We start from the raw sequence: 62,009 nt of genomic DNA on the forward strand, positions 1-62,009 counted from the left end.
ATGACAGTTGGAATCTGTTATTGGTTAATTATTTCAAATGTTATTTTAACACCAGGAAGCAACAATGAAACACAAACATTAAAAAGACAAAAAGGTGTTAAGAGGAGAAACAGTTTGTCAGTTACTGAGCCATGAAATTCATTTCATAGCAGTGTTAAGAGCTGCTTTTTACAGTCTTCTCGTTCTCTTTAATCCAGTCTTTGCAACCATCTGGAGATAAATTTGCAGCCGTCAGTTTGACATGAGTGCGTACCACATGCTAATGCCTTTTTCTACCTTAATTAATGCAACACAAGCAAATAACAGCAGGCTTCTCCAAATGTCTCCCCACACACACTCCTGCAGGTGGTGTGCTCGTTGAACAAAAACACTGAGGTCTGCATGCAAAGGTTTTTTATTTATTATTAATATTCTGTAGCTGTGCTTTAATTGCAGTATGACAAACTGTAACTGGAGGAGCATATAGCATGTACTAGAAGGTACATATCTGTTATCTAAACCAAAGTACTTAAAATTAAAATTGTTGGAAAACAACCAAAGATGTAAGACACCAACCGGAGGTAGTCCTGCTGCTAGATCGATCTTTCTTTGTGGTGGACCTGCAGATGGGAAATGAAGAACCTCCCAGGTATCCGGCTTGGCGCTGATAGTCTGCCAGTTGCTCTGAGCGCCTCAGGCCAGGTGTGGGCTTCACAGACTCCAGCCTCTTCAGGAAAGCCTGAGAGGAATAGAAAGATTCTTACCTCATTAATACTCCAAAAATACTGTAAAAGTAAACTGTTCCCCCACCACTGCGGGAGGTAACTACATTTCAAACTCAAATTTTGGTACTGGACCTAAGGTACTGACAGAAAAAAATACACACAGTTTGTAATATTGTATGTGATATAGACCAATGATGCCAAATATACGTCCCATCAGGCCCACTGATGTTTAGTGTAATCAACTTGTGAAGGTTTTTGTTTGTTTTTTGTTGTTGTTTTTTTAAACATTAAGTCAGTGAGATTGTTTCTTTGAAGTGCTTAACAAAAGTATTAGACCACCACCCAATGTTAGGGTTATGCCAAAGCTGCCTGAAATTAACTACTGTATTGGCAAAATACTTTTTTTATGTTTAGGTAATGGTTAGATCAACATCAAGCTGGTGTGCAAGCTCTTTAATTAAAATAACATTTTTAAGTCTAAAATATAATAATTATTTTTCATGAACTTTTAAATTTACCATTTTACAAAAAAAGCTGAAACAAATAGTAAAGTACATGATTATTTTTTCATTAACAAGCTAAATTACCATTTGTTTGGGTTTTTTTGCAATACTCAGCAGAAAAAGTTGAATATTAGGCTTGATTCATTTCAGACTTCTTTGAGAAGTCTAGTCTGCTGTTTCTGTATTAAACATTAATTCAGTGAATTGAGCAATTTTAAGTTTTAAACAGGTTTTCGACAGATTTCTAAAATATTTGTGTTCTTTGTTTTTAGGTGGTCAAACAGTTTAAGTGCTGTATGTCCACTTTAGATGAAACCGGGGTGACACTCTTGAGCTAACCCATATGGAAAAGATATATATATAAATCTTACAAAGTTTGTATCTGTCTTGTGTGAAACTTGTATGAAAAGCATATAAGTGTGAAAACAGATATAAGATCCCTTGAAAAATTATATAATGAAACTTGTATGTTTTGGATACTTACTAAAACAATGTATGAAAGTAATGCGAAAGTGGCCACTTTCATGAGTAAATCATGTAAGCCTTATATGATTTTACTATTTCTTTTCCGTAGTTTAAACTACGCAGCACAGTTACAGTAAATATAGATAAAACAACCTGAAATGAACACCGTGCAAAAGAAATATATGGTAAGAGTTTATTTTTTTAAATATTTTTTTAAATATTACTTTTTTATTATTTGATTTGACTGGTTTGATTATATTCATTCTTGCTCTTGGCTAGAATGAATACATAAAAAAACAGCACATACACTAAGATGTATTTTAAAACAATCTACCTCTTAAAAATAAGTCACTATTTTATTAAATAAGTCAAATTTACCAGTCAACAATTTACCAACTGCTGTGCACCAGGACTTTGCGAAAGGTACACAGCAACCCCAACAAAACAGCATGAAGCAAATCAGTGTAGACAAGTGGCTAAATGTCACGCATGCACTCCCACACGCAGGGTCTGCTGTAATCTCTCAGTGTACAAAAGCTCCATATGAAGCAGTGTGATGAGGAAAAAGCTCAAGCATCACCAGACCTTCGTGCTGAAGATCAAAAGTCTTCCAGAGGGCATGAAAAGGCACTGCAGGCTTCTAAATACAGCCAGAATTACCACCTACTATATTTTTAATGTTTGCATTACAGGAGACATCTTCAATGAAAATGTACCCATTGTATTATCATTATTATTATTATTGTTATTATTAGTGTATATAATTTCTTTGAAAGAATACTATGTGTAGAGGGTAAACTAGCACTTGAAATACACAGAAGTGGTACTACTTGTGGTTGCCAGAGGTGTCTTACATGTGTGATGTGTGGGGTGTATACACTGATCACACGGGCAGATTCAATTACTAATCTCTAAGAATAGAGAAGGCGAAAACCACTCCTGACGCAGAGAGATGGGCTCAAGAGAGAGGACAGTCTGTTCTTAAAACCATAGAAACATTCTGGCTTATAGCAGCAACATTAGGGATCAATTTAAAAAATATATAATCATTATTACAGGAACACATGAGTAGAAAAGAAGTCAGGTTTTCACTTAGTAACACCAGTGCCTTGGCTGGCTACCAATAATTAATATGTCTTTACTTCCCCATCTCCTCTTTTGAAACTGTGCTGCATGTAGACATAAAAAATGTTGCCAAGATAAGTCAATATATGGGATGAGAGACTAAAGCGGCAGAGACTGAACTCTGTCAAATGTCAGTCTGCGGCACTGCTGCTGGCTGCCACCTGCTGCCATCTGTCCAAGTCTTTCCATGTACGTTTGCAGAGGTGGCACTCTTGGACTGATGCTAAACTCAAATCAAAACATCTCTATTCTTTATTCTCTCTATTCTGTTCTCTACTTAAAGTATTTATGAGGAAACTTCTTTTTTTTTTTCATAAAATGTTTTCTTTATGTTTCTTCAATAGTTTACTAAAGGCAACGTAAAAAACATAAAAAAAAAAGAGTAAATAATTAAAAAGTAGGATGCAATACAGTAACATGTAGACTGGTTTTCAAGGAAGTTACCAACTTGAGTAACAAGTCTAGTGGGAAAAGTCAACTTCTATAGTTACATGTTGTATTTACAGTCTCTTTAAGAATTTAAAATACAGTAAGAAAAGATTGTTTTTAGAACAGGAACCCAAAAAGACTTATTTAGACGTCCCCTAACAAAAAATAATGCCACTCTGACCCTATCTAGCAAACTAAAAGTCATTTTTATTCTATTAATTTCACACCTATAGACGTTTAGATCCAACAAGAAAAGAAATATAATTATTACATTTGAATTATGAAACCTCAAAACCAGTCCTAAGGTTTCTGTTTGGGACTTTTCTGACTTACATCTTAACTTTTGAGTGATTTACATATTATTAACCTACACGATCTCTCGCAGAGTGACAAGCCTGTTCACAGCAACATTAAATCTCTCTGCTCTTTTTGATATCCACTCATGTTAATAATTATCTTTCTTAGTTTTGAGAACTTCTGTTAGGGGTGTTGTTCTTTACAGTATTTCTCCTCAAAACCATATTGAAGAAAGTTGCTTTCAACCATAAGCATTTTGAGATATTTGAAAAACTAGATAAGAAAATACATTTTCTTATCTTTTCTAAAAATTTGTTGAAGAAAAACAAACATGAAAGCAATATAACAATGCTATTATAGCAGCTAATGCTGCTGTGCAATTGAAAGTCAATTCAAAAATATGTTGCAAAAGTTGATTGAGAGGGAAGAACAGTTAGATGTACCCCGCCTCTTGCCCTATGACAGCTGGGATAGGCCCCAGTGCCCCCGCGACCCCGAAAAGGATAAGCGGAAGAGAATGGATGGATGGATAAATATATTTATATGATTGAAAACTGGAATTTCTTTCTACAGATTATAAGTATACTGCAAGGACACAGGAGTAATTTTTTCCCCAACATTACATACTAGAATTAGTTGGAGGGGGAATCATCCAATTCAATACATTAGTGGGTGAAGAGTTGTCGCCTGGTGAAACTCTTCTGTTGTTTGCAAAAGACAAAGAAACACAAAAGCAAATTAATTTCTTACTCAGTTTATCACAAATGTTTCTCTTGCTATTAAGACCGCCTATTATCAAAACAATTAAGCAAATCAAGGATTGAGTTTTGACCCAAGAAGTGAAACTTACCAGGTTCTCCCGCTCAATCCGTTGCTGTTCTCGTTGCCTGTTCACTGCACTGTGAGTGAGGCGAATTCGAGGAGAGTTACTTTCCCCGTGGCTTTTCTTCACTGGTGCGCTTCCCGATCTGGGACCCGGAGAGAGGCGAGACAGCTCGCGAAGTAGTCGCTGATTCTCTAAATCAATGCGCCGAACCTCCCCATTGCTGAAGGAGTAGTTTTTCCTGTTTCTCCCTCCAGGATAGTGGAAGACCAGTTTTCTTCCAAGCTGACTTTCTAAATTGAGAGAGCCTGAAAGGAAAAACAAACAGTTGTATCATAATTTGAGTTTCACATTTTGTGCTAGTGGTGGAAAATGTTCTGTTGTACTGATGCTCAGGTCAAACATCAGTACATCAGAACACCCTCTGCAAACAGCTAAAAACGCATCTTTTTCCAACTTGTTTTTGAGTCTTTGTTTTTTAGGTTTTAGCATTTTTGTTGTGAATTTCTCTGTATAAATAAAATTGTACTTACTTCTGCTGCTTATATAAGTTTGGGTTCTTTGATATGAAAAACTGAATTTTTGAAGAGCCATATTCTTGAGCTACATTTCTGCAACCTCCATCATGTACATTTTGAAAAGTCACAAATAAGTGAAGTGGAATCTTTTTGTGCACTTTATTTCTTCATCAGTGTTCAAAAGAGCTTGCTCTGCAATGTTAACCACACTCTGTGCAAACCCCTTCTGAGCTACATTTTGAAAAACAGCAGTATGTTGAAACTAAAAGAGAAAACCTTGAAAAAGATTTTTATGTGAAGCAGAATTCAACTAAAACTCACAAATCTTTGTGTGGACAACTGTTTTCATACACGTTACAATTACTTTGGGGAAAAAGCTGATTTACTGAACTCACGGAGGAGAAATAAACTTCTGTTTTAGAGAGAGAGAGAAGCTCATATAAAGCTTACACTACACTTACCAGCTAAAATCTTTAATGAAATGCATGTTGATGCAACAGTTCCTATTTTTCAGGTTTGGGACTGAAGTGTTTTTTTATACTTAGACTGCAATTTTAAGTGTAACAAATTTTTTATGTCATTTTCACCACATCAATGGACCTTTTTCATAGCCGCTATTCTGAAATGTGTTTGTAGGTTAATTATGGCCTTGTCCCTAGTAATGCATGCTGTCTCACTGGAATGAGTGTGGCGTAATAAAGGAAATGTTCCCATAATACCTTTAACCAATTAAACATCTATTTACACTTCTACGACATGTCAAAATGACTGCTGTGAAAAGAGGCCTAGGGCATAACTCCATGTGGGCTTAGAAATACAACTATTATAACGTAAAGCTCAACCATACTCACACTCATCCACATCCTGATCTGAGTCATCATCTTGTATGTTTCTAAGACCACTGGAGGGCACACTCTGCCGCGGCTGCTCCTCTTTATGACTTTCTTCTTCGACCTCTGTGACATTCAAGTCCAGTGACTGAAGAGGACTGGTGTCAGGTGAGGAGAGTGGGGTCACATCTGTCACTGAATCATCTGAGTCTGCCGTATGGAGAACAGGAAAATCACGAGGCCTTGCTGAGCCTACTCTGGTCCTTCTTATTCCTGGACATGAAGAAGAAGTTGCACTTGTTTTCGGGAGGGCAGGGGACTCTAAGCTGCTCTGGTGACTGCTACTGCTATAGGAGCCCTCAGAGTCTGCATCTGTGCTGGTCTCAGTCGATGAAAGAGAAGGACTCTCAGACCTGCTTGGAGGAGCTGAAGGACTTTGGTTGTGCAAATTTCTTATTACTTTTTTAGGAGATTGTTTATTTCTCCTTTTAGAGCTGGCACTGAATGGTAATGCTTCTCCTTTGGTCTCTTTTGGACTCTGAATGTAAACATCTGTATTATCTACCTCTTTGGCTTCAGCCAGTAAAGCCATGAATGTTCTACTGGACCTTTTAGGTTCTAAATTGGCGCAATCTTCACTATCACTGCTTTCATTGCTGATTTTATCCGATGTAGTGGAAACGGATGATCTACTGCTCCTATTATAGGTCTCCGCTTGCTTTAGATGTTTTCTTGTCTGATCACTCCTTGATGACAGATCGCCACGATAATTCTCTCTGTGTTTTGCATGTAACTTATCATGTGCTTTTGAGATCTTCTTCTCAGCCTTCAAACCTTTCTCCACCTTATGTTCTGCATCTGTGCTGCTTTCAGCACAATCGCTGTCGAAAAACGAGTGATCCACTTCACCTTCCAGTTCACTGGGGTTGAACATGGCAATTTCCCCTCTGCACACCTGTAAGGATGTAATGTGAGATACCTAAATAGTAATTTTTTAACCCATTTATTTAACATAACAGCTAACAACTTAGCAAAACCTGCTAGAGTGACTGCTTTCAAAGACTGAAATGATTGGCCAGGTGTCCCTTTTTATGTTGGGTTGCACAGCATTTTTATCCTTTGTCCACTGTCCCACATATTGAGACAATGTTCCACATTTTATGTGGTTCTAGCTTACAAACATCCTCACAAGAAACGTGGTTTAAACAGACATGTGCAAACAAGGATCCATACTGAAATACAAAATAAAGGTTAAGAATTTTAAAGGTTTTTTGCAATATAAAACAGGTAACACTGCATAAATCCATGAAAACAAGAACAAGAACAATAGGACAGTCCAGTGAACTCAGTGAAAACACACGATGGAGAAATGTTGATATGCACAAGTTACAGAACTTGAATGCATTTCTAAAGAACTGAAGATCATCACTTCAAACTGCTGTATGATCATCAAGTGAAAGGAAATTGTGTGAGGATGTTCATTATCAACCCAGGAAACAGCAAGGCTCGAGCCTGCCATGAACTGGAAACTGTTCGATCACCAGTGCCACTGTCTACAGTGAAGAGAGTTTTACATGACCATGTACCAAATTTCCCCTTTTGGGACAATTAAAGGATTATTAGAGGGCACCAATGAAAAAAGACGCCCCTTTTACAACATCGAAACCTTCAAGTTCAACTATTATTTGCAGCTGCCCACAGGAATAAAATAAATGCCTTCTGGAGAAGAATTTTATGGTCAGATGAGACCAACACTGAGCTAGCTGGCTACAATGACAAGAGGAATGTTTGGTAGCATGAAGGTGAGGCTTTCAAACTGTAGTATCTGTCAAGTACTGTGGTGTTAGCATGATGCTCCGAGGCTGTTGTGCTGCCAGTAGTACTGCCACACTACACAAAGTGGATGGAATACTAAAGACAGAGGACTACCTCCAAATTCTTCAACTTCACCTCAAATCAGCAGCTAGAGGGTTCAAACTTGAACCATCTTGTTCCAGCAAGCTGAGCACACACTGGCTTGGATGAAGCAGGCTAACACTAAGCTTCATGAATGGCCTTCCAATTCAAAATTTGTGGACCATACTTAAAAGCTGTGGTCTGATAAAGGAAACCAACCGGTTTGAATGAACTCTACTAACTCTGCCAAGAAGAGTGGTCAAATACACACCCAGAATTATGCCAGAAAGTTGCTGATGACTACCAAAGATGTGTGCTCCAGGCGCAACTTGCTAAGGGACAATTAACCAAATATTAGTAGGGGTGCATGTATACACTTGAGACTACATGTATACTTTTGACGATGTGTGGATTAGAGAATCCAAATTAAATTCAAACTTATGGACCCAATACTAAAGTAATTAAAGATGTAGCTGTACAATCATTCTACCCTGGAAAAAGAACAGTCCACAAAAATTAATTAAAAGCCCCAAATTACCAAGATATTCAGGCCAATGATGTGTATGTAATCCTTTGTGTCAGATACAGTAACGGTCAGTCAATAAAAGACATCTGCATAGTTTGTGCGTGTGTGTGTGTTTTTGTTGAGGTTAGATAATACATGTTATACTATCGTGTAGCTTTAGCAAGCTTTGTCACATATAAATAAAATCTTTGCCCCACATTTCGCTTGTTGGTCCCCCTAGAGTGGCCTCTTCAACACTTTTCCTCAGTGCAAAGACCGGGTTTCATTTAGCTTAAAGTGGCATAACAGCAAACTGTTGTGTAATCTATCCATCAGTGTGTAGCAAGCTCCAAAACACTAACACTATTGGTTATCTGTTTACCTACACTTTCAATCTCCATTACTACAATAATATAAAATGCGGTGGGTATAATGCTTTCACGTGTGTTTTAACCCATAAACAACACACGTTAAGCCTGGCAGTTAACTAACGTTAATAGTAACATAGCTAACTTATCCAATTCGTTTAGTTTAGCTAACTTAAGCTCCAAGAATATCTTAGTTCTCTTACCCAACGAAAGAAGGCACGACACACCGTTTTCACGTTAGAATTAAGTTTCTTCTTAAGAAAGAATGTCAGGAATCTGAATAAATACAGAGCAAACCTGCAATAAAAACAAATTTAGCGTTAGCAGGCTAAAGCTGGAGTAACACGGTGCCTGGTAACTACGCAACGTCACTTCCTGGCAACGGTCGCCCTAGGAGATCTCTGCAGTAGTTAAGAGAAGCAGTCGACTCCAGCATTTTATCGCTATGAGGGTTATCAGAGTTTGATTATTTCATAAAAACAATAACAGCGAAAATTCAGCCGCTGATTTGCTAAATCCGATTATTTCAGTCAAAGTAAGTTAAACTGATCAAAAGTAAATTTATTTTTTGGTACTGAATCTAACAATAACTATTTGTGTTATATTTGAAGGTATTTGGGATAAAATTCAGTTAACATACAGTTTACAAAATGGTTTCTTATTGAGTAATATTAGGTAAACTTAATTTATATTGTATTATTTCTTTCTCATGATTTTGAGTGATAGAAAACATGCGCATTAACAAGACAAAACTGATGCAACTGATACACTGGGACAACAGAGTATATGACATATAATATACTTGAATTTGAATCACCTTTATTCCGATTTCTATCCTTTATTTATCGTTTGTTACTCTTCCTGCCCCTTGTATTTGTTTATGCGTGTCTACTTACTAAAATATGACTTAATACAATGATGTCTCTTCATGTTTTATATTTTTCACCTTTTTTTCTTGAGGTTATAAGTTTTGTTCTTTATAGACAATAAAAATTACTTTACTTCCTGCAATCTGGCCACTCAACTTACTGTCTGTTTTATGCAGAAAACAAACAAAAAGAGAGTTGCCCTGTGTTGTGTGTTTTTATCTTTGTGCACAAATTTCTAACCTACTTAAGAAACATGTCAAGAGACAGATACTGGAGACAAACAGATGGGAGGTCATTAAGTTTCTCCTGGGGATCCATTATACGACAGTAACTGCTCCCCCTAGTGCATCTCCATTACCAAGAAGAGGATTATCTGGAGGCGCGTCCCCTGAAATCACAATTTGTCATGGTTTTACTCTTAATAACATAATTAGACCAAGAAGTGACACACACTAATGAAATGCCGATGTCCTGGGACAATAGCACTCGGGGGGATCTGTTGTATAAACCTGTGACTGGTCACTGTCATATAATTTACATGCCAATGCAGGATGGGTAGAAATGAGGATTGAATAGGGGGGGTTTCTTTATTTGTCCCATACTCAGACAATGAAGGCATAAGTAACTGCAAATTTAGTATGAAAAAGATGAAAAAAGTTAATAAATCTCTGTTTTCTTTGAAAGAAAACCATCCATTTGACTGTGACACCTGGCTAATATTGGAACTTCAGTTATGAAGAAGGACCATTTTCCACAAATAACTTTTTCATTAACCATTTTTTTTTTTAAACACGAATACCTGCATATCCTACAAACTGAGGGTTAGTTTCAGTGAAATGTATTTTATTCATTAAAAACAGAGTTAATTTCTTTCTGTTTCAACTGTAACTTGTTTCCAAATGAATACAGAATACATATTTGTACAATGTGATGTAAGGTTTGTTCTTTAGTCGTCTTATGTAGGACTACACCAACTAATTATTTATCATATAAATAGTAATATTGTAGCACAGATTCAACAAGGTGCTGGCAACATTCCTGAGAGATTTTGGTTCATATCCTGGAAGTATTGATCAGAAGATTACACTGAGGTCATAAAAGGATGGACATGGTCAGCAGCAATGCTCCCCACACCATTACACCACCATCAGCCTGAACTATTGACATAAGGCAGGATGGAGCCATGATTTCATGCTATTTACACCAAATTCTGACCCTACCATCCAGATGTTGCAGCAGACATCAAACTCTTCAAACTTCTTTTTTCCAATTTTGGTGAGCCTGCATGAATTGTAGTTTCCTGTTCTTAATTGACAAAAGTGGCACCCAGTGTGGTCTTCTGCTGCTGCAATCCACCCGTTTCAAAGTTCAACACATAAAAGATGCTCTTCTGCATATCTTGGTTGTCAACTTAAAGCAGTTTGATCATTCTCTTCTGGCATCAGCAACATACTTTCACTCTGAGAACTGCCACTGACTGGATAATTTCTCTTTTTCAGACCGTTCTCTGTACTTGTCTGGCACTAACAATCATGGCATAAAATCACTTTAATCCCCTTTCCTCCCCATGCTGATGCTCAGTTTGAACTTAAACAGGTCGTCCTGTCCATGTCTACTTGCCAAAATACATTGAGTTGTTGCTATGCAACTTGCTGATTAGATATTTGTATTAACAAGTGGTTAAACAGGTATACCTAATAAAGTGACCAATGAGTGGTTTGCCCGTTATGGCATTTTAGCAAGGACTCCATCTTTCATGGTAGGTTCATATGTCCACCAGGAACAAAAGGCAATGAGAAAACTGTTTAACTGTTTGAAATGAAGTAAGATCAACGTATATAACTGAGCATAATTGATATAATTGATGAGCCTTTGTTATATTAAACCATGTCAAACAATGAAAGCACAGTAAACAACTATTTTCTTATTTCAGTACAAACATTACTTCCAACTGTAGCTGCAAGTTAATCATTTATGCAGGACTCAACCAAAACCAAAGCCTTTTACATACAGTAATAACACATTTTACTTCAGTTTGCAAAAGTTGACACGTGTTCATAAAGAAGGCGAGTTAGCGTGCTCCTCCATATTTCTGAACATGATTCACTGAAATGAGATCCATCTGGCAGGCTGAGGGAGCTCAGATGACCTTCGGCCTCTGAGGCAGACAAAGATTATAATACGCAGTTTGATCCCAAAAGTCAGGTCCTTTCCAGCCACACCAGCCCTGGAAATATAACAGCCACACCAAGATCAGCACAGTGTGTGGGAACCTGCTTTTCAGACTGAGAATTGCTGGCGGTGTGAATGCTTTTCCGTTACCTTGTCTGTGATAACCTGCAAGTCCTCTGCTCCAGTGTAATGAGGATCTAGGATGAGGTAGCGGATCTGCCCTGTGGTCTCACTCCAAGCCACACCCAGGATAGTGTGAGCTAAAACGCCTCCTCCTGCAACACAGAGCAAACAGCAATGTAAGTTTGAACAAGCTTTGTCTATGTTAGCTATCAACAGTACAGGCTTCTGAAAATAGTCAGCTCCCTCCTTTTCCAAATCCATAATCAATAGAATACTATTCATATTTTTGGGCCAATTAGTAAAATTCTTAAGATGACTGTACGCACAAATCCTGGAAATGATAGCAGGCTCTGGTTTTCTTTGAGTTTTTGTGGTGATGTGACTTTAAAAAAAATGTTTTAATGTTTATATGTGGTGTTTATAGTGAGTTTTATGTTGTCATGCACTGACAGCAAAATTCATGACAAATTTCCACTACTTTGTAATGGAAATGAAGTTTATTGATTATAATGAACTCCCTTCTTTACCAAATCCAAAATCAATAAGCTGCCAATTAAAACAAAACAAACAAAAAAATCCTGGGAATGATAGTGGGCTTCTGCTTCTCTTTGGGTTTTTGCGGTGAGGTAACTTTTCTATATTTGGATAATGAATTATAAAAATAAGGCTTATCATAAAAAATATCAAGAAAACAAAGTTTCTGTGAGGTCATAAAATTAATGTAACTGTAACAGTTTGAAAGTGAGCTCACCAATCATGACTGGAGTTCCTTCAGTGAGGAAGTGGTTGGCCAGTTCTCGGCCTTTGGACGCCAGCTCAGCTCCCTGACTACAGAGAAGGCAGATTAGTTGTCAGATATATTAAAATCATCCACAAACACATAATCATTCACAAGAAATGCAATCCCACCTCACAAACAGGATCTTGGAAGTGAGCCCAAGCAAATGACTCAGAACAGCCTGAACCTCAATGGATCCAATCCACTGACGTGACCCGACGAAGGATGCCTGCTTGTCTCCAACATCCACTAAAGCCTGGAAAGCAGAGAACCAGACAGCTTGGACATGTCTGATAACATTGTTAAAAAAAAGAGGAAATGTGGGCATATCTTGTACTCTGATCATATTTTATAGGGCAACTACCTGCTGGATCTCCTTGTGAGTGGGCACAGGCAGCTCTACGTAACCCTGCTGCTGGAACCAAGAGCAGATAGTCTGCAGGGAGCGATAAGCACAGCCCCAGCCATTGTCATCTACACGGTCCTGCATGTAGTGGTGATAGCTGTAGATCCCCTGGACCAAATACACCTTGAGAAAAGAAAAAAAAAAATCTTGCTGTGTTCATCTATTTCTGCAAATGAGCAGAATACTGTTAAGGATTTAAAATAAGTAATTAGATATACCTTTCCATTATCTAGGGTAGGGTGCGTGAGAGCCAGATGAGGGTTTCGGAGATAACCGTCTTTGTAGGGCTCATTGGGAAAGTGGTAAGCGTTGGCTCTTCTGAAGTAAGGCCTGTCATCTGGTAGCTCAAACTGCTGATGCAGCTCCTATTCAGACAAAATAAAGTTTCAAGGAAAGGTCATTCATTCTTTTTGTCCTTTCTTTAAACAAGAAAGCACAAGTTGAACTCATTGGGATTAATATGTCTATAATGATAGAAGTTCAGTCTGCGGTTCTTACTTTACTTTCCCAAAAAGTTGATTCTGTTCATCTGGACGGAGCTCTACATCCAGATGAAGTGAATCAACTTCTTGGGATTTCCTTACCTGGATGATTGAGCACATGTTAAGACACTAACCTTACGTTGTGCTACTAGCTGGCTGTCAGGCACTCCTACTGGATAAACCACAGTCACCAGTCCTTTTGGTTCTGGAAGGAGGAAGTGGACCGGTTCAGGAACAAGTAATGTCATTCCCTTCATGTTCTGAAGAGTCACTTTCTCCATCTCACACAACTGATGAGTTAGTGCCTCAATTAGCTGCTCGCAGGCACTGCAATACCAGAATAAAAAAAACCAAAAAGTAATATTACTGTAAGAGACGAGCTTTGGTTAGTGGTATGAAACCAGATGTTTTGTATAAAAGACATACTCCTTGATTGTATCGCTGCGGCCGGTGCAGACAACACAGTCTAGTGGAAGAGTCACACTCACAAAGTGGGATTTCAGAACTGTTTTGGTGAGGATGGGGGCTGAGAGGGGGCCTGGCTTTGTCACCTCCGTCATCAGACGAAGGTTTATGACACTCTGAAAGGGAATAAGAGTGAATTTATATTCACAGGTAAACGCAAACGCCATAAAGACAACTAGACATAAAAAAAACCGTTATGATGAGAGCTGAAACAATCAGCCAGTGGCATAGGTTCAAGTCGCATCTGCAGTGAACAGCAGGTTGACAAAGACAGAGCATGCCTGGCCTGCGGCAGCAGGACTGAGCCTGCTCTACTGTGTCAGCACTTTTATCATGTATTGTCACTGTGATATGGACTATTGTGACTAGACTGGATCAAAGCATCACACTGGGCTCAGGAAACAGTGCTATTTTCTCCTTTCTTTCTTTTATAAACAAAAATTGGTCAGATAATTAAAAAAAATCACTGTCAAACTGATTATAGTCTTTAATATGGCTCCATATTATTCACAGAACACAAAATATTGCTGATTATTCGATACGTACCGCCACCGAACTTTTTTTGCTTTTCTTTTTTGATGATTTTTTCCCAGAACTCTCTTGTTCGTCTGCCCTGAAATAAAAAACAAAACAACCCCCCCACCACACACACACACACACACACTTTTCAATATAGCCCAATAAAATACAAAGAAACAGCAATGACAATAAAAGAGGTCCAGAACAATATAGGGAAACACACAAACACACATTTAAAACTATAAACCAAAACAGAGACTAAAACAGATGAGCGCAAATCAAAGTGTCAAACACATGAATGCATTTATTCCTATAAAGTTCGTAGTATGGAGTGCATAAAATGTATTACATGACCACAGATGTCTGAAATTTTACATAATATCTGAAATTTGCTGTGGGTGGCTGCAGCTCAGGGATAGAGTCTACTCTGAAGGTATCTGGTAGTTTGAAACCTGGCTGCTTCAGTCTGCATGCCAAAGTATCCTCGGGCAAGATACTAATACTAAATGTTCTACTTTAGCTTCGCATTTTTTATTTTTTTTTACCTTCATCTATTCTGCTTTAGATTTTTTTTTTTCATCGTGCCACTAAAAGATGCAGATCAATATGTCACTAAAGACTGTGTTCCTGTTGGTTAGTTGGTAGCAACAGTTTTAGTGTGTGGTAGTCGTCCTAAAATTTCAGACATTTTTTTTATAATTACATCCCAAATTATCTGTGGTCCACAACTCTGAACATCTCTCACTGTGCAACAAGGGACCACTGTTCATGAGCCACAATCAAAGATATTGTCTCAATTCTTGCATGTCAGTCAGCCTTCTTCTTACAAAATAAGATGAAGAATCTATTCAAGAGAGAAATAATGCACTGTAATAATGTCTGTACTTACTGTATCCATTGATGCATATCTTCACATAGTGTACTTGGAGTTATTTCTTCAGGTGTGGCATAAGCATCTTTGTTTGGCCATATAATAACAGGACTGTCGCTCACTGCCAGAACACAGGATTCAGATTTCACCTGGGAGCGAAGAGTCTCAAACGTTCTCGAGATGACATTTCGCACCAGCTGCTCTGTAAGAAGAAAATAGCGTTTCTCTTTAACATTCCTACAGCGTTAGGGTAATAGATTTGTATGGCTTGAGTTCTGGAATTTGCATTTGACCAGTTACTGCCACTCTGTTATAGAATTTACTGTTTCTAGTACACTAAACGGCTACACATGTATACATTTTACTTTAGTTAACTAAATATCTTCTAAATGAGGACATCCAAAGTAATGTTTGGGGGTTTTGTCTTAGAAGGCCATCATTACATCAAGCATGTATATTGAAATTATATTCCTGGTAATGTGGGTAAAGTTTGAAATAGCATTTAGTCTGACTCAATTATAGCAGGAAAAATGAATAGAAAAACTGCATTTTCTATAATCCACACGGGATCAAATATATAGATAGACCCCCACTAATATTTGGTTAAGTGTCACTTAGTGAGTTTCATCGTGGTACCCAACAACAAAATTCTGGCATAATTCTGTCTAGATATTTGACCACTCTTCTTGGCAGAATTGGTAGAGTTCATTTAAACTGGTTGGTTTCCTGGCACGGACGCAGATTTAAAGCATAATCCACAAATTTTCAATAGTCCTTCAGTTGAGCTTGAAGGTACCGATTTTGGAGCAAGGGCTTCTTTCTCAGTCTAAGCTGATGTAAAACTCTCTTCATTGTGGACAGTGACGCTAGTGTTCCAGCAGTTTCTAGTTCATAGGAAGTTTGAGCTTTGGTCGTTCCTGAGCATCCTAACCAATTTCCTCTAATCTAAGGGTGATAGTTTGAGTCTTCTACCAGACCATGACAAAGTGGCGACATATGTAAATAACATGTAATTATGTACAGTTGTTTGAAGTGATGATTATGGAATCTGCAGTTGTTTAGAAGTGGCTCCATGAGACCTTCTCAGCTTGTGTAAATCTGTAATTCTCATTCTTAGATTTTCATGGAGCTCCTTTGACTTTCACAACTACAAAAAGAAACTACAATTTATTAATCAATCATGATCTCAAATGAGAAGGTAACAGGTTTTAGCCCCGTCAAGTTAAAATACATTTTAGAACCTTAATCTCCATTTATTTAAAAAAAAAAATGAAATGAGTGTATTTATTTATTTGAACTTCACACAGGGTTTGACTCTGTGTTTAGTAGGAAAAAAACCCCAAATAAATATGCGCACACACACAATTATTATCATTTTTAAGTCTTAAAAATGTGTGCTGTGCTCGGAAGACAGCACTTCCAAGAAATCATTAAAAGCCCCAAAATATCATGACATTCATGTGCGAGCTGAATGGATGCAAACCACTTACCACGACTGTGGATGTTTTAACTTTACGTGTGTGTACATTTAGACATATTGTTAAAAATCGTTTCTGAACACACCATCTGTGCTGTCCAGCTGACATCTGAACTCCAGCAGACCTTTGACACGAAGAACGGTCGCAGTCTCGGAGTCAACAACGACCTGATAGCACACAAAACGACAGAAGTCAGCGGCTGGTTGGGGAAATCATCTGACAACGATTGTAATTACTCTTTTAGCGTTACTGGCTAACTGCTAAGCCACGAACTGAAGAACCCACAAGATAGACTTACTCGTGGGTCTGAACACAGAGGAACACAGACACGACCTCGTTTCGATAACTTAATTTCAGCAACCTTACCATTTTGGAGTTCTCAGCCTAGCAAAGGAACTACACTGTTTATTGTCAGTTGTTTCTAAGCACTGGGGGCTGACATGTCTACTAAAGCAAAAGTTCAACGTGTCTCTGGTTGGGGCTTTCTATTGGGCCACACTGGCTCCGCCCATTTATGGTGCATTTACAGTAACTCGTAAGTTCGGGAACGTTTTCTAGATAGTTTGTCATACACGTCTTCACAATATTTCGTTTTCTTTTATCAGTTTTTTTCCCTTTTAAATTTAAAACGCCTATAAATGTATTGTATATTACCACCTATATCCTCCCGAGAACCGAGGAAAAGTGCATCTTCTAGTTGAACTTTTGTTGTGAAATGTGAATCCCCTGAGATTCACATTTACTGCATGGATTTTTGTAGTTCATCAGATAAGCAATCATATACTCAATAGTTTACAAAAAAAAATAATAATTAAAAAACCAACACCCAACATTAGTCTATCTACATCTGGGGTAAAATTAGCCAATAAGTAAATAAAGGCACTTATAATCCTCCTCAGTCCTCCCTTAGAGAACGCTAAATCTTGTGCTTAGTCTCTAATGCACACTTTACTCCATCTAATTAGTCTTGCTTCACTGCCCATGTTCCCCTTCTTATGCAACATTTGACACAATGTGTCAATATTCTTCTTCTTATTAATTTTGTTGAGATATTTATTTTGTATGGGTGTGTGTGACTGTGTGTGTGTGTGTGTGTGTGCAGGGGAGGAGGGTATTAAAAACAACAATAAGTGTTTTGTAACACTGTAAGTGCTCACAGTCAGACACACACAAAAAAAGGTTAAAATGTGTTTCTTGGTGCATTGCCAGTTTATCTCAGGATATTCATAAGAGCTATGTGAGTTAAGCCAGAAGTGTAAGTGTAGACAAGGCTTTTGATATTTTAAGTTGCTGTTATGCAGGCTTAAGTCATAAATTGTTCCAAACATCACTGCCAAAGCTCTTCTAGTCAAAGGCAAATAAATTAAATCAGCATCAAGGCTCGGCTTGCAGATAAATCAGATTTACACCCTCTGATTTATAAAATATAAAGGACAACTCTTCAGCCTAAGAATTATAAATTACAAGAATATCTGTAAAAAGGAGGATCTACTGAAAAAATATTCCCATTACAGACCTTTTCCACCCCATTTTAAATTGTATTAGCTATTCTTAGCTGCTATGTCAAAGTCAAATAGCACAAATACCACATGCCAGGAAGTGGGGTTGAAAATGAGGACAGTTTCAGGTCACTGATGTTTTGTCCTAACAATGCCTCTGGATAAAATCAAGTTTGTTAGGATTACTGGAAAACAGAGATGAAATGGTTCCTCTTGTACACGCATGCAAAGTCAGTTGTCTAAATCTAACAGAGTGTCAGATAAAATAAAATAAACACACCTAACAGGTGCAGTGTAGGGAAAAGGTATTTGCCCCCTAACTTATTTCAATTTCACTAGCAACACTCACGTTACTTTGGTTACTGTTGACTAAAGAAATTACTTAGTTAGAGCCTGTCTGACGGAGTGAAGTCGACTAATAGATCTCTAAAGGCAGCACATCATGACAGAAACAGCTGAGAAGCAAAATCAGTCACATCTATTGGTCTGGGAAGACTTTCAAAGCCATTGTAACTCTTTGGGATTCCAGTGAACTTATGGTGAGAGCTGAAAACTCTGCTGACCAAAAGAAACACAAAGGCTCGACTCACATTTGCCAAAAAACAATATTTTCAGGATCCCCAAGACATTATGGAAAACAGTCTGTGCACTGACGAGACAGAGGCTGAACTTTTTGGAAGGTTTGAGTTACATGTGCATAAAATTAATAGCATTTCATAAAACGAACATCACACCGACAGTCAAACATGGTGCTGGACCTTAAACAGGCCATTTATGCTTGAAAACCTTCCAGTGTGGTCAAAATAAAACAATTCTGCAAAGAAGAGAGAAAGTAATGACTTTTTTCCACACAGAGCCAGGTAGGTTTGGATAACTTTTTTCTCTAAATGAACAAAGCATTTTGCATTTTGTAAATGTTATCTTTGTCTAATATTAAGATTTCTTTTATCTAAAACATTTATAGAATATTCAATATTTCTTCAATATATACACTAAAGTGCTGGAACACAACATTACCACAGTATTGTACTCCAAGTATCTACATTATTAAACAATTCTTTGTGCCTAAATGTGGCAATCTGCTCCAGGATGTTCCCTCTTATCAAACTGAGTCCGGCAGCAGCAGCATGCATTGTAACAGTGTGAAGTCATGACTCTTGAGTTCCCGTGGACTTAGTGTGCTGAGGAAGATTTGTGATGAGATTAACTATCTCCCTTTGTATCATAAACAGAGCATTAAGATCTTTTCAGTTATATGCTATAAATATTAGAGTGTGAGCGAGGAATGATTATATGGCAAGAACTCACATTACAAATGCACATTCATCATATGTCCATAGGCAGAGTTTATCTTTGGAGCCTTTTATTTATGTGAAAAGTGGCAGATGTGCTGGGATGTAAAAAACAAAACAAAAAACCCCAACTTCAATATATATAAAGAATTTTTGTGCAGCTGTGATGAAACATATAACTATTTTCAGGGTAGCCCATTTTGGCTTTCTAATGAGAGTTATATAAAAGCATTTCAGTATCAGCAGTGTGATTATTTTCTTGCTCCTTTTGCCGAGTGGCTGGTGATTGTAGACAAGCCATGAAGGTTCAAAGCTACATTTTTACAAAATAGAAGCGCAAATCTGTCTTGCACACCTATGTGAGCAACGACAGAGTGGAAAATTGATGTTATATGATAAAAAAACAAAACAAAACAATTGTAAAACATCCACTAGCTTCAGATTAATGTTGGAATCACTTGTACCAAATAGCCACTGAACGTAGATTAGGGAGGTTTTAATGACCACTTTGAACAAGAGGAATGATTACCGCAAGAATCTCATGTTTCAGTGCTTCTATGAGAACTTGGTAGTTATTTTAAGGCCCACTTTAAAAAAAATCCTTTAAGTAATCTTAAAGCCTCACAAGATACTTTTTTTCAAGTAATGTCAAGAAGAGAAACATCTGGATCATGTTATGCTCAGAGGTCTCACAGATGAAAGAAGTAGCTTTTGGCATCTGTGTGCTCTCTCAGAGCTGAAAGATTAATCTAGTTCATGAAAATCTTCTAATTTGTCTATATCAGGCAATGTAAGCAGTATACAGTAAATACTTTATGTAACTATAATTACATTTTCCTGCCTGCCTTTAGATTATCCAGCCATTAAAGCCACTATTTGAGTTTCTTTCCCAAATGCCATCAGATAATGTCAGAAATAATTTGAGCATTGCAGTTTCACTCTGCTCTCAAACATTTGTCACCTGCATGGAACTAAAGTCCAAACAGTTATAAAGAATATTATATCTTATTGGCTTTCCTACAAATGTTAGGGAATGCCAGGGGTAATTAAAAACAACAAGTAGAAGAGAGCATTGCATGAAAACCTCCTTTTGCTGCAGGATATCAAATGAGCTTAGCTTCACTTGATTGGTCTCCTATTGAGGCATGAGGTCTGCACACTGGTCCTAGTCATTCCTCAACACTAAGAGGCTCACCACAGGGCACCATCTGAGGGACGAATAGAGGCAGGCAACAGACGAGGAAAAGGAAAGCATACTTTTCTGTTCCTTATGCTGCATTAAAAAAAAAGTACATATATATAAATAATTTAATCACAAATATTATATTTATGGATTTCCACTTCATGCTGTGTCCCAGAAATTATGATATTTGTTTAACTTGTCAACATAATGAGGCCAATAATAAAATAAAACACAATTTATCAGTAGAATATTCCAGTATATTAGCTTATTCATTCAGTCACATAAATGGATTTCCCTTTACAGATTTCTCTATATTTATGCTTTGCCTGAATGTACTTGGATCAGCTGGATGTTATGTTTATGTCTCCAAACATGGCTGTTCCCAAAAAGGATGCTGCAGAGTGCTCTCTTGTGGACAAACTGTGTAGCATCAACTCTTATAATATGGTTGAAGGGTGTTTCTCCCATCTCTTCTTTACTCTTTAGAATTTTTCATTTATTCCCTGTTATAAATTATACTGATACATGAGCAAATAGCTAATATCTGGTGTAAATACTGGCTTACCAATAATCAGCTGGGCTTCAATATGCAGTAAGGCTGAAATGTAATTATGCTGCCTAATGGCTTTCACATTTACTGCTATTACAGTTTGCTGATAAAATGTTTCTTATTTCCACTTCTATGACTTCAGGCTTTAACGGTGTAGCCATAGATGGAAATATTGGAGGATTTCATGCACGGAAACCAGATTCCACAGAATGGAGGAGCTGGACTTTCTTCCCTCTTTTTCCAACCTCTTCTAGGTATTTTATTTTATTCTATTAACTGATATCCTAATGACATCATAGAGCTCTGCATGAGCTCTCTCTCCACCTTCCTCAAATTTCTAGCACAGACAACCAGAAGTAGCTGTGAGATCAATCTCGGTTCAGTCCTGTGATCATTGAGAGGATGAATGAGATGTTGAAGATATCATGTCATCTCTTATTAGCACCTCTTCTTTCTCTGAATTTGGATCCTTAATCATAACAACTGCACTTAGACGGAGAACCATTTTCCACTTTCCCCTGTCGCCAAGGTGTTACTTGAGAACAAACAGAGCGAGAAACAGACCTGCCTGCTGTGTCAGTCAGCACTTCTCATTTTATCTGAAAGATGTGTTGAAACCTGGTGGTTACTCCCTCAGTGCAAACATGGCTCCTCTGAAAGAACACACTGATAAGACACAGAGTAAAACAAAGCCGAGATTAACACTGAAACTTTTCAGCCAGTCATGACAAAGATGTTTGTTCATGCCAGCGCAGCTGGTGCTCTCTCCACTGGGTCCTGGTGAGAGGCAGCAGCAGCTGTTACCTCTGAGGTAGCAGATGGGTCACTAAGACCTGGGGAAAAAGATCTGCTTCAAGATGTTGCCCTCCAACCCCATATCAGTGCTCCGAGAGGCAAATGCAAACGAGCAAGTCACTGGCTGGATAGCTGTGATAGAGGCTATATTATTAACTTAAAGTGAATTAGAAGTCGTTGCTCTGGACTTGTTGTAAAGCATGATCTTGTTTCAAGCTAAAAATGTCTGAAAAAAAAATCACACAAACGCTGCTACATGTTAAAAATATTATTCAATTGGTCTCCATTAGAGCTGCTTTTAAGTAAATTTGCTTGTAAGGGGGGGGGGGGTGGGGGGGGGGAGTGTTTGAAATGTTAGCTAACTTTTGTGAGCCGGCCTTTGAATGGAGTGGTTTTACTCACCTCAAAGCAGTTTTACACAACAAGCTTTAACAACAGCAACTTTAACAAAAAGTTAATTGTCTTTCCCAAAATATCTTCATCATGAAGATGGAGGAGCTTGGGATAAAACAAACCAAAACAAAATTAGGAAATGAGCCACATCCTGAGTCTTGTGGCTCAGGAGGCTTATTCATCAGAACCCCACAACTGGGTGCAAGCATGATACTGCGATTCTTGAGATTAAGAGACACCTATACACATAGCAAAAATCCACAAAGTGCATTAAGTATACCAAATATGCAATAGATAAAGAGGAACATACTCAAATCTGTCAACTTCAGTGGCAGTAAAGCCTAAAACATCAGTAAAAGTGATTGTCCAGTGGTATTAATGGCACTGATTTGCACTGAAGCTGCTTTCAGGTTAGTTAAAATCATCTTAAAATTCATTGACTTTCACTGAATTTATTTTTATTTTTATTTATTTTATTTATTTATTTTACTGCATGGCCAGATGTAGCTAATAAGCCACTATCTGCCTGTATCACTAACTTTAGCCTTCCTTCAGAGCATCCATGCTCTTGTCATTTCAGTTAAAGTACCATGAAACTGTCACATGTAACATAACTTGCACATTTTAAATGAGTAGCTTTTTTTTTTTTTAAGTGTTCTCGGTGAGGAAAGCTTTAATGCGCTGATCCTGATCATGACTTATTTATTTATAATTTTATGTTGGATAGAAAGTTATTCAAACAATTAATTTGTCCAACAGCTGTAAGTTACAAAACGCTTAGGAAGGCTTAAGTCGTTGGTTTGAAAAGACAGGACAATTGGCTGCATTGGCCTGATCTTTCTCATAATTACAGTACAGCTGATCGTTCGTACAGGAAATACTGGTGAGATTCTGGAATGAATTAAACATGTGCAGATAACATGAGTGACAAATACATTATTAGAGTAAGCCATGCGAGATTTGTAATGCCAAATAAGATAATAAATGTAAAATGAACACCTTTCAGCGCAGAGCGGGGATATAACAGAAGTGTGGTTAACCTTATACGTTACTAGTTTTATTTGATGGTTCCCTGTCGGGCTAAAGTGAAAAAAAATTTTTTGCATGCGACGAGTCGTCTGGAAATAATTTCTCATTGCTGATAGGTTGCTTGGCTACACCATCCCCACTTGCGCATGGATTGGCTTAGTGCTCTTGCCCCCCTCTAGTTCCTCATTGGCTTTTGGTAATGATAGTTCCCTGCCATCATTTGCCCATGCTGTTTTCAATAAATATTGTATGTGGTCTCTGGCTTTGGTGCTGATCATGTGAATCGTTGGGTTGAGAGGAGGAAGGTATCCCGATGAGCACATCAGATGATGGAATTTCCCCCAGAGACCACAACTGCTCGTCCACAACTGTCTCCCTCCGAAATTAGATAAGAGAGAAGCGCCAGGAGGTTACAGCCGGGAAGATGTTCTGCGCCAAGCTGAAAGAGCTGAAGATATCCGGAGAGTGTCCGTTCTCTGCCAGCGCCAAAAATAATGAGCTCGGAGACTTTGAGGAGCGCTCAACTGAGACGGCGGATTTATTGCCTGTTTCCAAGGACGTGCACGGAAAAACAGGTGAGGGTGTACCTCGAAAGAAGACAAGCAGAGCCAAAGTTAACCTGCATACACTTGGGGATAGCATCCGAAAACTGGCATGTCCCGAGGTGAGTTATAAATGCATTTCTTATTCACCTCATGTATCTTCTGCAGTGTTTTACTTAGACCTGTGAAAAAACACAACTATTACTGCATTTATCGCATCTATTTTTATTTATTTATTTATTTTTGCCTTAAAGCACAGACACCATGCCCCTGTGTCCGCTTGAGACAATGAAACAGATAAATCTTATGCTATAAATATTAGAGCCTCTGTAATTGACGTTTAAGTATTCCCAGACGCTGACCTTTAACTTGCTTTGGGCACTCTGTGATACAGTTTCAAAGGCTGCACACTGCCCTCCAACGAATGATGACACTATCAGATCACAGCAGGGACTCTGAAAGGTAACTGGTGTTTTTAATTTCAGCTGCCACCAACACATCAATAAAAACACTGCTCATCCTATCAGCTGCAGTCTGTGAATTATAGGTCTAGCCCACAACTTTCACCACAGCGTGTATTCCTCATGATAAAAATAGTGAGGGTGAGATGTGTGATTTGTTACAAAATATCTTCTGGCACTCTCACTACTAGACTGATACAAGGAGTTGTGACACAGACTCCGGCTGCTATGGATACCTGGAGAAAAAGAGAAAACCCTCCCAAATGAAGGGCACATTAGACTGCTATGGAAAATATCACATGCGCAGTGACATTAATGCGTAGTTTTCACAGTAGGGTCATGGTCTGATGAGGAGCTAAAACGATTAGTGTATTAACCAATTAGCTGAAAATTAATTTGGAACTATTTTTGGTGATGTTTTCCCTCATTTTTGATGCATGTGTACCGATTGTTACCTTGCCGCAGCCTCTCAAATGCAAGGTTTTGCAGTCTTTGTGGTCACATGTCATATATGTGGATATAGAAATATAAATATGGAAAAAAAAATCTTTGGCTGTTTGTTCAGACAAAAAAGCACATAGAAAAATGCCACCTAGGAAGTTATAGCAGACATTTTCCATTTTGTCTGGGATGTTACAGACAGATGAAAAGGAAAATCAATGGTTAAAATGATCTTGTGGACAATTCCAGCCGATGTCTGCTGTATCTCAGTGACTGTCTACTGAAAGTGTGTTTTTAATGTGTGTCTGACTTTGATATTTGTTGACTTTCCAGTCTAGCAATTTCCTGTTCACATCACCAGAGCTGTAGCAGTGAACCAGAGCATTTATTAGAGATGATGAACATTCATTCTGTCAAAACAGGTAAAGACAAATCGGAATCTTATTGGCCAAAACATGCTAATGTTTTAGGGGGGTTTTAAGCACTGATTGTGAATTAGATCCCTATCCTCTTCATGTATCTAACAGGAATCCCGATAGAAGCTTTGAAAATTGCTCTTGGTGAGGAGATTTTTAATATGTGTTACGAAGAGGACAGCCACATTTTGACGGTGGTGGGGGGAGCGCTCCACGACTTCCTCAACAGCTTCAATGTCTTGTTGAAACAGAGCAGCATGCTGCCCAACCCGGATAGACGAGATTGTGTAAACGAACCTTCGGTACTCTGCTTAGACAAAGATCCGGGCCTGCTTACTGTCTATTTCTTCAACCCTTGCACCACCACTGAGCTCTTTTTCCCAGGAGTCATCAAAGCTGCTGCCCGCCTGTTGTACAACACCACTGTGGATGTGGTGATGGACCTCCAACATGGCAGAGACACCATCTTGCAATCCAGTCCACAGCCCAGCCTCCTGTACACAGTTGTAGTTAAAGATACAAAAAATCTGAGCCCCAGTCCGTTGCGGGCTACCTCAGCTGGGACCCTTCCTACCTCTCTCTTTTCCACTATCTTCCCTTTCCATCTGATACTTGACCAGGATCTGGTTCTGGTGCAAGTAGGACACGGGCTCAGGAAAAGACTGATCAGGAAGGATGGACTCAGACGGTTTAGTACCTTCCAAGACCACTTCTCTATTGTGTCCCCCCAGATCAAATGTACCTTTCAGGGTATCCTCACTATGCTAAATGCACAGTTTATCATTCGGATAAAGCATGGAGTTGCCACCACAGATAACACAGGAAAGGTATGTTGATACATCTGTGAAATTCCTTGAAAAGTGACTAGAGAGACTAGAGAGGCTGAAAACATTTTCCCATCATCACCTACATGTTTAAGGAACTTGGGTAGAAGAGGGGGAAAATGGGCTGCTTATAAGCATCGTAGCTTATTAGTGGTGTACTTGGGTGCACTCGGCCTGAGGTAGAGATCAACATTATACCCCCAGTGGAGATCAGAAGGAAATGTCAAACCATTTTATCCATCAAAGCCACAGCCATGCTCATGCTATTTTTGTAAGGGTGCACAGCCATCAGTTGCAATGAGAGGTACTGGCGAGTAAATGTTGCATGCTATAATGAAACTTATTCAAAGATGCTTCCACTTAATACCATGTGGCACTTGTCCTCCAGTGGTAGATTTACAGCTAGTGAACAGGGTCCAATTAAAACAGGTAGAAATCAGCAAATGGGCGAGCCAGCAAGTTTCACAGTCTCTTGCATCTTGGGTCAGCAATTTGATACTTATATTCCAGTCAGCAGAGATAGCACATTAACATAACTTGAATTATCTGATACGTTAAAAAAAGGAAAAACGGCCCACTCCTATGGCTCCACAAATCAAATTTTCATGTTCATTTATTCTAACAAATATTTAATAATTTATAGTAGAGAGAATATAAACATGAGAAATCAAAAGCATTCAGTGTCATTGTTGCGAAAGCTGTCTGTCTATGAAAAATAAAGAATAAGCTGTCAAAAATTTTAGCTATTTTCAGACAAAATGAATGAAATCGGAAAATTGTTGAGAAGACGATGTCAGATCTCTTCAAAGGCAAACAAACAAAAACACACAAACCAAAGGCTTGCAACGGTTTTTATTTAAACAACCCACATTTTTATCTCTTGAAGTCTTGACTGTGAGACAGATTGACCAATTGACCGGCTTACATTCCCTACATAAATAAATCTTTCAGCTTTGTTTAAAACTGTGGCTGATTGCAGCTGTATGCAGCTGTCATTTTATTTTACTGGAATATTTACATCTCTTGAGGGAATTAATTGTGTATACATTTGAAAAAACTGCTTCCATGGATAAAAACACCCCCCACAGCATATATATATATATATATATATATATATATATATATATATATATATATATATATATATATATATATATATATATATATATATATATATATATATATATATATATATATATATATATATATATATATATATATATATATATATATATATATATATGTATATGTATATATATATGTATGTATGTATGTACTTTTTTTTAAAAAGAAAAAAAGGCATCCTACAGTACAAATGCACAGAATATTTGAGCTGTAAGGATCTCATAGCTTTTAATAACAATTTTGTTAAAAATTTCTAAATGTTTCTCATCATTTTCCTTTTCCTTTTAGCACATGGACCTTAAAGGTCAGATGATTTACGTTTCAGAGTCAAACGCCATCTTGTTCTTGGGATCGCCATGCGTGGACAAGCTGGAGGAGCTGACAGGTCGCGGCCTCTATCTGTCAGACATCCCTATTCATAACGCTCTCCGTGATGTAGTCCTGGTTGGCGAGCAGGCCAAAGCACAGGATGGTTTGAAGAAGCGGTTGGGGAAGGCCAAGGCAGCCTTGGAGCATGCACATCAAGCTCTGGAGGAGGAAAAGAAGAAAACAGTGGATCTCCTCTTCTCGATCTTTCCCGGCACTGTGGCACAGCAGCTGTGGCAGGGTGAAACCGTCCAAGCCAAGAAGTTTGACCATGTTACGATGCTCTTCTCTGATATTGTGGGCTTCACGGCTGTTTGCTCAATCTGTACGCCCATGCAAGTGATCACCATGCTCAATGAGCTATACACCAGGTTTGACCACCAATGTGGAGAGCTTGATGTGTATAAGGTAGGTTAATATATATTGCTGAGCTGAGCTTTTTTTTAATTTTTTTTATTTTTTACAGTGAACATTCACACATGCTTTCATGTCTACACTGCACAAATGTTGGGAAACCACTCAGGTGTTAACAATGCTGGATCATTGTCAAGCTTTCAAATTTGTTATGGAACAGTAAGTGACATGGTACAACATTAAGCAAGACTCAACATCAAGATTGAACATCCTAGGATTTTTGCAGTTTATTAGAAAGTCATTTTGCTGGCAAAAATTTCAGACTTATAGATAGGTGACTTCTTTCTTTATGAATAGCCACAACAACAATCGTTATTTTATTAATACATTTGTTGGTTCATTAATTTTTATGTAAGTACACCCGATCTTGCTAGGAATGTAAGTGTGCAAGTCAGTTGTAAGTACTCCGTTTCTGTCTTTTGTAAATCATTAAAATCCTTTTCTTAACTCCCACGTAAATTAAGGTGGACATTACCTGTGTGTCCCGCATGACCACACAGCCGTGCCTGCAGCTTGAATAACTTAGATATAATTATACACTAAAATAATATACACATACTATACACACAAAACTCATGGACAAAGAACTGCCCCTGTAACCCATTTGGTAGAAGAAGAGCCTGCTGAAGCTCTTTCTGCAACATCCCGGGCCACCAGGACAAGTATAATATACATACATTTATATATAAATATATGTGTATATATATATGAATAGGAGGTTACAAATGCATTAAATGCTTTCACAACATTTTGAACAAAGTAATACCATTTTGTGTACAAAGGACTGTAACTCAACCAGCTAGCCAAGTGTCTTGCATAGGCTGCTAATCTGCAGGGAGGCTGGATAATGTAATCAAACTGTCGTGGAAGCATAACAGAGAGAGGAGCGCGTTTGACAAATATCTCGTAAAACGCTAGGAAGTCAGAGGTTCCTTGAGGACCCTGTTTCCACTCCACATGTGTGAGCCTAAAAATAGTTTTACTTTGTTCCAGCCACATAGCAGCTGAGTGCTCTCCAGTTCAGATTTGCACAGAATAGAAGAAGAAAGGGGAAAAAAGATGGACTTTTTAATAAAGTACTACAGTATTACAGTTTAAGTTTTATTACACTTACTTGTCTTCTGCTGCACGATGGAGGCAAATTGTTGCAGACTGTTTGGTGAATATCCACTTTACATTTATCACTCTGTCTAAGGTTCGTTCCCTTCATGTCAAATGTATTCTTAACAGTTAAATATCATAGTCTCAGATTAAAAAAACACATAGGGTCCATATTTTCATGTGATCACACCAGCCACAATACCATTGACCAAGCTTCAAGAATATCACATTTATATATCAGATGAAGATAGCTCATATTGGAAGACTTACTAATGCTTTGGAAATGAAAATAAAGGACTGATGAGTAAAGTAAGGGTGGGCTACTTCTGCTACGTCTAACCCATTGTTCATGCGTCAGACCACACACATCTTTAAAGTTTAAAACTACACACCTAAACACATTCACAGCTATCACATAACTATTGCTTTAACAAAACGTGCCTGCTTACACATAGATAAACACACACGCACACACGCGCGCGTGCACACACACACACACACACACACACACACACTGCTACTGCTACAATATTAATATGCACCAATGTCGCGGCTCATAGCTTAAACGTGGTGTGCCACTTTAAATGCAGCAATAAAGCCCTTGACATTGAGTAGGAGAAGACATAAAAAGCTCCTGAAACAATGTATGCCGTTTTATATTTGTCTTTGTAGAAATAATTTTAACAATCTTCCGCTTTATTCAGGTGGAGACCATTGGTGATGCATACTGTGTAGCTGGTGGCTTGCACAGGGAGAGTGACACTCATGCTGTTCAAATTGCACTCATGGCTTTAAAGATGATGGAGCTTTCAAATGGAGTTATGACGCCAACGGGAGAACCAATACAGGTGAGGGCCAAGCACTAATTACTGTACAATTCTTTATTCAGTCAGATTATGTAACTTCCAACAGTGTCCGAGTGTTTTTATTTAGAGAGTTTTAAGAACAAGAAAAAGAGAACTATCACTACATTGTTGTTGTTACAAAATGTTGTTTATTATAATTTGAATATAAAGCAGATAATGATTTCACACAATAAGTAACGCTTTAATGGCTTCCTGCACTTTAAACTGTTGTCACTATTATTGGTGGCTTTCCAGTTATTGTCCTTATCTGCAGAGAACTTGGCACAATTAACGAACGATGACGTTGACAGCCACTACTGTCACTGTATCAGTGAGTCAGACAATTTTGGGGTTTTTTCAACATGAGTCTAACCTATCAAAACAAGAATGTGAATCACAAAAGCAGAGTGTAACATCTTTAATAATTAGGTGACACTATCTAATCAGAGTACAAATCATAATGTTTCACCAACATCCGACTCAGGATGATTTAATTGTGTGTCTCTGTGTCTCTCTTGACTGCTGGTTGCTCTTAGTAGCAGTTCACACAAAACTTATCTTCTGTTAAGAAATGCTGATTCACGCACTCTACAGAAGAAGTTTATGTATGAAGCTAGCTTGATTTCTATAACAGAGAAGTGTATTCAGAGTAATGTATTTCTATATAGTGTGTAAATGCATTATTAATTTAATAGCCTCACATTTCAGCTATTTGGTTGCATATTAAATTATGAAAGAATTAACTGTGAATTATTCATCCTTAACTGATTAGCTCTATTGACCTTGAACTAAAAACCTAAATAGATACATATCTTGATCGAATGGCATTGATTCAAGATTCATTCTGCATTAATTTATGTATTAAATGTCAGAAATAAAATAAGTTAAACATTACTTAATTTGTACTCTTCATAAGATGTTACAAACTGCGCAGCACATTACAGCACAGAATTTATTACACAGAAAGAATTGTATTCATAAAAGTGAACTGTCTTAGATATTTGACTAAATACTCTGATATGTAATCATGCATGTCTGATGATGATAAAACTATGTGGTGTTTTTGCCTTAAAAAGTCCTAATTGGCCTAACAGCTGTCAGAATCAGCCAAACCAAATATGTGCAAAGTCATGTCATTAACTTCCACGAATGCCAGAAATGCCATTCTGGATGTTTCCTCAGTGGTTACTTGGGAAGGTTTTCATCCCTCTGAAAACACCAAAACATTATTCTGTAGCAAAATTATACCCATACAATATTGAGAAAATGTTATGCTGAGGAATTAGATTTTGTTTCTAATATATGAAAATATAAAAAAAAATTAAAAAATTAAAAAATAAATAAAAAAATTATATATATATATATATATATATATATATATATATATATATATATATATATATATATATATATATATATATATATATATATATATATATATATATATATATATATATATATATATATATATATATATATATATATATTACATCGGTTTCTTGGCAGGTCTCTGCATTTGTTACTGTATTCAGATGTTACTTTCACCATAGGTGATGAGTATAGCAGCATGAGAATGAAGGCAGGAATGGGTGTCATCGTGCACACGACTGCGTGCATGTGTAAGGCAAGACAAGCTGAAACTTGAACTAAAACATCTCATTTTCTTCCTAGATGCGTATCGGCCTCCACACCGGTTCAGTACTTGCTGGTGTAGTTGGGGTTAAGATGCCTCGCTACTGCCTTTTTGGGAACAATGTCACATTGGCCAACAAGTTTGAATCATGCAGCCAACCTAGAAAAATCAACATCAGCCCCACAACCCACAGGTGATATAACTCTGCAACTTGGGAACAAGAAAAGTAGCTCATAGTCACATGTCACTGTCTCAAAACATATAATCTGAAAAGCTTTGCAGGTTCAAGTTAGTCCATCCCAAAAGGAGATATAATCTCCCATTGAAAATGCTACCCTTTAACTGCTTGAAGTGTCCTGTTTATCATCCAGACAGTTCTGCTGTGACTTATCTACATTGTCAAGTAACACAATGACAATTACCCCCTACAGACAGACCCACAAATAAAAAGACTGACTTGCTACCTAGCTGGCAGCTCTTACGGGGCCACGCTGCTACTTATAGACTTATGAAAGGTGACCACTGCCTCATTTTTATGAGACAGACTGACCAATCAGAGCAGACTAGCTATTACTGGAACTAAAGAAAAGCCTTTCAGAACAGAACAATAACTGTTCAAAGTAAACCTATTCAGGCAGAACCCCCCAAATAAAATTGCATACCTCTCTTTCTGCACAGTATAATTTGTTTCCACAAGTGGTTGTTGCAGATAACAAAAAACCCAAAGTGCTCTTGACAGGAAACTTAACATTTGGATGAGCACTGTGTTTCCTCTTGTGTCAAATAATTCGCCACGTTGTTTTGAGATCCATCTTTTATCTGTGCGCTCTTTGTCCCAGATTGCTGAAGGGTCGCCCAGAGTTCGTGTTTGTTCCCAGGAGCAGACAGGAGCTTCCGGCCAACTTTCCAGACGACATCCCTGGAGTTTGTTACTTTTTGGAGGCGTCTGTCAAAACTTCAAAACTGAATATGAAATGAAGTCATGTGACAGATCCCAAAAACGTTAGCTATGGAGTAATATAAACCTATCTAGTGAACACAGTGCAACAACCTTGTATATCTTGGTTTTGGTTGAGTTGATGTCGATGATAGTGTCTTCGAGTCAAACTCTTGCAGTTGCTTAATTACAGAGATGTCAGTTTACTGTCAAACATGAGTCCTGTCTCTGTACAATTATCCATTTGTACAGTTGTTGTAGAAACTTACTTCATCTTTCTTCCAGAATGAGTCATCTGCGCAAACTGATATGATATAAAAGTAGCTTTCATTTCTAGCTCCTGCCAGAGATATAGAAGTGCTGTCAAGAGAGGACTTTGGGACTGTTGTTCTAAGACTGTTGTCTGTAAAAAATAGTATAAAATGTATAGTAAATGCACCAAAAAGCATACAAATTTTTAAAAAGAGTCATTAAAGTTTTTAATCTTGTAAAATGTGGCTATGTTACAAAAATACATTTTTGATATGATGACCTGTAAATGTCTGACTGCCCAGACTAGGTACCTGGTAAAGCAATGTGTCCTAGAATTACATACAAATAATAAAATAAATAAATAAATAAAAATACATTCTTTAATAACATATAACATAAACAATTAAACTATATTAAGAGTTTAGGATTAAACCTTTGAACCAATGAAGCAATGCCGAGCAGATCAAGGTGCCTTATGCAAGCTCTACAGGCAGGATCATATGTTGGTTTACAAACAAATGCTTTTATTTATTTATGTTTATTTTTTAATAAAACACAACCAATAATTTCTTTCTGAGTCAGACAAAAAACATATACACTGTTTTTTAGGTGTGTTGTGTAACATAAAGCATTCCTAACTCTCAGTATCTTAACATACGTAATGTTTGTGCATACTTTTAGTCTTTTTCCACACCTCACATTTATACTATATTTATTACATGAGTTTCATCGCACTCCTTTGCTACAGAGGGAATATGACACGGCCAGAGTACAATGAATGTCACTCATAATGATGTGCTTTAACCATTATTGTAATGTAATCAAAGTGCAATAAATATTGACAAACAGTTTTAAATGAATGACTCTGTAGCACATTGCATTGTATGAATAATTGTCATCTTAAGTTATTGACATATATATGATGCAGTACATGCATTGAAAAGTAACTAGAGGCATTTACTCAATTACTTCTTTTCTGTATCATTTCAGGCACTTTTATTTTACTTGAGTGTTTTTAGTTTAAATTTCAGAGTAGAATAATTCCCTTTTTACTCCAGTACATTTATATGATAACTTCACAAAAATTAATTCCAAGGCAGAAACACATATGAGCTTCCTAAATTTGGGATTACAAAAACTATTTCTTACAATTCAGATTCATGCTCATTTAAATATTGGAATTGTGAAATTGTTGGCTAATATGTATGTTTTGTACGTTGTCTGATAGCTGATACTTATACCGCTGATTTTTGTTTATTTTTTATGTTGCTATTAATCCCTGTTGTGTAAACAAAGAAATTATTATAATAAATAACTATTAAAGTATTTCAGTGTATTATCATACTGTCTTGAAAGAGAATACATTTTGTTCTATTACTGACCAAACTGCATGTAGGCGCTGCATTGATAAATAAAAAAGAAATCCAACCAATGCCATTGGTGTCCTGCTAGTTCCAGTGTTGGGTTGATAAATCGCTGAATCACACCTTAATGAAATATAATGACTTTATCAGACCAATAGCATATAACATTTTTAAACTTCATGTGACCAGCTACAGCATTAAAATGCTGTATGGAGAGCAACAAAAATGTTAGGTGCACATGTAAAGTGAGGATCATTTTAAAAATAAGACCATGAAAGAAATGAATCTGGATCTGTGTGTAGCTGCAGAAAGAATGAACACAACCCTGATGTGTGCTAGACAGGTTAAAATACTAACACCTTTATAAAATACAGAGTTATTAGGAAGTATTTTGCTATAGGCAACACTTACTATTCTTAATCTTAATATTAATTATGTTAATATTTCGTTACTTATAGCCTTTGTTTAGTAGAAACATAAATGCATGACCTTTATTTTGAAAAAGAAAAGTAGGTCTGTTTTAAATATATTTATATATAGTTGTGGTTCCAGGTGTATCACCTGGGTACTTCTACCCTTAATATCAATAATAAAGCCTGTTACCCCGCATACTTTTTCAAAATGATGATTTTAGGTAAGTTTAAATGAAAAACTGTCAACATGTTTATCAGAATATATTATCAGGGCATTACAGCTGAACGCTCTTAGCAGAAACTATGTACGGAGAGTGCAGGTTGACCAGCATCACTTGGGCAACAGCAGCTTCTTTGCCATTGGTCAAAGTCTGCTTACGTAACGCCATTGCCGATCTGTTATTGGACAGCCTGGCTGTCAGTAAGAAGCTGACTGAAAAACGGGAGCTGGACCCAGAGACAGTCAGCATCTGTACCAAACGATGAAGATTTTGCTGGATTCTAATAATTTTGCTCAAAAATAAAGAAAACGAGAAACAGCGGACATCATGGTAAGTATTTAACATTAATATTTCCGATTGTGTTTGAATACTAATTAAATAAGTAGCATTTCCCCCCCGAAACGGTGTATTTGCGGTTGTCGTTTCCTGTTGGAATACCGCTATGTAGCGGTTTTTACAATAATATCCATGATTATCCTCATATTAAAATATATTAACGGCTGGACAGAACGTACATGAACACAAAAGGTCATAAAATGTTTAAGAATAGTTAATGTAATGAGCATATTTAAATTTATACATATATATTTTTTAAGAAAATTGCGTTCGTTCCATGAAATATAACTCACGTTGCTCGTGTTTTTGAAATTTTACAGTATGGTTTTGTGAATCACGCCCTGGAGCTCCTCGTTTTGAGGAATTACGGTCCGGAAGTGTGGGAAGACATCAAGTGAGTTTCAGGATGTGTTTACTATTCAGCCATGTTGGTATCAAAGGTTACACTGTAGCAGCTCAGATCACAACAAGGACACAGGCCAGGCCTAATGTATACTGTACAGCCAGCCCAGCAGCATACACAGTGTTACCAGCAGGAACAGATTAACCCGATTACCCTCCACCCTCTGTTGGCTCATGTAGGTTCACACCAAAAGTTAGTTGGTGAAGTGACAAAATGCCATTATTATTATTATTATTATTATTATTATTATTATTATTTCCCATTTTGTTTGTAATTGTAACAAGTAAATACCTGCAATAACTATGCAGTACAGACCTGAAAAAACTTGTTTGATGAAGTAACCTACTAAGAAATGCAAAAACCTATCATTCTGCTTTCAAAATCTTGCTTATGTAAAAATCTGCATAAATAATCACCAATATCAAGTACATTCAAGTACTAATTATTGTCATATTTGTCTATATTTGAATATATTTGCAACCTATAAGTGGAAATATTTAAAGTATAAATGTAATCTTACTTTTTCATAGAACTGGTTGATCTCTGGAACTATAATCATAATTGCTGTTTACTGTTTAGATTATCCACTTTATTAGTGGAGTTTAACATTTAAAAAAAGAAAAAAACTCTCTTCTCTAAATCCATCTGCCATTTCTTGCTTTAAATAAGCATTTCTTATCAGGTTCTTATATTTAGGCCTAGTAGGTTTGCTTTAATTGTAATCAAAATGTTATTAGTCACTGAATAAAATGCCCTTTTCACCAGAATGTAACTTAAGTAAATGTGTTATTTTTATTTTTATTTTTTGCAGAAAAAGCTGGCAATATCTTTTTGTGATCTTTTTACATTTTTTCAAAGAAAAACTGCAAGTACACCCCTTTGGACAAAACATGATGACTTAACAGTAGGAGAATCACTAAAGATGCAACTTGAAACATTGCTAAAGATCAGCATTAACCAGACAGTACAACTGCACAGTGTCACATCAAAAGACAGGAATCTTTATTGCACACTCTGAAATAACAACAACAATAACAACAAAATAAATAAAGATAAAAAATAAAACCAGTATAAAAATAACTATGAACTATAACTATAAAAGAGTGTACTTTTGTCATGTCTAGAAAGTGAAGATGCAAAGTAGTTCATGGAGTTGACAAACAACATTGTGATAACACTGTGAACAAACTGATAAGTGGGACCTCTAATATGACAATCTGCTGCTGTGAACATAGTGGCTTTAGATGACAAATGAAAGTGCTGTTTGCAGGTTTCTGCCAGTGAAACCTTGTTTAGGAAAGAGACGCAGTGTCTGATTTAGTGGGATTTGAAACTAAAGCATTCGAGCTGATACTGAGAGCAATATCAAGTAAGCTTATTATTATCTCATTTTAGACTGAGGTGGCATTCGAGGCAGTTGCCTCTTAATATGTTTAATATGGACACTAAAGATTGACAAGGATACAGCAGCAAAACTAACGAATCCTTTGTTTATTCATATACAGTAAAGTATAATTCAAATGTGCTCCAATTGCCAAAATCCCATAAATAAAAAATTTTACACTTTAAGAGCTTTAAGTTTAGTCAACTTTAGGTTTAGTCTTAATGAGTCCTTTCCCCAGAATAATGGCCATTTTCTTCAGCTGTTGAAATATTTGGCTTAAAGTGAAGTTTATTTTTCATCTGTAGTCTTCTATGCCCTATGCATGACCCTGTGAGCAGCAGCTGCCTTTTGTAAATGTTTTCAGAGTGGTCATTTTCCAGCCACCACAAAAAAACATGCTTCAGCGCAGCATGCTACAGCTCAGGGTTATATGTTACATCTCCAAATGTAACTCACTGTTACTCAGTGCTCAGTTTACCAGGTTCCGTCATGTGCTTTTTTAAAGGTTTTCATGAACTGAGTTATTTATATCAGAATTCTTACTTTTTCAAAGCTCGGTATGTTTTTCCAGCTGTGACACATTATGATAAAATTGTGGTTGCTGGTCAGGCCTGTAAATCATTCCTGTTTACTCAGTTAAATATTTGCAATCAGAAGCTCATTAAGCTTTCTGACAATTTTGTGAAAATTGGATTTTCTAAGATATAAATAGCAAAATGTACTCAGGAGCTTGGAGTGCATTGTATCAAAGGACCTGCAGTAGATCTAAACCTGATTAGCTATCTCTGCTTGTTCAGCAGTGCAATTCACACAAGGACTTCAAAGCAATATCAAAAGCTTTTTTTAATGTTTCCAGCTGAATATATATCATGAAAGAAGACCCAACCATTGGTGTCGAGTTGTTGGTGTAAACAGAAAAGCAATTGCAAAAAAGCCAAAGGTAGTGGTTTCCTGAACAAGTTGCCTACGAGACTGTTTACTTCTGCTGTGACATTCGCTGTAGCTTGTGAGTAACAGCTTCCCTTTGTTTTCAGGAGGGAGGCTCAGCTTGATATTGAGGGCCAGTTCCTCGTTAGAATCATATATGAGGATGGCAAAACATATGATCTTGTTGCAGCTGCAAGCAAAGTTCTCAGTAAGTAACAGCACGATTTTAAATCCCTGGAAATGAAATAAATGTAATTTGATGTAGGATACAAATGAAGCTTTAGCAGACATTTGCCCGATTTTATTAAGCTTTTTGTTTTGTTTTGCAGAAGTTGATGCGGGAGAGATCTTGCAGATGTTTGGCAAGATGTTTTTTGAATTTTGCCAGGAGTCAGGATATGACACCATCTTACGCGTGCTGGGCTCAAACGTTCGTGAATTCCTGCAGGTAGAGTCTTCCTCTTTGCCTTTACGAGCGAACTGAAGATGAGAGGAGGTTTTATTCATCACACTGAGTTTTTAGCCTGTAAAAACATTCGGATGATATTTTCTGCTGAGTTTTGGAGAGTTCTTAGGCTGGAGATTTGAGGCTTTTTAACAGAAAGCCAGACTTAACGCACTGTGGCTGTAAAGTTTGAAAGACACGAGAATTTACTGAGCACAAAAAATGTTATGTTGTATTATATCTTTTTTTTTTTTAGCTTAAAGGTCAGCTGGATATGTTACATCGCATAAATCAGCTTTGGGTGTCACGTGAAAACACTGGATTGTTGTAAATCGGTCGTTTCATGTTGATAAATACCGTTTGTTCGGGGAGTATTTGTAAGATTCCACTTTTGCAGTAAATTTAAAAAAATAATGTTATACTGTAAAACAAAGAAGAATTTCACACTGTGCAGCTGGATTCTGCTGCTAGAAATCAGCAAACATAAAGGCCTCAAGTTAAGTAAACACTTATAGCACAGTACTCTGCAAAAGTCTTGGGCTATCCCTCAGTTCTGTATATTTTAATAGTAAAATAGGAAACAGGTGTAGCAATTTATTGAAAGATGTGCAAACATAAATGGAAATACTGTATAAATACAACTTGAAAGTTTGTAATGCTGTGACCAGGTTTATTCTTTAACACAGCCTGAACTCTCTGAGACAACCTTTCTTAAAAAAGTAGTCTTCAGTAATAGTTATTTAGGCTTTTTGAAGGACATTCAAAACTCTTCTTTGAAAGTTGGAAGTTGGATCCATCACAGATCACTGTAGACAGTCACTGTGTAGCCCTGTTGCCACTGATTTTCAGTTCTTTCTCCCTGTTTTCATTTCTTAACAATAACTTCTTAACAGCCACCCTTCCAGTGACACTTCAGCAAACAGTAGATTGACATCTCTCAGGCCCTGTGTCAGGTCTTTACTAAATTGTTTCCTATTTCTGAGACATGGCTTTCAGATAAAGTTCAACTGCTGTAGATAATTTTTAGGTCTGCCATTTCTTCTTTTGTCCTCGACTTGTCCAGTTTTTTGAGATAACCCATTTTTCAGCTTAGCTTTCTAGCTCTTTGGGAACCCCCTTGATGGTGCAAAAATACTATTTTATGGCTGTTTTTTTATTTCTGTGGTTTTTGGTTTTTTGTTCAAAAAGCAACTTTAAAAGTAGGGCTGCAACGATCCATCAGTGTAATCAATCAAGTCGACTATAAAAATGTGTCAATGCGGAATTGTATTTTCGCGTCATATCCTAATACCACCTAAATGTGTTTTTGTAACTGCAATACACTACAGGAAGCCATGGGGGCAGTATTGTCTATATTGTCTGCCAAGACTGCACTCAGTACTAACGAAGAATAACGTAGCGCGACCACTAAACAGTAGGATAAAAGAAAATGGAAGCAAAGATTTAAAAAAAAAAGTGAACACATTTCACATAAAACAAACAAAGTTAAATGCAGACTGTGCAAAACAGAGCTTTCCTTCCACTACAGCACTACTGCAGTGCATATCAAAAATGATTGTGGGAATTTAAGCTGTTAGAAATGACTTGCTGACCAAAAACTGTTAAAAATAGGTCAATCATATCTCTCATGAAGAATATCAAGTAATTTAGAGCCAGAAATAACATCTCTAATACAAAGTAGATGCTGCAATCAGTTTTTGGCTAAGTGACTTTTATATATCTGTTATTTATCCTGGTAAAAAGTGTCATTGACATTAAAAACGTGGTTTTCAAGCGAGATCTAGCCAAGAGGACAGCTGAAATTGTTAGATATATAACATCACAGTTCTATAAACTTACTTGAAGTGGCCTGTTCACTACAGTCTATTTACTAATATAGGTAAAGATATTAGACACAAAAAACACCCAAAGTTAAGTTAGTGCATCGTGTTGATACCATGTTTATGTGAATGTTTGTACTGTGATGCTTATGTTAGCTTACCTATTGGAAACTTCTCAGGATGATGCTTGCTTTTGTTTAAATACTAGTAGCACTTTAATTTGTATTATTTCATATTTTTATTTATTTTATTTTTATTCTGACAGTCCTATTGAGTAATGTTAAAAATACATTTGATTATTTTCAAATTTATATTATTTTAATTTGCTGTGGGACGAGATCACAGGGTGACATTCACAGGTGTGCAGACTAGAGCAGGTGAGCTTAGAACAGGAGGTTTGCCCAGGAAACGGAGATAAGACTTATCGACTAATCGAAGAAAAATTGGCAGATTAGTCGACTACCAAAATTATCTTTAGTTGCAGTCCTATTTGAAAGAACTTCAGAAAGCCTGAAGAACTATCAGTCAAGACCACTTTAACGATTACAAGAATGTCTGGCTGCCTGGAAGCAAAATATAAAGAAATGAGGGTTGGCTCGAGTCTTTTGCACAACACTGTTCTTTAATAAAAGGAACAATTTCTCACTGTGCCGCCGCATTCTGTTGTCAGAAATCAGCAAACTTAAGAAATGCCAGTATTCTTTTAAAAGACTTCAAAACCTCTAGAAAGAGTAGATATTTCAGTGCAACACAGTGATGCTCTAATTATAGTTTAGGCTGTGTGATGTCAGGTACTAAAAAGAAAGCAAGGTCAAAGCGAAAACAGTCGCTGGGTTATTAGATTTCCGTTTATTACAGTACGAAGGGTAACAGTGCTGTGTACAACAGCATGATAGAAGACATCATCCACGAGCTTTCCATCCCGTGTTCAGTAATTACTAAAATGTATAATCAGCTGTGACAAAATATGCTGATAATAGTACTTCTCAGTAAATTGGTGTGCTAGGATGATTATGATGTAGTGCCCTTCATTTTGCATTAAGTTTGTTAGGATTTTTTAATCATATTCATTCAGATTAAGTCGCACTCTGTGAAAGAAGCCTATTTTCACCCTGCATAGAAACGAGCCTATCCCTTCATAGTTTGTAAGACATCTGTTTGTACAGCTGGTTCTTGCATGAGGCCCGCAGTCTGCATTTTCACAAAAAACAAGTAGAGGAGGAGCAGCACTTCAAAGGGCAGAAGCAAATCGTGATGTGGGGGAGTGCAGCTTCTTTGTGCAGGTGTATATGTGTTTTCTTTTTAGTAGTGATCACATGATGCGATAATAGTTAAAGATAACTTACTGTTGTCATATGTGGTCTAATGAGGTTTTATGATGAACACCCAGCTGAGCTTTTAATTTTTTTATTCACCTTTTAAACTTCTTCTATTTGCACAACATAGAGGTTGGTGTTACAATCGGCTGTTACATATTCTTTTCTTTGATTTGAATTTTCAGAATCTGGATGCTCTCCACGATCACCTGGGCACCATTTATCCCGGGATGAGGGCTCCCTCGTTTCGCTGCACTGATGCAGAGAAAGGAAACAATCTAATTCTTCACTATTACTCAGAGAGAGAAGGCCTGCAAGACATAGTGATTGGCATCATTAAAACCGTCGCTCAGCAAATCCACGGAACAGAGATAGAGATGAAGGTCTCCTTTGTTGCTTTTGTTACCTTTTTGTGCATCGTGAAACCTTCGACTCTTTGGCTCACTCTGTCACTGCTAATGAACGGATATGACTTCTTCTCGCTCCCCTTTAATTTATGGTACAATATTCAAAGGCACTCTTGTGTTCCTGCATTGCATTGTGTCAGAATGTGTAAGTCTCTGTCACACAATATAAGTGGCGAGGCTGTAACGTGAAGATTAAACAACAGAAACGTCTCAAATACCCAAATGGGAACACTTTGACAGCTGCAGTTGAGTACTGAATTTTTGGATAATGTCTGTGAGTCACAGGATATTTTTAGATCTAAGATATAGAGTCTCTAGCATAGAGACGGTGGGAATCTTCCAAGGAGTTTTATTCTTGCTCCTCATTTTTTTTAAACTTTTCTCTCACTGCGGCTGAACCAAAAATGACTGAGGGAATAGAAGAACAAGCCACATTTAAAATGTTAACTTAACCAGGCTAATCTCAGTAGCACTAAATTAAAATTTTCTAACAAACCAGCATTAAAAACTGTTAAGCTTGTTTTTTTTAATTGTAGGCCACCCAAAGCCTCAGCCTTAATCTGTACCATTCCCTGCAGCACGTTATTCCCCTCAGACGTCTACTGTGTTTAGATTGAGCTTTTCCTCTTCATTCAGTCGGTGACATTTTCTCCCAAACTTAATCATGTTATACAGACAGGATAATATCTTTCAGCAATTCTATAATGAAAGCACAGAAAATGACAGACGCTCCAAATGTGACACACAATTTCTGGAAATATTAGCCAGTGTTGCTGTGGCAACAGGGTGCAGAGACACCAGGTTGACGTCAGCATGCCTTATGCCCATAAAACCACAGGACTCTGTCATTATTACCCGCCTAATTCTATATAATAAATGCGAAATTAACATTTGTATTATTGGTATTATGTTTATGAAATGAAAATTGCAACGTTAAGGTTCAGATTTCTCTTTAAGGCCGTCATAGTGCTCTAATGATGTGCAACAAAGTTTGTCTTGCATCAGTGTCGTCAATATGTTATCAACTGATTAACTTCACGTGCTGCAGATGATCCAACCCAAAAATGAGGAGTGTGACCACATCAAATTTCTGATTGAGGAGAAGGAGTCAGAGGAAGAGGCGTTCTACGAAGATCTCGATGGCTTTGAAGAGAACGGCACGCAGGAGACTCGAATCAGCCCGTACACATTTTGCAAGGCCTTTCCATTCCACCTCATGTTTGACAAGGACCTGATGCTCACACAGTGTGGGAACGCCATATACCGAGTCCTGCCACAGGTCTGCATTCACATTCAGTTCTCCCAAACTCAGAATTTCAAGAAATTAGCAAATAATTATGTTTTAAATATTTGCTTTGTCTTTTATTATCAATAATAATGCTATAGTTTAATATAAAGAATAAATTCAACGTTACTAACATATGGATATTTTTATCATATAGCTCCAGCCGGGTACCTGTATCCTTCCTTCAGTTTTTTCTTTGGTACGTCCTCACATTGACTTCAGCTTTCACGGCATCCTTTCCCACATCAACACTGTCTTCGTTCTTCGTAGCAAGGTATGTATGAAATATGTATGTTTGCACGAGTCCGTTTGGCTAATCACTTTTCATGTATTAGTTTAGCAGAGGAAATAGATCAATAAAATACACCAAAGTCTAATTAATTAAAATGCGGTTTGAAAGAATGTGTTAACAGTGTGTTAATATTCATAAGGTCACTGATATTTTTAGAAGCGCCGTAAAATTTGATGCTGTGGAGCTCAGTGAAAAAAAATAAAGGAGAAGGAAATTGTTGCCATGCAGGGAGCAATGAGCATATAAACAAATAGAAATAATATGTCAATTCAAGAGTAAAGAGTGAGTATACCATGTCTATATTCTAAGGTTTTAGGTATCAAAACATAATTAAGATAATATGGTCCCTAGCCAGTTTTAGAGTTGGGTAAATACAACCTCAGATAAATAACATCACCTGACCTTTTACATACATTACTTATTTAACAAAAAACTAAACCAGAATGCAGAAATTGTGTGATAAAGTAAGTGTACCTGTGCTGCTTCATAGTAATTAAGAGGGTAAGTAGCAGTCAGGTGCTGATGATCAAATTCACTCGATCAATTGTTTGACAGCAAATGAGAGCATCTCTATAAAAGTAGAAGTTCTGGCTCTTTGCTGTTATGGAGCATTCAGGTGAGTGTAAACATAGTGCCCAGCAGGAAAGACATCAGAAATGATCTCAGAGAAGCAAATGCTGTTGCTCATAACTCTGGGAAGGGTTTTCTGGTCATTTCCAAACACTCTAAAATCCATCATTTAGCAGTGAGAAAGATTATTCACAAGTGGAAAACATTCAAGACAGTTCTTCCCAGGAGTGGACTTCCCAGCTTATTCACCCTAAGGTCAGACCATGGAATGCTCAGAGAAACTGCAGAAAAAACCAAGAGCTACATCTCAAACTCTACAGGCTTCAGTTTGCATGTCTAATGTTAAAGTTCATGACAGTACAGTTAGAAAGCGACTGAATAAGTATGAGTTGTCTGGAAGGGTTGCCAAGAGAAAGCCTCTTCTCTCTAAAGAGAAATGACTTAAAGCTTAAATTTGCAAAGTTGTATCTGAACAAACCACAAGACCTCTGGAACAATGCCCATCTCCAAGTTAGGTGAAAACCAACAAAACACCTAATTCACCAACTGTCACACATGGTGGTGATGATTGGGGCTTGTTTTGTAGCCACACGATCTTGGCACCTTTGAGGCACCATTGGGTCGACCATGAACTCCTCTGTAATCCAAAGTATTCTAGAATCAAATGTGAGTCAACCTGCCCAACAGCTCAAGCTTGGCTCAAACTCAACCTCAAATGATGATCCACACCACAGCAAATCTACATCAGAATGGCTGAAAAAGAAAAGAATGAAGATGTCTAGACCCCAATCTGACTGAAATGCTATTATTGGACCTTAAGAGAGCTGTCCATAAATGAATCTAAATCTACAACGTCATTGAGTGTATGCATTTTTCACTCATTGTTTTATCTCAGTTTTTGTTAAATCAATGATGACAAAATGTAAAACCTTACAATTTATAGAAGCTATACAGTTACTATACAGTTTTACAATGCTTATGTTTATGCATGGAGCAAAGAGGGTCATGCAGCACAGTTAGAATATACCTTTGTTGATTTTCAGAATAGACAAAAAGTTGTGGGAGAAACAGAGAAAAGACTAATCTGAAAAGCTAATTTTATGAGCACAGAGGTCAGTGTGAAGTCAAATGAAAAGTCACAAGGTAAAAATAGAGCAAGAATAGAAAATAGTTTCAAATTTAAAATTTGTGTGGTTTGGTTTCTCATGGAATGGTTAATCCTTAAGTGACAAAATAATACCGCTATACTCAGATTAATTGTGACAAGACTGATCCTTGAAGCACTGCCACTCTTGGGGCATAAGCTACATGGCTACGTAAGCCCTGACAAAAAAGAGGAGTTTACTTTTTTTTTTCTTTACACAATAAAATCAAAATTAATTTAATGTAATGAGCGCTGAAAAATTTAACATTTAAAATGAAAAGCCAGATTTAAAAATAAAGTGCGAGCTAAACTGGCACCCAGTTTGGAAGCACATTTAGAGATGAACGCACTGCATCATGAAATATTCACAAGAGGGATGTAATCCTGACAGGAGGGCCTGCTGAATGTGGAGACTGTAGAGAATGAGGACGAGCTGACGGGGGTGGAGATCAGCTGTCTGAGACTGAAAGGACAGATGATTTATTTGCCAGAGGCTGAGAACATCCTTTTTCTTTGCTCACCCAGGTAAGCCATCAGTTGCAGAAGCCTTGACTGAATATGCACACCAGAAAAATGTTACTTTTACCCACAGAATGAGAATGCTCAGATTTCAGGTGAAGACATCTTGAAATCTAAAGGTTCAAGGTTTTGACTTACAGCAAAGTATAATCTATCTCTGTAAATGCAGAAATATGACAAACCAATATTTGAAATAAAGGAAGAGTTTTGTTCACTGTTAATTGCTCGTATGCATGAAGGTTACTAACGATGTGCTTTTCTTTCTGTGGTTTTTGTTTCCAACCAAAATATAAGAAACTAATTTCCACTTTTAGAGCTGCAATGCTACATGATAGTGTTGGAAAAAACTAAAAATTTCTGCAAATTACAGTGAGCTGAGACAAACCTTAACATTCAGCATATATAGTCTAACCATAATCTAAGACAACTAACGTAACACAGGTGAAGTGGATGCTACTTTGAATCAGAGCTGCTGTCAGAAGGAGTCTATTACAGAGTTAATGGTGGTACTCTGTCTAAGTCCTCCAGATATTCACTGATGATATACTGTTGGACATCTGTAATAATGTTTTTCGTTGTGCATTTTGCATTTCTTATGTCCAGCTGGCGATGCTGATGCTAGATGCACGGAGACTAATTAGGTCCCCTCAAACAGCCAGAGTGTTTAAACGACAAGGTTAACTTCAGAATCTGAGAATAATGGACATACTGGTCATATGCAAACATTAAAGATTGCAAAAATCACACTCAAAGTGTCGACAATAAAAATAGATCTAACTTCAGGGGAAAAAAGAAGCTCACCAGAGTCATCAAAAACATCAGTTAGCAAAAACCAAGGAGACAATTATGTGTTTTCACTGTGCTGTAAGGTCTCATGAAGTTTAACATTGCTGTATATGGTGGTTTGACATCCCTGGTCTAGATGACTACAAGGCTTATCCTTTAACAGTGTATAGTGTACAGTATTCTGTGTAAAACGTCTAAGTGAAGTTAATTAGAGCAAGAAAATGATTGATGAAAAGTAGAAGAGACATCAACAGAAGATCTGTTTTTGATTTACTTGTAATTTAGATCTGTTATAATCTCACTAATGAAAATGAGGTTATTTTTTCCATGTAGTTACACACTCTGTTAATCAAGCAATTACCCAGAATACTCAGAAGTGTTTTCCTCTTGGCCTTTTGGAAATGACAATGGGCTGGTAGATCGCCAGAGCGTGACCTACGTTATCCTCTGTAGCTCTTACGTAATCATTCAGAATTTTTTAGTAAACTGTTCGATCCAGGAGATGGCAGGGTTAAAAGGGTCTTGTCCCCTTACATTGAAGGCAGTTTGCAGCTCGTAGGATGAGTGTTTTCACTAAAGGTTGCTGCCTTGGAGGACTTTAACTGCTACTGAATGAAAACGAGATGCAACCTGACCAGAAAAGATCCGAACAGCACAGCGTCTGACCTCACCAGACAAAAAGCAGCATTTATCTGGAAACATTACAGTGCTCTCAGCCCTCACAAGAGGATGATGATTTCACTGCTCATGCCTCATTTTTTATGTCCTGTATAATTTATAACACCTCTTGATATGAACAAGAACAGCAAGACACAAATCAAATGTTTCCAGCAGCTTCACTCTGCAAAAATCTCTTATAATTTATGACTCTCACTTTTTTTGCCCTCTCTTTGTTGACCTGTTCCTACTTTTCTGGTTAGTGTTATGAACTTGGACGATCTTACACGGCGGGGACTCTACCTAAGTGACATCCCGCTGCATGACGCCACGCGCGACCTGGTGCTGCTGGGCGAGCAGTTTCGTGAGGAGTACAAACTGACCCAAGAGCTGGAAATCTTGACGGATCGCCTCCAGCACACACTCCGAGCCCTGGAGGACGAAAAGAAAAAGACAGATAGGTTTGACTGTTTTTATATTTTCATTAAAGTAGTCTTTAAGTACAGTGTGGGGTCAGATATTCATTAATTACAGGTATTATACCCACCAATTCTCAGTCAGTTTTTTGACATTATAATGTAGCTAGTATATGCAGCTTTAACCCATGTTGCCTGTCTCCCTTCATTTTTTCACTTTATTTAAACAAAAGAAAGTATTAAATGATGTCATTTACATTTTCTAGTTATGTCATTATCTGTAGGTTGTGTGTAGTATCCAAATTCACTACTATAAATCTCTAATAGCACTGTCATGATTCATTTGCTAGGAAAAAATGATAAAAAAAGATTGTTTATTATAAGTCTTGAGTAGGGAGATAAAGAGAAGCCTTAACCAGTTTTCCCTTTTAAGGGCAAACCACCGACAATACAGAAAGACACAGGTCTCAGTACAATAAAGTTGCATTAAGGATGTATGACAGCAGGGCAAGCAGGGGCTGATATTTAAGCTTCTCTTCAGTCCCTGTCAGAAAAAGGCCTGCCATTGTATTTTGTCACAGCAGTGGGTGACAGCTGGAGACGGAGAAGGGTGGAGTGTGATCTTTATTAAGAGCGCTGTAGCAGTTTATCTTCTCTTAGGAAAAGACTTTCACTCTCCCACTGGATTCCCACGTTATTATTCTGACCATTCTCTGGACTCAGATTGCCTCGGGCTCCAGACATTGATTTGAATTCATGGCTTCTCTAAATTTTAAGAGAACTGCTGCTGCACTGTTGTTGCCTTTTTAGATGCTACATCACTCTTTGTTTTTGCTTCTTTTTAACTTAGAGGTACAAGGCTGTGCATAAAATATTAACTATTTTAGATTTAAATATATGTATTCAAGCGCTGTATATATATACTATTTTTTTATGAATACATTTTAGAGTTTGCCATCTGTATGCATCATTCATCCTAAGATTACGATGCATCAAGGAAGGTATTTTGCTTTTAAGAGGCAGCCATGATCTAACCAGTTACCATAGAAACACCACCCTCCTTTCTGAAAGCAGCTTCCACAGCAAAATGACCAAAAGGTGGTGTCTGTGCAAACAAAATGCTGATCCAAAGGACGGACTTCAGCCCGGCGTCCCCAGCACCACCGTGCTCTCGCTCAGAATGTTCATTTCTCTTCTCCTTCTCAGATTGCTCTATTCTGTCCTGCCACCATCTGTTGCCAATGAGCTGCGACACAAACGCCCGGTGCCGGCAAAGCGCTATGACAACTTGACCATCCTCTTTAGTGGCATTGTCGGGTTCAATGCTTTCTGCAGCAAGCACGCCTCAGCTGAAGGAGCCATCAAGATCGTCAACCTGCTCAACGATGTTTACACACGCTTTGACATTTTGACAGACTCTCGGAAGAACCCTTATGTATACAAGGTCAGAAGCAGGAACTTTGCCATCACGTAATATTGCATACTGGTGTAAATTTGTGGTCAATAAAAAGGCCTGAAAGGAGGAAGTTTTGCTTCTACTCTGGAGGTCTGGTTCTGCAGCTGTAATGCACTAAGCTGCTGAATAATATTATGCAATTATGCATATGCAACTCAGTTGCAGAGTATTTATATCAGTTAACTTAGGGTAGTACCAACATCTAAACAGGGTGTAGTTTTACAATGGCACTGCACCATTTTATAGGCCTCGTGCAACAGATTTACTCTCCAGGCTTTCAGACAAGAATGCACTTTCAGAAGTCAAACAGACCTCTTCCATGAGATTGGCTTCAGGCACTGGGTCACCAAAAAAAGTAATATTTACTCTACAAGCTGAAGGGCTAGGTGGTCCAGGGGTTTTAACAGGGCTTAAAGAGTCCCTGAATGTCTTAAAGCTGATGTAAGTGTTTAAGTGTTTATCTCGGGGTGTTTCAGTTTATTTCTGGCTGCACAGCACATTGGAACACCCCCCACCCCCCCGTTGCGCAGTGGGAACAAATCATTCTACATGAAGCAAAAGTAAATAGAAGCAGAAAAGAAAAAAGAAGTCATGACATCACTCATGTGGAGAATAAGAAAATGTTTTGGTTTATTTTCTTTATACAGGTGGAAACAGTCGGTGATAAGTACATGACGGTTAGTGGCCTGCCCGAGCCGTGCACGCACCACGCAAAGTCGATCTGCCACCTTGCTCTCGACATGATGGAGATTGCTGGACAAGTGAAAGTGGATGATGAACCAGTGCAGGTGTGAGATGAATCTCAGGTTTCAGAATAAAACATTTCTGCATATTATACTTCATTATCTGTGTGGAATTGTATTGCAACTAAATGTGAGCTGAGCAACTTTTTATACAGTACTTTTGCTTGACCTTAAATAATACCTGTTGCTGCTGAGAAAATTAGCAGGATATATTTATTTTTCTATAGTTTTAGCTGCTTCCAACACTGATAGATTATAGGCGTGCCTGTAGAGATCTCCTCGAACACTCTTGCCCACCATGTTACAAAAATTGTGAGGTGTGTAACTGGCCTGAACCACACCAGAGCGCAGCAAAGCCGTCACTTTTGTTGTGCCTTAAGGCAGTAGTGGCGAGTGTAATCTTTAGGTCTCGCTCGCTGATTGCGATTATCAACGATGAATCATCACAAGTGAATCAAAGTGTGTTTATGATTTGATTTTAAAACAATTGGTTTTAATAAGAATAATTTCTCCCAAATTGGGAAGTTAATGCATGTGAGAGGAAAGATTTCCTGTATTAGTCCTGGTTTGATTGGGTAGCAAAGGAAAATGTGAAGGTGTAGGAAACATTACCTCCACCTGCTGAAGCTCAGTGTGGCAGTAGTATATGTCTGTCTAGTCTAAAGCCAGTTCAGATGTTGTTCAAATTTAATTGTGGTGGCAGAGAATCAACACACTCAGTCACTCACTGTGGACAGTTTACTGTGGACCTGTCAGCTCCAAGACTTTTATAGTAAACAAAAGCTAAATTAAAAACTAACACTAGATGTGGAAAAAAACTTCAAATAAAAAATAGACTTTTTAAGAAAAGAAAAAAAAAGCTAACTGAAATGAACTTTGAAAACTAAACTAAAAAGAGAATATAAAGCAAACATGCTTAGTTTGATAGTTTGGAAAAAATCTTATTATATCTTTGATGGATGTGTTTATTGAGACTTTGGATGACTATGAGACTGTAAGTCAAGTCCTTTTAAAAAATGATGTGTTTTTATTGTAACTGATTTTCTTAGATCTTGCCTCCGACACATGTCTTCCATACATGAATTAATTTAGTAAAAAGACTAAAATATATTATTATAAACTGAAAAAAAAACCACTCTGGAAACTAACTAAAACTAAACTTAATTTAAAAAAAGGTAGAAATGAAATGAAATAGAGAAATTAATTAGAAAATGCAAAACTATAATTCCATTTTTACATACAGGCTGTAACAGTTAAGAACGTAACAGTGTAGACTTTAGTGCACAGAGGATTTTTTAAAACAAATTAAATAGACCAAAAAAAGGACTAACTGGAAAATAATGTCATTGCATGTATTTCATCTTGTCTCTCTAACATGTCTGTTATATAGCTGTTGGATTATCTCTGTGTGGTGATGCGCTGACTGTCTAACTGTTCTCCTTCACATTTAATTATTTTTCAGCTTCTAAGCACTCCATCTGTTATTTTGGCACAGATGATTTTTTTGGAGCGCTGTCGGCTTTCTAATATTAGTTTGAAAATTCTCATATTAGTGCACCATATTAATGTGTCAGGCATTTACTCTATTACACTTAATATATACACATTTTTATTTTAGAATAATTATACCTGCGCATCTGGGAATGTATTTTTGTGCTGAAGTAATGAGCAATGAGAAGTTGTTGAAGTGAGTGCTGGAGATTGTTATTATATCAATGACTGTTGAGACTTAACTTTGGAAAATCGTGTCTGGTTAACAAAAGACTGTTTATTTTCAGACATGGCACTGGCTAAAGAGGGGCCTGGCTTAGTAGCAGAAACAGACTCAAATCATTTCACGATCCTGTGGCTTAAAATAGATTCTCATTTGTCCCAAACACTCCTGGCATGTTCATGCTCTGATGGCAGCAAGCGCTGAAGTGCCTATAAGATTAAGTGTAAATATTAGTCTCTTGATTGCCGGGGATTTCTTTTGGAACTGTTTACTGCAAATTTGAAACTACAAGGAAATTTTAATTTTGTGCATGGAGACACCTCAGGCAAAGTCAACCTTATATTTACCAACCACATGTCAGTCGATGGCTTTAAGAATTTGTGCCAACACAAAACTTGCAATTTATTTTTATAAAGCATAAATTATTTATTCAAGTCCTTGAGTTATAATGTACACGGGATTTAAAGTAGGAAATTTTGTTACCATAGTTATTAAGTAAATAAATAAGGTTTGTTGTGTGCTGTTTTACAAATAAATGTACAGCAGATAACTAATGATCTGTGCTGCAGAGATGTATTTAAAGTTAAGTTTGCAAATTTGAAAAGAAACAGGGATGTCTTTAGGTAACTGCAGCATTTATTTTGCTTTGGTTAAAGTGTAAACATGCGCTTCGATCACGTTTTCTTCTCTTTTCTTTTCAGATTACTATTGGGATCCACACAGGAGAGGTGGTGACCGGAGTCATTGGGCAGAGGATGCCCAGATATTGCCTTTTTGGAAATACGGTCAACCTCACAAGCCGTACAGAGACGACGGGTGAAAAAGGAAAAATAAACGTGTCTGAATATACGTACCGGTGAGCAGCAGCGTCTCCTTATTTTTCAGGATCAGTTGTACTGCTAGAATTTTTTTTATTCTTTTAACTTTTAATAAAATATCCATTAATAGACATAAAACATGAAGCATATATAAGGAAAAACAAACCTAGTTACTGTGGACGTGAGCACGGCAAGTGTGCAGCTTGTGTGATATGTAGCGTTGTATTGCAGGTGTTTGCAGTCTGCCGAGAATGCCGACCCTCAGTTTCATCTGGAGTATCGGGGCCCGGTCACCATGAAAGGAAAGAAGGAGCCAATGAAGGTGTGGTTTCTTTCCAGGAAGCCCACAGACGCTTAAGGCTCATCGAAGGATTGCATTAATGCGGTCATGTCCTGTCACATTTTGACACAGGGATGGGTTGGATCAGGTGACACATATGCAGATATTTTTATTATGATGAAACACATTTGTCTATCCGAACACCCGCCTCTCTCTACGTACCCATGGTCTGCCATTACATTTTATAGCTGTGTAGCGTTTCATCGAGAGGTCCGTGATACAGTATTTGGTGCAGTCAAGTTTGATACGTTTGATACATACAAAGTGGTGTATTAGACTACACACTAAAGGTTTTAATAAACAAAACAATTTCCATTTATTGATTATTTTTATTTTAGTTTCCATTTTTGTCTGCCGTGTTTGTGTAGTGTGAAGCGTGCCCAAAAAAAAGACAATTTATAGCCAAATTAAGTAATTTCAGAGTATACTTTATTTTATCATCATCATATTAAATTTTACAGGTACAGAATATATTAAATGTAAGTAAAAATTGGACTAATTAGTTTAATGAAAATGACTGTAGAGCTTACATTATTGTCCTTGTTCACCAAATGTGAGAATTTATAGTTTTACACTGAATATATTACACTGGCTTCAAGATTATTATAACAAATGAGAATTTAGATTTAGACTAGATATTATTATATATATAATACTGATGTCAAATCTGTGTCATAAAAACTACTGTGCCAACTACATTCATATACAGTTTTACATTACACAGACTTACTTGTATTTTTAAAAGCCACAAATCATAAAGCATTTGAGCCATTAGTTCTTCACATGTACCCATTACTTAATTATTAAAATACCCTTAGTATTAAAAGCACTTAACACTATTTTATATATTTATGTTACCTCTGTACACATTGCACAATCACCTCATGTCTGCTTAAATGATATTGAATGCTATTTTCAGTTCTACTGTATGTTACTGAGATAAAGCTACATATTTATTGTGTCATGTTACTTTGTATTTATTCCTTTTTTGAGAAAAGAACTGTTATTACTTTTAGAAATGAAAAAAGAAAACGTATGGTAAATTTTGCTATGTATGACACTACTTTGTGCCTCCATCACATGTTGGATTAATCTCACTTGAGTATATGTACTGTACGATTTTTCAACATATTTTCCAAATTCACTATTAATAAACTAAACACAGTGTCCTCCGAGGTTTAATGTGTGACAACACACAGGTGCCTCTTGTGTTATAAGAGTGCATTTCTGTGCTTGTAGGACATCTTGTTTTATCTGGTGTTTATTTTGGAGGTAACTAATAAATAATGTGGACAAGTGTGGATTACTTGATATCGATATTTTATTTTGTACTGCATATATTTATTTTTTTATAATCCGTCAGGAAATTCAGACTGAATCATGTAGCTGTTTAAGTATTTTATGGTCTTTATTTTTGACCAAAGGCTGAAGTATGGCACACACACGTATGTTTTTTTGAGATGCACTCCCTCTAGTGGTGTTTCAGAAGATTGCAGCCCTTTTCTGTGGTAATGGCCACATACAGTACTGTGCAAAAGTCTTGAGCCACCGCTTTTCTTTAAAATATTTTGCTTTTTGAAGGTCTTTCAACTTTTTAGATGGCTGCTTTTCACTCATTTTCAGTCCAGTCCTTGTACCTGAACATTTTCAGAGGAATACTTTTTTTTGGATTTGTCAACGCTGAGCTATGAATCATTCAAGCATAAAAAAGGCACCTAACTCAAGCGACGAACCACTGTAGTGTTCACTCATAACAGACATCTTAGCAAAGAATTAATTTTAAATTGCAACTTTAGGGATTTTATTACAAGCAGCCTTTTACAGCCAGTGTGGTAACACACTGCCATTGTAGTAAAAGCATACATGGATAGAAAAACGCACAATAGGACATTATTAGTCACGGATTAGCCTCTCCATAGTCTGGATCTCAACATTACTGAAGCAGTGAGGGATCATCTCGACAAAGAACAAAATAAAGTTGACTTTCATTCACGTTAGAAGTGTACAAACTCAGTTTTTGCCTTATATACTGCATTTCCATGTATGTTTTCATGTTTCAATAAGTCACTGCAATCACTGTTTCCCATTTTCCTATACTATAAAGGAATGGCTCAAGACATTTACACATTACTCTACCTTCAAAATCAGGTAAATTGTTTTATGTGTCTCTTGTCCTGCTTATCCATTCAGAATAAACTTTCTATTGCAGTACGATAATAAAAAAAATTGGTCAAGCCAATTTTCTTTAAATAACCAAATATGAATTTTGCTTAAAATTAGATTCTTACCTTCATATGTAAGAGGCTGATGGGGTCTTGGACGGGCAGGCAGAGAATGTGGACACCCAAGTTTGTGAATGTGATAACTCGAAAATAAAGCAATGTAGGTGTTTCAAATTGATACCACATGTATCCACTAAAAATTTCAGATGAATTCAAATCTCAATCAACTTCAAAGTCGGAGGTTAAGTTTTCTGGAAATCTTGTAAATGCAATAACTTGACATAATGTAGGATTTTGAAATTGATACCATAGGTATCAGTAGGCATCCTGTCTAAGGTGCACCCAACCTCTCATCCTAAGGTAGCTGGGATAGACTCCATCCCTCCCCTGCAACCCTGATAAGGATAAGTGGAAGAGAATGGATGGACAAATGGATGAGCTGTACCACTGGCCAAGGCAAGTATCTTTCAAATTACAGGTATTGTCCTTAAATCTAATTTAGAATGTGGCACCTTGTTCTCCTAGAAAATTTTAGAGACTGTGAAAAACAAAATAACTACTCAAAGACACATTTACCATGTTGCTTCTATGGTTGTTTTCAAGCAATGCAACAGAAGCTAATACTAGCAGCTAATGGTAAAGTCAGGGAGGGAGTAAACCTGTAGCAAAAAAGTCTGTGTAGGTTCTCAGTCTTCCAGGCCATTCCAGTCTAAGGAGACTGAAAATGTGGCAGCTGAACTTGTTTAATTTTTATTTTCAAGATGTTTTACCTCTCATCCAAGAGGTTTCTTTAGTAGCTCTTCTTCAGCTCTGTAGCTAAAGAGCCAGTTGTGTTTAATTAGATACCAGATATTGGAAAAAGGTAAACTGGATTTTCATTTCACTTTCCTGAGGTAATATAGCATTTAAATGTTTCACCCAGTGACCACAGATGTAGTAAATAGTTATAACAACTCCTTCATCAAATGGAGCACTAAGGAACTTAAACAGAGGTATCATCCGTATCAGTTCTACTATAGATTGTGATCAGCGTTAAGCACTGAAAAAAATATGTTGTTGGATTTACTTAATTCAATGGTGGACATTTGTTGCACACAGATGTTTTGCTTTGGCAGCAACTTAAACAATTGAGTTAAATTAACACAATTTATTCATGTTCAATAAACCTGTGCAATTTGTGTTGATAAAATGTGACTTAAACATGTTTTGATGAAGTAATTTGAGCTCTTGGAATATTTTAATCCTTCACAATTTTCTCACGTTATCCCAACACGATTCAATAACTTTTACCCAATACTACTTGGTCACTTAAATACTACATGTTATCTTCAAATTACATTTTGCTATTATATTCTAGTATCAAATACACAATTTTCAAATGGAGGACTTATAACAGATTGTATTGTCCTCTTCCAAGATGGTTGCTGGCATCCACCAGTAACCTTTCAAAACAACATGTCTAATTTCACTGCAGTAGGTAAAGAATGAAACTGACATTACTCCTCTACTGAATCTATATAAATCAACAGTTAAATAATGTCAGTTCTTCCGTGTTCTCTGGAATCAATCACAGCAAAGAAATTAGACTGTTTCTTTTGAAAAATGTTGGGAAAGAACAATACAAAACATTCTATTTAAGGCCTCTGACATCAAGATTCAGTTAAACAACAATTATAACTAAACAATTTGAGGTAATGTTAGTTTCCATTAACATTAAATTAGGTTACTGAATTGGCAAACACCTTCCTATTAACACTACCCATTTTACCCCAATAACTAAAGAAATTAGCACTTGCAGGTCAAAACCTTTATTCAAGAGACGCAAAAATAACATTGATACAGTGACTGTCAAGAATTACAGCACTGATCATACTGTGACATGTTGGTTCAAAACAGCACACTTAGAAATATTCAACGTTCTTTACTTCAACTGAATGAAACTGAAAATACCATTTCACACGACCCATATGGGATATTTAGACTGTATAACTGTTCACGCTACATCTCTTCACTAGTAAAAGAAAGAAAAAATACAAAGAGAAATTTAAAAATGCTGCCAAACAGACAAACAGAACTTGTACAGAGCAAAAGGAAAAACAAACAACAACAAAAAACGGCTCGTCCTCATGGCAGTTGCAGAGTATATAAGAATGAACCCTGCGATCCGTTCCTGGAATTGAGCTTCAAAAATGCAGCAGAACAAGTGTGAGATTTAAATGTCCTCTCACCTAGAGCTGGTCACCTCACATGCATAACAGTGAGCTTCGTTGCAGGAGCAGTTTTGTCTTAGTTGTGAGCTTTTCTTGAGAGCTGAGTTGCATCCAACTCCATTACCACCCTTTGAATCACCTCAAAAGTGTAGCAGAGTTGTGATGGGTAACTCATGTTGAAGGAATAAAAAAGGTCCAAACAGCATGGCTACTGCAAAGGTCACGTTATCCAGATCTTGAAGAACAACATCAGAAAAGTCATTGCCTGGCGCATCTCTGGAGACAGATGTTCATTGTGGTTTTCTCAATCTGTGCAGTGGCCTCAGTCAAGTCCTGGTTAAACACAAAACATTTCTTTAAGATTCCTTTTTAAACTCATCTCTTTTGAATCTACCAGTTCTAATGTTAGAGTAATTTAAACCAATGCAAGCAACATAGTAAACAGCTATAGCCAAAGAGTGGCCTGCCATGCTGCCATTCATGGTCTAACAGAGTTTCTAAGAGAGAGTGAAAAACATAATAATTTCAAATGCTTTACATTAGTTTTTGTTAGAAAGACACCGGCCCATCAGAAATCCAGGTTATGTCACTCAGAAGATGTTAGAATTGAGACTTTCAGCCCCACAATTTGGTTAGCTGTTGGTCAGTTGGTCTTTTTTTTTTTTTTTTTCAAACAAAAGCTAATGTAAATACTGGTGGGATTTTCCTTTGTTCATTAGAATGACAAATTTAAAGTTTTTTCACACTGATGTGACCCCTAATACAGGGGTGGGGGTGGGGCCTCAAGGGCCGGTGGCCGAGTTCACTACCAGGCCTCATGTGAACTTCAAATTATTAAAGAGCACTACTGGTCCTAACCAGTCCAATGAGGATCAAGTGGATAACTAAATGCATTTTTAAATGTTGCAAATCCACAATCTACTCATAAAACACTCACCATGAACTCCTGCACCAAGATGTTGCAATTGTCTTTCACACAGATGCGGAGCACTTTGATGAGGGACTCCGAGCATTAATGTCATCCTTGACTATTATAACAAAGAAAACAGAGATTTGTGAACTTTTCAGTAGCACAGAAGAAAATGATCCCAGACAAAAACTCTTGACTTTTTAAACCAGTCAACATGCAACACCAGCATCTACAAAGCAATATCAAAAGTTCCTGTTTGACATCAACTTTATGGATATATCGTTTCCAGAACATTTATTTTTTTTAAAATATAAATTTTTCTCAGTGGGCCAGTAAATGCATGACGAAAATTATGGCATCCTTTTAGTGGAATCATTACTCACAGGTAATAGTTGACTGTTTCAATGGATGTAGCATAAAAATCTTTTACTGACCTAATGCAATACATATACACTTTGTAGTTAAAGAATTTTAAAGTTCTTACTGTCATAATGGCAGCTACATCCTTTAGCTTTGTGCCCTGTTCCCCCGATCACTTTGCAAACACTTTCAGCAGACTGTCAGAGAGAAACTCAGCTCCGTCAGAAACCTTGACTGTAAAGGCATGGTTGGGATGCACTGGAATGCTGCATTTTATCTGAAATGACATAAAATTATTTTGAAATAACAGCAGGCACTGTGCTTGGTTAATCAGTAATGTTTTGTTGAATAAAAACTGTGTTTCCAGATCTTATGGGATTAAAAAAAAATCCAAAGATGTTTGTTTCTGATTTGCAACCCAACAACCCACAAGTTACAACCTCATTTCAGTTCAAGTGTGCATTAATGCGAGTCCAGTAATCACCTTTCTGGCAATACATACAGGTATAAGTTAAACCTATGGCAGATTTTGGATTTCTCAGTTGTATTAATAGGGTGAGTATGCATGCACCTAATAATTATAAAAAACCTATTATAATTAAGTTACAGAAACGAAAATAGAATATACTTTCTTACCATAACACCTTGAACCCACAATCCATCAGCTGACTCCTGGGCCCTGTGCTTCGTACGTCGCTTACTACATCCAAGATCAAATGAAACATCCAAGACCAAATCATCGCGCTAACTCTGAGCTCGCTATTCCGGTTCCCCGAACACACCTGTTGTTGACGATTAGTATAGCTGGATGAAGTAATGTGAGATCACTGGGTGGCCCAACAGGGGCTACGCATCGATAGTAGAAACATTGATCGGCAACCCTTTGATTGGTCGGCGAAAATGTCGAAGGAGCGCGCTCGGTATTTTTCAGCAGCAGAGCAAGAACTCTTGAGTGAGGGATTTCAGGAGTTTCAGAGTTTAATTAAAACGCAAGGGAACACTGCAAAGGCTGCAAAAGCAAGGAGAGAGGGCTGGCAGAAAGTTGCTGACAAATCAAACTCGTAAGTGATTTAATAATAACAATAATAATGGAGTGGATTTATATAGCGCTTTTCAAGGCACCCAAAGCGCTTTACAATGCCACTATTCATTCACTCTCACATTCACACACTGGTGGAGGCAGCTACGGTTGTAGCCACAGCTGCCCTGGGGCAGACTGACAGAAGCCAGGCTGCCATATCGCGCCATCGGCCCCTCTGGCCAACACCAGTAGGCGGTAGGGTAGATTTATCATATCACACCATATTATCCAATATTATATTACATTATATTATATTATAATATGTTATATTATATCCCCTTTCACATTAGAGCCACAACAGGACCCACTAGAACATGGGAACAAGTAAAAGTGAAATATAAGAATATTCTACAGAATGGTAATATTTATCACTTATATTGCTTGTCGTCTCTTGGAAAGAGACCCTGGAATACTCTGTTTGTTTGTTCATAACAGCAACCAAGAAAAGGGCAGAGCAAAAAAAAAGACAGGTGGTGGTCCTGCACCCCCTCGTCAACAAGTTGGTTAAGTGAATAATACCCTCACGGGAAAATCGATATCTCTCTATGAGCACACTGTCGCGCTGAGCTAAAGGATCCTGTCTGTCCCGCAATATACGCTGAATTCTGAGGACTCTCCTTATCAATCTTGCACCTTCCGCAATGGGTTGCTCGCGTAAACGGACAGGATATGACTGCGACAGACTTCCCAAATCCACCTTCGCTTTTATAGCCGTGGTCTCTCATCTTGATTACACGAAGTAATTTACAATTACTACTCTGAAATATGAATTACATCTGTAATAATCACATACATGTAATAGAATGTTAATAGTACATTTCCCTTTTTTAGGGAATGACCTGTATGTATCTGTGTGAAATCAATAAAAGGATCAAGTGCTGCATTATCTTTAGTTACATTGATGTTATTTATTTATGGTGAAACAGTGGTGGAATATCGCTGTTGCTTTCGTATGAATGACGCGGACATACCTGCGTGGCCGCGATCTAATCCTGTTTACATAAAGTAAACCTGCTTCCCAGCAGGTTTACGCTTACGGCTCTGTTGCTATGACTGCAAGTCCCGGATGGGCTTCGGGGAACCGAACGATCCAGGATCACGCGAAATCGTCAACAATCTCATCCAGCTAACTCACTTAGCGCGGTACGAAGAACAGGCCCCTGGTGAAATGCAGAATAGAGGTCGTCTCTCAATGTGCAGCAAAAAAAACAAAAACAAAAACAAAAGGACAGCAGGTGAGGGCATGAGGGGTAGGGATGTAAGCTAGCATAATGCCGCTGATGATATTAGCTAAAGCTGTTCAATGTCCAAAATCTCACTAACACCACGGTGCAGTAAATACACAATGTAACTGAAGAGTCAGTTGGCAAATCTATTCACACAGAAAACCAAATTATGTTATGAGTGCCTCGTAATTAGGTTTAATGTGATATTACGGCTCTTGTGCCAAAGACAAATTCAAATGAAAAAGCGCCAATTCTTTGACAACAGATAAAACAGCAAATAAGCTAACGGCTCTTTTTTAGCATGTTACATGGCGACACTCTAGACGTTTAACTACATTTGGCTGAAATATGGTAAATATTAATTCAAAAAATCAAGACATACCAAAAACGTAGAGTTGGCTGCTCGACTTGACTGAGATGGATGCCTTTTTTAAACCACGATCCAAAGCCCGCGAGATGAAATCACGCGTGGTTTCACGAGATTTAACGTTGCTATCTTATTGACTTACTTCACCTGAACATGATATGAACAATTTAATACACCCTTTCTGCATATCATGTAGTTTTTACACTATATAGTTACATTTAACTTTAAAACATGAGGCAATTGTGTTAAAGAGAGCATATAACCCCCGTGCTCTCTGCACTGGCTGCCTGTGTCTTTTAGAGTTAATTTTAAAATTCTTATGTTTGTTTTTAAATGTCTACACAGTCTTGCCCCGCCTTACCTCTCTGAGCTTCTTCATCCCCACATACCCTGTCGGTCTCTCAGGTCAGCTGACCAGCTGCTCCTGGAGGTACCGAGATCCAGGAGGAAGCTCAGAGGGGACAGGGCCTTCTCTATTGTGGCTCCAAAATTATGGAATAATTTGCCCATGCATGTTAGAGAGGCCCCTTCACTGTCCACTTTTAAATCACGTCTTAAAACCCACTTTTATTCCTTGGCTTTTAACCTCAGTGAGACTTAGTTTCTTTTTTAATGCAGTAGTTATTTAATTAATGATTTCACTCTTCTTTTATTTGTTTTTTATTTATATCTCATGTAATTTTATTTTACAGTTCCAATGTACAGCACTTTGTGTCAGCTGTGGTTGTTTTAAAGTGCTTTATAAATAAAGTTGATGATGATGATGATGAAATACATGCAAGATGCTTACATAAATCCAAGAGATGGCCAGTCCCTTTTTTTCAGTGAGGGGTCTGGCCTTGACAACAGTCTGGTCAGTGAGCCACTCTGGAGAATTAATAAGCTGTTAAGAGTCTTGCTCAAGTCTCTTTCACTGTTATTAAAGAGTGAGGGACAAGTGCTCTTATCTTCCGTTCCCAAATTTATCTTGCTAGGTCAAGGTCCAGCATGGAATTATCATGAGCTTGCTTGTAAACTTCTGGTAGCACAACAAATGTTAAGCAGTTAGGTCCATAAAGTTTTCGAGTAATGACCCAATGTTGAGAATTTTGCCTTCGTACACCAAAACAGTGGATTTTAAATCAAACAAGACC

At 37.4% G+C, this 62,009-nt stretch overlaps 4 protein-coding genes and 1 long non-coding RNA gene across 9 annotated transcripts in view; 2 read left to right on the forward strand and 3 right to left on the reverse strand.

Annotated features, from left to right (window-relative positions):
* Positions 1-8,877, reverse strand: part of cfap97 (cilia and flagella associated protein 97) — a 9,556-nt gene extending 679 nt beyond the window's left edge. The window contains exons 1-5 of one of the 3 annotated variants that reach the window (XM_085276753.1): positions 8,667-8,877; positions 5,716-6,649; positions 4,374-4,654; positions 4,151-4,224; positions 591-718 (exon numbers count right to left, since the gene is read on the reverse strand). In XM_085276753.1, the coding sequence (XP_085132879.1) occupies positions 4,189-4,224; positions 4,374-4,654; positions 5,716-6,628 (1,230 nt within the window). In that variant the 5' untranslated portion in view covers positions 6,629-6,649; positions 8,667-8,877 and the 3' untranslated portion in view covers positions 591-718; positions 4,151-4,188. Of the gene's footprint in view, positions 1-555; positions 719-4,150; positions 4,225-4,373; positions 4,655-5,715; positions 6,650-8,666 lie in introns of those variants that run through there. The other 2 variants (XM_085276752.1, XM_085276751.1) reach the window with 2 other exon arrangements.
* A 2,294-nt stretch (positions 8,878-11,171) lies between these two features.
* On the reverse strand, positions 11,172-17,104 carry ufsp2 (ufm1-specific peptidase 2). Of its 2 annotated transcripts, XM_085276755.1 has the most exons (12): positions 16,993-17,104; positions 16,712-16,793; positions 15,167-15,350; positions 14,305-14,371; positions 13,720-13,874; positions 13,428-13,620; positions 13,030-13,176; positions 12,770-12,934; positions 12,537-12,661; positions 12,379-12,455; positions 11,655-11,779; positions 11,172-11,559 (listed from the first exon to the last, which is right to left on the reverse strand). In XM_085276755.1, exons 1-12 carry the CDS (start codon positions 16,993-16,995, stop codon positions 11,473-11,475), a joined length of 1,410 nt encoding a protein of 469 aa, XP_085132881.1. In that variant the 5' UTR covers positions 16,996-17,104; the 3' UTR covers positions 11,172-11,472. The 2 variants fall into 2 exon arrangements, with proteins under 2 accessions (XP_085132881.1, XP_085132883.1); XM_085276757.1 differs by lacking the exon at positions 11,172-11,559 and having other exon boundaries at positions 11,653-11,779; positions 12,379-12,451.
* A 6,449-nt stretch (positions 17,105-23,553) lies between these two features.
* gucy1a1 (guanylate cyclase 1 soluble subunit alpha 1) lies at positions 23,554-34,170 on the forward strand. Of its 2 annotated transcripts, XM_085276758.1 has the most exons (8): positions 23,554-24,031; positions 24,304-24,371; positions 25,145-25,233; positions 25,339-26,054; positions 27,465-27,950; positions 29,762-29,905; positions 31,574-31,728; positions 32,375-34,170. In XM_085276758.1, the coding sequence occupies exons 1-8, from the start codon at positions 23,792-23,794 to the stop codon at positions 32,511-32,513; spliced, it is 2,037 nt and encodes a 678-aa protein (XP_085132884.1). In that variant the 5' UTR covers positions 23,554-23,791; the 3' UTR covers positions 32,514-34,170. The 2 variants fall into 2 exon arrangements, with proteins under 2 accessions (XP_085132884.1, XP_085132885.1); XM_085276759.1 differs by lacking the exon at positions 23,554-24,031 and having other exon boundaries at positions 24,331-24,371; positions 25,311-26,054.
* A 760-nt stretch (positions 34,171-34,930) lies between these two features.
* On the forward strand, positions 34,931-53,801 carry gucy1b1 (guanylate cyclase 1 soluble subunit beta 1). Its single transcript, XM_085276760.1, has 13 exons — positions 34,931-35,052; positions 35,379-35,452; positions 37,880-37,980; positions 38,102-38,220; positions 41,539-41,736; positions 42,809-43,039; positions 43,203-43,319; positions 45,443-45,576; positions 47,277-47,474; positions 48,636-48,873; positions 49,533-49,673; positions 52,044-52,198; positions 52,392-53,801. Exons 1-13 carry the CDS (start codon positions 35,050-35,052, stop codon positions 52,516-52,518), a joined length of 1,836 nt encoding a protein of 611 aa, XP_085132886.1. The 5' UTR covers positions 34,931-35,049; the 3' UTR covers positions 52,519-53,801.
* Positions 53,802-56,221: 2,420 nt separating this feature from the next.
* LOC146572529 (uncharacterized) lies at positions 56,222-59,182 on the reverse strand. The gene is made up of 4 exons (XR_014892723.1): positions 58,839-59,182; positions 58,327-58,479; positions 57,870-57,960; positions 56,222-57,265 (listed from the first exon to the last, which is right to left on the reverse strand). It is a non-coding gene; the product is annotated as an uncharacterized LOC146572529 (long non-coding RNA).
* Positions 59,183-62,009: the final 2,827 nt, after the last annotated feature.

Source organism: Mchenga conophoros, linkage group LG6 (genome assembly GCF_057382185.1).
Source record: "Mchenga conophoros isolate Kocher_MC1m ecotype Shallow Benthic linkage group LG6, M_conophoros_male_GT1.1, whole genome shotgun sequence".
Lineage (NCBI taxonomy): Eukaryota > Metazoa > Chordata > Actinopteri > Cichliformes > Cichlidae > Mchenga > Mchenga conophoros.

What these genes read in the sequence shown, in the direction of transcription:
- ufsp2 (XM_085276755.1), bottom strand. An exon ending in TCCAAGATCCTGTTTGTGAG is followed by an intron (nt 12,456 to 12,536) that starts GTGGGATTGCAT and finishes CCTTCTCTGTAG; the next exon opens with TCAGGGAGCTGAGCTGGCGT. An exon ending in AGGAACTCCAGTCATGATTG is followed by an intron (nt 11,780 to 12,378) that starts GTGAGCTCACTT and finishes TCTGTGTTGCAG; the next exon opens with GAGGAGGCGTTTTAGCTCAC.
- gucy1a1 (XM_085276758.1), top strand. Translation starts at nt 23,792, where the DNA reads ATGTTCTGCGCCAAGCTGAAAGAGCTGAAGATATCCGGAGAGTGTCCG. An exon ending in GAGAGCTTGATGTGTATAAG is followed by an intron (nt 27,951 to 29,761) that starts GTAGGTTAATAT and finishes CGCTTTATTCAG; the next exon opens with GTGGAGACCATTGGTGATGC. An exon ending in ATCAGCCCCACAACCCACAG is followed by an intron (nt 31,729 to 32,374) that starts GTGATATAACTC and finishes TCTTTGTCCCAG; the next exon opens with ATTGCTGAAGGGTCGCCCAG.
- gucy1b1 (XM_085276760.1), top strand. An exon ending in TCTTCGTTCTTCGTAGCAAG is followed by an intron (nt 43,320 to 45,442) that starts GTATGTATGAAA and finishes TAATCCTGACAG; the next exon opens with GAGGGCCTGCTGAATGTGGA. An exon ending in AGAACCCTTATGTATACAAG is followed by an intron (nt 48,874 to 49,532) that starts GTCAGAAGCAGG and finishes TTCTTTATACAG; the next exon opens with GTGGAAACAGTCGGTGATAA.